Consider the following 72,089-nt stretch of genomic DNA (forward strand, 5'->3'; position numbering starts at 1 on the left):
ACAGAGTTATGTCACTATTGGGTTGTGGCGGGAGATGCCACCCTACCTGGATGTGTAAGAATAATTTCTAAATATCAGGTTCACTGCCACCAGCAGGCATCTTTTTTATGTTGGTATCCCCTCACATTTTTATGAAAACATTTAAGTAAAAAGAAGAAAAATAAGAGAAATTCCGCTAAAAATATAAGTGCTCTTTATTTACCCATTGTTATATGTGTCAACCCCTAATGTTTGTCCCATCCAAGTTCCACCCTTCTCCTTCCCTCTCACCCAAAATGACACTTTTCAGGGCCAAGTTTTCAGCTATAAAAGCAGACAATAAAAAAACACAAACTGTAATAATGGATCAATAATCCTTAATTGGTCCTTTTAATACAGTGTGTGTGTCAAAAAAAAAACACATTACTTTATGTTTGATTATACCCGCAGCTATCCTTCATGGTAGGCACGGGGACAGTGTTAGCAATACCAGTGGGAATACAGCCATGACTATGTGTACCATGCAGTGATTTGGTCCTTAGTAGCCACTTATATGACCACCAGTCATTTCTGCGATTAAATGCGCTTGAAGTTTAACTGGTCGCAATCTTCATGGTAGCCGCAGATACACTAAGAGTACTATGGGCCCTGGGAGCCTATTCCATAGCATTACTGATAGCCACGATTATGAATAAATGTTTCAAAAAATAAATATATATAGTTACATATGTAATCCAAGTCCATCTGATACGCTGTGGGAAAGTAGAGTCGTTGGAATGTCTTTTAGAATGTGATTTCACAATTAGGGATATTTCATTCGAAAATCTGCACCATTGGTAGATATTGGCTTGATTGGAATAGCCAATGTGGCTTTGTATGATTTTGCCCCAGCATTTGATTGGCGATTTTGCACAGGGTTTTTGTACTCCTTGAAAGTACTTGCACTTTTTTGAAATCTGCACTAGCAATTGTGTCTATTATGAAATTGTATACCAGTGATTGGTGACACTTGTTTTTGCTGCTGTTAGAGGTCTTCTCCTTGAGACACTTAATGAGCTATGCAGGGCCCATCCCGTATTGTACAAGTGGAGCTCTAGGTTTTTAATATATTTTGCATATCAGTGCACCAATAAAGCATAATACAATTTTTAATTAATGTGTTACAACAGTGTATACTGTGGGCTGTGGATTGCATGGCTTGACAGTATGGACATATCATGATCATTTGATCCAAACACATAGTAGGAATACTTGGTCAACATGGCCACCATGTTATATGACATAACTGTGATGTTGTACTAGTCCCTTTTCTATGTTGAGAATTCAACTAAATTTGCACCGTGGGGACACAATGGGCCTCATTATGACCCTGCCGGTCCGGAAACAACAGTGGCGGTAAACCCGCCGCCACTGTTGCCTCCGTACCGGCAGACTACGAGTTCAGCAGGCAGGTGGCCTTACTCCTGCCAGGTCTGACCTGGCGGGAGTAACGCCACCTGCCTACTGATGGAAATGGAAATACCGGCACCGTTAATTAGGGTGCTGGTGTTTCCATGGTTCCCATTCCCATGGAGTCGGGAATGGGGACTAACGGAATGCCGGCTCCGAAATGACTGGATAACCGGGGCTGTAATGCCCCGGTATTTCCGGCAAGTCCGGAGCGATAATTCATTCTGGGTCCGGCAGCAACCTGCCGGTTTTTCGGGCACGGTTACTGCCGGACTTGGAATGAGGCCCAATGTTTTTATATTGAACGCTTGCACATTACTCAGATTATACTTGCATGACGAAGTCCCGGCTGGGGCAGAGCGCATGGCAGCTTTTGTGCTTGTTGAGAGCCTTTTTCTTGCACCATGGCTTTATGATTCTAGAACGATGAATCAAATGAAATTCATGAATTTAAAAGTCGGTTGAATGCCATGACTTATTTCTCCTTTGTGAAGTACGATGAAGTTACTTTCCCGCCACATATCCGACGGATTTGGTTTCCATTTCAAATTGGAGAGTCTCCTCCTTGAAGTCACGTTACCAACTACATGAGCAAGCTGTGTGGCTCCTCTTTTCAAGACAAGTGGTTTTTGATTATATATTTACATATGTAGATATATGTGTGGAAGGTAGTCCTGAAAAGTTATACTTTGAGATATATTGAGGGTAGTCTTTGTGCAACGTTACTGTAACACTTAAATTACTTTCTTTTCATCAACCCTAAATATAACTGTAAATGTTTTGAAAAGTTATAAAAGAAGGCAAATAAAGTTTTTTGTAAAAATATGTATTTGTGGGGAAAGTGGTTGTGGAATTTCTTTTTCTTTTAATATTTACACATGATAGATATTTTACATCACCACAATTGTCTGCATTTTCACTATCAATTTTTCTTTGAGTTCTTTCATGTTCTTTTTCAGTGTTTCCATATCATTTTGAAGATTCATTAAATTGTCTTTCATTTGTTTTACAGTACCTATGATTGTATTTGTAGGTAATTCCTCAGGTGGCTGTTGCTTAATCCTTGTAGATAATTGAACCACTTCTTTATCTATTTTTAAATATTTAAAATATTAAAGTACTTTTGCTGATGGCACAGACATTTAAAAACAATAAATGTGTATAGTAAATGTTTGCATTAATATAAACGCGGTGACTTGTTTCTTTTTTCTAAAGAACACATATTAACACATACCTGTGGATTTAGCCTAAGCTGCAGTAAAGTACGGAATTACTTCTTATAACTTCAGTAACTTCAGTAACATATTTTACTTTCATTTCTGTTTACTTTAAAACCGAATGGTATAGTTAATAGGGCAATGCCCTTTATTAGTCACTTTGGAAAAAAGTATGTCATCTAGTAGTCTTTTGTTTACAGTGGTAAGGTATACCTATATGCTGAATGATATGTGTTACATAGTAATATTATTGTTTATCACATTTTATATGAACATAAATCATAAACTTTCCAAAATCCAGGAAGTCCTGCACTTTGTTGTGCCTGCTTCCCTTAAGCATCTTCTTTCAATATTTTCTCCTCTGTGGGATTTTTTTCTTCTAGCCACTCCTTGTAGTTGTCCATTGTAGGCTGAGAGTAAATAACAGTGTCAGTCACCTCACTTTGTGGATTGAACAATGGAAAAATATTACTTTATGAAAGAAGGTGGGAACCTGTGCATTTACTTCCTGATTGGCACTTTATTGTTTCTACAGTGTGCAGTTGTCAATAGGACGTCAAGCACCTCAGCTGGTGTTTTGCTAGTCAACCTCTAAGAAAATTGTATTTTTTGATTGATGTTTATATGTACCAACTAAACTGGAGCTTGTATTGCCTCATAATCTTAAGTGTTTTTTCTATATAGTAAGGTGGTGTTTCCTGGGAGAGAGGTGTGTTTTATGAGATTGTCGAGTTAAAGAGATTATAGATGTTGTTTCTGCTGGATATTTCAGAAATGGATGCAATTTCAGAAGGAGATTGTGTTGATGCATAGTGTGGGTGTCAGATGATGAATCTCATTGCTTAGAAGTTTTTAGAGGAATAGAGAATTTTGAGAATGGGACCAACAGTGATGTTGAGGACATAGGTGTTGTGTTTTCAAATCATTGGCTTAGTGCATTTTCTGGATCTATAATATTACTTTAGATGGACTATTTGAAATGAGACGGTTGTACGCACATTGTGGAAAAAACGATTTTGACAGTGAGCACAGGATTTTTTTCTCTTTGGGAAAACAAACATAATTAGCCATCTAAGGAAAGAGCCCAAAGACATTTTGCAAGATGTTTAATATTGGAGAGGAGTATATGTCTGAAAATGTATTTTTGGGTTATATATTGGCACAAAACACAAAGGCTCTTTTAAGAGCCACCCAAAGAAGATATGAAATATTATTGAAAATGAAAATGTTTTTCGATGCCTATTTATTTTGCATAGTGGGGAGTATCTTTATGCTCACAGCTAAAGACCAGCCAATGAAATGTTGCACCCTCTCAGAGACTACTACAGCCACGGTATCAGCAAACCAATTTGACATTTTGTGTTTTGGCAGGCATATATATCTGCAGGTATAACTGTCATCAGAGCCATGGATATTGTGATATACATTACTGTGCATTACTGTGGCAATAAGACCTGAGGCAGCGTGCCAATACCGACCCAGGTAATGCCCCCAGGGCCATAATTACAGGCCAGAGCGTAGCTACAGGCCTTTCCATGGCGGCCATCAGGAGCAGACATGCTGGGAACAGAAGTGCTTCCAGCACGTTCGCTCCAAGAAAAGAAGAAAAAAGAAGGGAAGTGGGGTTGGTAGGGTGGGGAGGGGATAGTTTGCGGAGGAGGGGGGTGGAGGTAAAATAAAATGTACCCGGCGGGGGACGAAGGCAGCCTCGAGCCATGGGGAGGCTCGGAGAGGGGATGGCCCCTTTTCGAGCCTCCTCATTGACTAAGGGGCTGCCACGCTCCTCACCGGGAACAGAGTACCCTGCACACATGGCGTTCACAGGGATACCGCGTGGTATGGCTCGGATACTAATGTGCATTAATCATATTATGGATGTTACCGCACACAATTTTACACGTCTTTCTGATTTCATGCCATCAAGTGAACCCTTGTGCCATTTGAACTTTGAAACCGTGTCAATACGTTTTTTGAATATGTAAAACGTGTACATGAACCCACGGCTAAAAGCAGGCTTTCCTACCCGTGACTATCAGCAAGCCAATGGGGCATTGTGTATTTTGGCAAGCTTGGTAGCTGTGGGTATGAATGCCTGCTTGTAGCCACAGGTATTACTACACACATTTCTGTGCTGTAATCAGATTATTGTATGTATGTTACATCACACAATTTTACATGTCTTTCTGATTCCATGTCATCACGTCTAACCTTGTGTCCTTTCAAATTTGAAAACTTTGCAATATGTGCTTTTTAGTGTATAATATAAATGTATGCTAATGTATAGCCAGAGGTAGCATAGCCGCGGCTATGACAAAATATTAAAACTAAAATGTGCAAGGGTTGCCAGGGGGGCAGTGCAGGTGTGCAACTGGCAGGGAGAGGACCTGGGCACCAGATCAGAAGGTAGCCAGGTAACCAATGCAGTTTCAGAATCAGCCAGGAGATCAGCAGGGGAGAGGAGGAGACAAATACTAAGCAAAGAGTAAGGTCTCAAGGTGCTTTCGGAACCGGAGATGGTTCTCCTCAAGTTTCAGAGAGGCAAGGAGGTTGTTCCAGAGGGAGGCCCCAGCAGAAGAAAGAGATCTGCCATCAACTCACTGCTTGGAGAAGCGACCAACCCTGAGGGAGTTAGAGGCAGATGAGCGAGGAGCTCGAGAAGGAAGATATTTAGGAAGAGAGAGTTAAAGGTAATGAGGTCCCAGGCCCCACAAGGCCTTTTGGACAATGCAGATGGTTTTGAATGTAATGCTCGGCACCACTGGGAGCCAGTGCAGAGATGTCAGTCCTGGAGAGATACAATCCCTGGGCTTTAGGTCAAGGACAAGTCTCACAGTCCTGTTTTGAATGAGATGCAGAGGGCGGAGAGCAAAGGCAGGAAGATTTAGAAAGAGGCTGTTCAGTAGTCCAGCCTAGAGAGAACCAGAGCTCTGGAGACAGTGAGCTTCTGGGGAAGGAGAGGAAAGGAAGAATACCTCTGGGGAGGGGCAGCTGGTATTGTGACTTCTTAGATATGTGAGGAGAGAAGGAAAGTGTGGAGTCGAAGATGACCCCAAGGTTTTTAACCTCACAGGTGGGAGCAGGAAGAGGGCCAAGAGAGGTAGGCCAGATAGTGACAGGAAAGGAGTGAGCGGGTGTGCCGATGAGGAGTATCTCAGTCTTACTGGCATTGAGGCAGAGATCATTGGCAGCACCACACCCCTGGATGGCAGACAGACAGTCAGAGATGAGAGAAGGAGAGGAGGTGGCTCAAGGGAGCCTGAAAATGAGCTGAGTGTCATCTGCATAGCACAGAAAGTTGGGTCAGAGAGCTGCAATGCAGTGGGCAAGAAGTGCCAGGTATTTGTTGAACAGCCAATTAGAGAGGTTATACCCATGGGGAACACCAGAGGTAGAGAAAGAGATAGAGGAGAGGAAGAGCCGGAGTTGGACCTAGGAGGGTCGATCGGAGAGGAAGAAGGTCAGCCAAGCCAGGGCCTGATCAGTGATACCCAGTTTATCACTGAGACGGTTGAAGAGGTTGGCATGTTTGACCATGTCAAAGGCAGAAGAGAGATCAAGTAAGATGATGACACAAGGGGTGTTGGAATCAAGGTTGGAAAGCAGGTCTTCACTGATGTTCAGGAGAGGAGTTCCCATGCTTCTGGCAACACTGAAGCCAGACTGATCATCATGGAGACAACCAACAGATTCAGAGTGAAGGCTAAGATGGGAGATGGCCAAATTTTCAGGGGTTTGTCCAGGAAAGGAGTGATGCAGATTGGGCGATAGTTAGCTGGACAGGAAGGGTTGGCAGAGGGTGCACAAGGGAGTGCTTCAGGGGGGAGGAGAAGACTCTAGTGGTGAGGAATGGGTGCAGAAATCAGCCATAGCAGGAGCCAGGGTGTCAATGTGGTCCTTGATGGTTTTGGAGGAACAGGGGTGAACCTGTTTTGACAAGACTTTCATAGATCGCACTTGTCTAGAACCCTCGTCAGAGCAGAACAGGGGAAAAGAAGAGAAGGAGGGAAGAGAGGTGGCTGAAGAAGGTCCAGAGGAAGAGCAGGGAGTAGAGGGTGGGGGAAAGGAAGAGAGAGAGGACAGGATGTCCTGAGTTTTAGAGATGAAATGAGAAGCCAGGGCCGTGCAGAGTGCATGGGAGAGGAAAATTGATTAGGAAAGAAAATGGATTTCAGTTTTAAGAAGTAGGCTCCACATTTAGGTGCATGGCATAGAAACACTGATTCTACTTACTCCTGTGAAAATAAAAAGAAACATAACAAGGCAGGATAGATGTGATTTTTTTTACAAGTGTTGTTTCTAAAAGCATTGTGTGTGCTTATTTAAAAATGTTTTTTAAAAAGAGATGTTCTGCTGCAGTGTATGTTACTGATTGGTTTACTATGAGAGAAAATAGTTTGCATTCATTTGTTCTTTGTTGTTGTTTTGTTAAACCGAGTGCTTAATTTGTAAAAATAATTGTACTGGGTCAACAGTTTTATTTGCCTGCCAGCTGTGCTTTAAGACATTCCCTCAGGTAGAAAAGTGCAGTGTGGCCTTCACTGGTGTAAGATAACCTTCCCTCAAAACAAACTCTGTAATCATGAGCTATGGCAGTACAAGCATTCATCACATTGAATAGATTGCATCAGCAGGGTAGGTTTCCATCAAACAGAAGGGTTGCATCATTGGCCTCAACAGTGTAGACTTCCCTCACATACAATATAAATAATATTGACCCTAGCAGTTAAAGCTTCCCTCATAAAGAACATAGGAATGGCCTTAGTAGTGCAAGCTCCGCTTATGTAAAAGAGTCACAGAATGGTTTCCGAAGTGCAAATTGGCCAAAGAAAACAGGCACAGTATGGGCCTTGATAGTGCAATCTCAGCCTACATATAACAGTTGCAGTATGTGTTTGGTTGTCCCTGCTCTCCTCATGTAGAATAGGAAAAGTATGGTCATTAGCAGTGCAATTGCACCCCACATACAGTACGGGCTTTGTCAGTGCCTGTTCCAGTTGCATAGGTTAGCAGGGGCCTTTGAAGTCCATGCACCACTCACATAGAACATATGTAGTGCTGGAAGCAGTGACCGTGCTAGTTCTAATTTTCTTAATTAATGCACAATTCTCACAATAACAACCGCATGCCTATACATTAAGTGGTCCGCCTGGATACTGGCACACATTAAGCACTGGCTATCCTACTTGATTGGTTATATGCTGTTAATCAGGCTTTGGTAAAAGTTTCCCCCTGCCTTTATACCTTCTTTTCAATCTGTACCTTCTCTACTCCTAACCACTATACATATATCATGTGTGCCTCTATCCATCTATGCATCTACACCTAATCTCTGTATCCCCATCTACCCTTTGTACCTCTATGTTATCTTCTTGTATGCAGTTACCCTATCCTCAACATCTGCACTCTAATCCAGAAACACTACTCTCACACTATCTTCGTCCATCCACTCTCCTTATTTCAATGTTCTGTGCTTCCAGCCATCAACTATTTGTATCCCTAGCCACTCATCTTATCTACAGCACTCTACCCTCACTACTCATATTCACTGTATTCCCACCTTATCTACTCCTACACATGGATCCTACCCCTATCCTGTTTACTCTCAATCATCCACCCTACCCCACCTGCTCTATCCCCACCCAGTATACCCCCACATTCGCTAGTACCATGTATGCATTTCACGCTCACTGCCATTATTTATACGCAAACATTGCACCTCCATTGTCTGTACCGTCACCTATGCATTTTTAGTGGATCTTTCTTTTATGAAATGTTTATATTTAAGAGGAGTAAAAGTGATATGCATGAACTAATTATATTAGTTTGTTTATAGCATTGTTGTAAAATGCCACGGACAAAGGAACAAAAATGTGCCAGGAAGACGGTTCCTTTGCAGGGAAGCAAATCATTTCAATGTAAGTGTTGATTCTTATGTTTCATGCTTTATACAAACATGTTTAATTGCAATGTACAAATGGCTGCAAGTTATAACATTTTTGAAAATGTTCAAATTCAGTTAAAATACATGCCAAGCCAAGAAATAAAAAGAACCAAATATAAGTCAGACAGATAATGTCAAATATGTATCACTGTTGTTAATAGACATCTTTGGAGAACTGTGAAATCAAAATCAAGGTATGTAGTAAAGCATTCACTAAAAAATGTGTTAATTTTTGTGATAATCAAGGTCCCTATGCTATTCTTATCATAATTCACCCAAGTATCTTATGAAAAGTATATGGTAACCAAAAAGGATTCAATTGGTAGGGCTCTTCCGGATCCTTGACAAATCGCACGGCTTGACAGTAGTGAAGACAAAATTAGACCTTCCAAATGATGCAACTCTCTGACTAGTAAAACAGGCAGAGAGAGGGATCACTGGAAAGGGTGTGGGAGCATCATAGGAAGTCATCCTAGGATAAGATAAAGTATAATGAAAATGTGTCCCAACTAAACTCTCACTAATAACACAGCACTAGCACTTAGTACAACACTAACCTGTAGAAATCCAGGAATAAAACAACAACAAAAGGAGGGAAGGTTAGTAAGGGAAACTTATCCCAAATGGCACGAGGCTCACGCTAGATACCGGGTTGGTGCACCACAAGATAGCATCCAAAGTACTGTGCACAATCACCTTCAAATAAGCAGTTGTTGGTAATACAAAGTACTGTGCACAATCACCTTCAAATAAGCAGTTGTTGGTAATACTTCCTTTCCCACATAGAACAGAAAAATGATGAATAGAGTCCACATGTTATCTCATCACAGGTGCCAGGGATTAAATCCAAAGCGAAGCACAACTTGCATGTGGAAATACTCGTTTTTAAAGAGTTCAAAAAACTGTGTGTAGTTATACACGTGCCAAAAGTTCACGCAGCCAGGACAGCCGCGCTTGAAAAGTACAGTAGACAGCGTGGAGTTTTACATGCAACAAAAGTACATGCAGCCAGGACAGCCAGACTTGAAGAGTTACATAATCCGTGTGGGATTTTACACGCAAACAAATGTACACGCAGCCAGGACAACTGCGCTTGAAGAGTACAGTAGACCGCTTGTGATTTTGCACGCGACAAACTTACATGCAGTCAGGAAAGCAGCATGCAAAGATATTAGGACCCCGCATGTGTTGATACATGTGACTGAAATGCACGCAGACAGTGCTGCCAGAACTTGCGTGTGAAGGAAAGCAGTCCTTTGGTCTTCTAATGGACGACTGCCAAAAATAGCGTTTAGAAATTTTCACGTGAACAGGAAAAAACTGCCGTAACTTCTAGAATGCAGCTCCAGGAGTTTGCGTGTGGAAGAAACACGCAGAAGAAGGCCAAAGTAGTAACTGAAGAGATGCAAGGATGCAGATCAAGGACTCAGCTACCAAATGTCATGTTGGTTCTATCAGAAGCAGCGAGCAACGTCTCCACGCTGCTTATGAACGTAATGCAGTAGCACACGTGACTACCCTGAATCACGTGAATTCAACAACGTGAATAATGCAAACGTTGTTTTCCAGGAAGGACATCAAACAACCTACATTTAGAATAGAAAGGTCTAGCAGTTCTATGAGCATAACCTGTTCTGTGTGAAGACGGTGTTCCAGGTCCAGAGGTAAGATGTCCACCTTGAATGACAATTCTACAGAAAGATACAAGCAATTGATGCACTTACACATATCAACTTTTGTGAAGTATTTGATGGAGAGTGGAAACACACTTCTCATGCAGAATGATTTTTTAATGAAGAGAGTTACATTGAACAATGGAATGTAACCCTTGCTATTGCTGAGAGTGGACATAGCTGTGAAGTCCAAAATTGTGTGATTTCTAAAAAATAGTAAATTCTAAAGGCAGTCACTATAGAAGTAGAAAGTGTAGGACAGTCTGCAATAAAACCTATAAAACAAACTTTAGGATGGACGTGCAATTCATTGAGCAATATTGATACGTTTTCTTGTAACGCCTTAAAGAGACTTGTACAAAAATCATAATGTTCAAAGACACATCAAGATGTTGCAGAAATTAGATGCCAGTGAAGTTTGTGAGAAAACAGGACTCTTGCAACTTCTGGGTCACTCTTAACTTGTCTTGATAAAAACAGATGTAAGAGTCAGTTTTATCATATACGGATGCTGGCTACACCTCATAGCAAAATTAGATATAGTCTTGTTAAATTGTATGAGTGAAAAATACCATGTTTGTCTGTTTCTCTTTTGAATGACTGGAACTGTTGAAAGTGTACGTTCTACATTTCAAATGATTAACATGATTCATTTAAAAGATTATGTATATGTGGATGAAACACTTACAGAAGTGGAAATGATGATCCCATGCTTTCAAACATTCAAAAGAGGTAATACAATGTTGGAGTTATTTTCAAGCAAGACACCTGACATTGTTTGTTTATCCTGTCAACACACTTTCTATAAAGCACAACTATAACAAGTATACATTGAGGAAATGTTACAGATACTGTACAATATGTTGGGAAATACCTCTATCTGTATTTATTTGTCGAACATCAATTTGACACAAGTGAGGCACTCTAACTTTGTATACATTGCATAGGGTTATACAACATTAAATGCATTCCTTTTAAAAGTGTCTTGAATGATATGGTAGTGCCTGATATCCCTGTTGTGCTTCAGAGATCTAACATGTTTGAAGTTATTGCATTGTAAACTGTTCATACTTTCCAAGTTATTGTTATGCTGCAATGATGACAAAACTGCCTATGAAATCAATAGTTCAAGGTGTGAGAGGCAAAGTTGTGTATTTGACATTCAATTTGCAAGGACATGTCGACACTCTCAGAGTGAAACATAACATTGCAGATTATTTGTTAATTTTAGTAAATGGAGTTGCGACAAAAAAGGCAAGCAAGTTTGGCAACAGTTTATAGACATTAGAAAGGTGAAAAAAGATTTCGAGTTTCTACTAAAACATACTGATGTGTATAAAGGGATTCAGACTGTACCTGATTTGTCTATGCTTGATGTGGAATCAACAAGCAAGAGCAGTGAAGGTCAGTTCCAATGTCTAACTGTTATAGAAGGGAATAGTATGAAAATTACACTATTCATCCTCTACACTCATGTGAAGACATGGGCAACAGTTTAGAATTATTACAAGATAAAATCAACAAAAGGTGCACCAATCAGTGTCTGGGAAAACACCTTCACTATGCTTTTTACTACTGGAGAAGAAGGCAGATTGGATGATGGGAAGGTTACAATTTGTTCTTCAGAATATGATTGCACACTAATGTATTCTGAAAATTCCTGATTCCACACCAATTTTGAACATTCAACACTATGTTATGCTGTTGCTCATACACTTCAGACAGGAACTAGATTTCAAAATGTTTCTGCATGTGAGATGATGTGACAGATAAAAGAAAAACGTGACATTTTAGAAGGTCAGATTACCAATATCCTTGCCACAGCTAGAGGGACTAAGGTATATTGGTATATAATTATAGATAGATGCATGGTTGGGATGATCTTGTAGAGTGGATTTGTGAAAGTATTCCACAGAAAGAAGACATATAACACATGACACCAGGAGAATTGTGTTCCAAGGACCCTGTGAGTCAATGGTGATTCTTACATCACATATTTTGGACCATTTTACACTTTAAATGTAATGAAGAAAATGGTCCACTAGGTTCTGTGGAACATTTCTTTTGGACGAAGGAGAACCAGGCACCTGGGGCTTCACTTATACATATGCTGTTGTGGATTAAAGATGCTCCTCAGTTCGGTAAACAAAGTGATGGGTGTGCGATGGAGTTTATACAAAAATATGGTACTTGTTCCATCCCTGCTCAGCATGTTAATGCTGATCTATGGAACGAGGTGGACATGTTTTAAAAGCACTTGTGTGGAAAGTAATGTCAGAGCAAATATAAAAGTAAAGGCAAGTACTACACTCAGGGCAGATTTGGCTTTCCTAGGGTGGTTACACCAGTTGATCGAGCACATAGTCTAATGTCATCTGTTTGACACTATGTTACTGGTAAGTCCCCCAGGAATACATACTATTTAAAAAGATATAAGGAAGGCCAATTAATTAATGATTACAATCCTATCATTCCTTAGCTTTGGAATGCAAATACTGATGCACAGTACATTGCAGATGATATAGCAGCTGTTGTTTGTTATGTTACAGCATATATGACAAAAACTAAAAAGAGCAATGCAGCTGAAGTATGGGCCGACTTATCAGTGGATAAAAGTCTTAGTCGAAACCACTAAGCATTGATCTCAAGATGCTCTCTCAAAGAGAATGTGTAAGCTACGTGGCACAACCCTTACCCCAGACCTTCACTGGCAAGCCCACTTGCTAGGTAAGGTCAGGGTTCGGGGCTCCATTAAGGCCTTGGAGGCCTTGCATCCACTCCCAAGACTCTCTTGGAGTCAGTCATGGCGCCTCTTGCGCCATGCTCATATTCATTGTGGAGAACATGTTTGAAGGAGGACTACTTTTCATTAGGCCTGCGGTTAACATGAAGGCATTCACATAGCTTGGCTCCTAAGAACTAAGCTATGCGGTATAGTGTTTTGGGCATGGTGGCCTGGGACTACTTTACCTGGACTACTTTGTTGGGAGGCTATTTAAACCACACCCAAGCAACAGAGCACGCTTTGCGTTACTGTGCAGACTGCAACGTGACGCTCACAGTGTCCTGTGATACCCGCAAGCCTCAGAGAAATGAGCCTGCAGAGGAGACAAAAGGAACTTCTTGAATAGAATCTTACCTGCAATCTCCATCCTGTCATCCGCTCTCCAGTGAACAGCTTATCCTGGGCATCGCACACCTACCGGAATGAAGTGACCTGAAAAGGAAAAGGAGAGAGACAACATTAGAAAAGGTATATTCCGGCATTGCTTAAGCCACGAACATCATAGGAATGTGAAACGGTAAATATATAGTGCCACCTTTTCGATTTATATCAGCCTAAGCCTAGCCGCTTCATGAGGAAAACTGCATTGCAAAGTTTCGATTTTGGATCGACTTCGCCGCCATTTTAGGATTCATCCGCCATTTTGATTTCTGTTCGTACGATTCTCTGTTCCAACATGGTGGACTGTGTTTTCAACTTGCAACCAAGCCTCCCAACCTTTGAGTCCTGTTAATGTGTAGGCTGTCCAAGAGCCAACTGTTTAGACTAGGTAAAGAGACCTTGCACTCCATACAAACTGTCATCTGCGTATTGTCTGCACACATAAGACTCATCCTTGGGACAATGTAGAACAAACCTCGAGTGCATACTTAGGCCGAACTGCATTGTGTTGGAATATAGACTAAGGCCTACTGCAGGATTTGGGAACATACAAGGCCATTGTATCTCTATGGAAATGTAAACCTGTGTAATCCTTTGCATATTATTGTATAAACTGTATGTGAACTAGGCACGAACTCTAGACCACAGATTATTAACGTGAAGAGGGGCTGGACAGTATTACTCAAAATTGTATAAAAGTATGAATGTTTAGACGTCCAACACTCTCTCACCTCGCTTTGTCAGGCTGGTATATGTTGCGGGGTGTTGAGAGCCAGATAGCTATCTGTGTTTCTTTGTAAACTGTGCAGTATAAAAGATCTGTGAATATTTTCAGCCCATGATTGGTGTATTGCATTTGTGGTACTCTGCCTCAATATTTCTTTGATCTTACAGGAAGCTTACATGGCTTTTCACTTCACGGCTGGCATCGCTCCAGAGTTCTAAACCCGCTGGAGAAAGACCGCAACCTGTGAGAGGAGACACAGGTTAGCAAAGGCAAGACAAAGCAGCGCAGCGCATAGCACATTACTTACCGCATTACAGCGCACATCTCGTGCCATCATTTACCGGCATTACTCAAACCAACCGGTACGCCATGCTGAATCTCCCACATGCCTCAGGAGAAAGAAAGGACATTATTAATCACAAAAGAAAGCAGGAAAGAACAATCAGTGCTATACAAAAACTGCTGTAATAAGACCTACCTTAAAGACACTTGAACGGGCACGAGCCAGTGAAGTAACTAGGTCGCCCTCGCCCACGCCCACTGAAGATTACGCACCCTTTCTAAGAAGGCAGGATGGAGAGTACGCCTAACACTGCAACAAGGTGAGGAGGGGGGTAAGGGCTGAAGCCAAAGGTGTGGTGAGAGGATACTACCTGAGTCGGCCAGTCTTGAACACAGCCCTCCTGTGTTTTCAGGCTTTCCTCCGAAGACACCATCCGGAAATCAGGGAGAAGGTTCCAGCAACCAACCAGGGCTGAGTGGCGTCCCCGTGGATACCAGGTGAGCGTAACACTACAAAGCTACAGATCGGCTAGCTAGTTTGCCTCAGTATGGACATGGCATTAATGTACTATAGTTGAGTGTAGGCCCAGCTACTACAAGAAATCAGGTGTTAAAGCCTTTGAGTAAAATTCAGCAGTAATCTGAAAGAGTACCTGATAGTTCAGAGATTCTCAAAACCAACTTGATTGATACCTATTATCCAAATAAGTCTGCAGAGTTGGGGAATCTGTGTTTGTATGAAGTGGCAGAATGTATCTCATATCGAAATATTGAAACAAACAATGACAGAGGATGGTTTAAATTATATGGATTTACTGGTTGTTTAGTGAGACATGAAAAGCTGAGTCTCATCAACCACATAAAACTGTCTTGCTAAATTGCAGAGAAACATGCATTATTGAATTTTTGCCTTGTACATTTGTCCTTCCCATGGCATGCAGAGAGTGATTTGCTTGAAAGTTTTGAAACCTTTGAACTATCATTTTTTGAAAAGGAAATAATTAGTTATCCAGAATTTGAACAGTATTTGGGGTTACTGGAAAATAACTTGTCAAGAAGAACTTTTGGTAGCTAAATTTGCAAAAGAGACTCCTGAGAGCAGTCAGGATTTTTCAGTAGGAAGTCAAAATGTCTTAGGCAAGCCAATTATTCAAATTGATTTTGAGCTCGCCATGGAAGAAGTAGAAAGTGCAATTCAACAAACTAAAATTGCACCTGCAAATTATGATACATTAGTAAGTTAACTTAATGTAGAGCAGAAGGAAATTTATTGTGAAATCAAAGATAGGTACTTAAACTGTTTACAACTTGACAAGCATGAATGTTCTTGTATCCAATACAAACTTCTATTGATGTCTGCTAGTGGACAAGCGGGAAAAGGGACATCTGTTTTAATTCATGCATTGAGAACAATGATACACATTTGGGAAAGCACTGTTTGACAGGGGCTGTCTGTGGCTGTCTGGCTCCCTGGATCTTACTTCTGCTTCAATCACTCCTCTACATGGTATGATCTTCAAGTGGACTGACAATTCCATCTAAAGACTTTAAACAATATACAATTAATTGTATACTCATACTCATGTTTGTTTATGTATTTTGTAGGCTTGAATATCTGAAATACTTCTTAAAAGGTCAAACCCTACCCTTTATTTTCCACAATTCTATTTATTTTATGCCTGCGCACATTTGTGCGCGTGCATTTGGGAAAGCGCTGTCTTGGGCTGGGTTGGTGGATGTTGGCCGAGCCTTTAACCCAATAATTATTTTGGTAAGTCTTTTGCTCCTCCATACACGACTTTTACTTTAACCTAAGGTCCTATTCCACCTGAAGAGGCAGTGGTGTAAACCATTAAACACAAGGGCCGGGTCTACATTTGCTTTGTCAGTCTAACGTCCTTCATTTATTTGTTGTATGTGGAAGTGTCTGAAGGCAATTTTGTATATGTTAAAGAGAGACATGCAGTCCAAGCTTGTAATGCTAAAACCTGTCAAGTGACTGAAACGCACACCTCTTAAATGTGCTCAAGAAGCTTGTCTTTACAAAGACAGTGCCCCTCTGACATGAGCGAGAGCTCAGTCAATGTCAGCGGATATACAACTGTTTTATCCAGTTGAAGCCATCAAGCAGTGCACTAATGACTTGCTCTGCGATATGCCGTGCAATCAAGTCTCAAATGATTCCATGGAGACAAATAACATACTGTCTCCTCTTTATCTTAGTGATGTCACCATGGAAGCTATTTCTGTAACTGCGAGCTTCGAACAATTACCTCATAAATCAGTGGCGGGTGGAGGTCATCATACTGAGCAAAACCAGTTTTGCAATTCTAAGATTACGGCCCTGATACACACTGATGACTCATCTCCAGCAACTAAAGCTGACTTGGTTGTTATTGATGTACCCCGTGAAGTCAAAAGCTCTGACCTTTTGAAAGAGAACTCAAATCCCAGGAAAACTCCCACCTGGATACCTATGCACAGACCTATGTCATTGTCCCTACCGACTCACCGCTTGTGTGTTGCTCGGAAAGCACATTTGGACATTACTCATCATTCAAATTTATCGCAGTCACCAGAAATGTAACATCTCAAACAATGCGTCTGCTCTATCCAAATCTTTTTCTCGGCCCACCCTTCTGAAAACACCCTCCATTGATAATCCCCTCCCATCTAATAATCCTTCACCCTCCTCATTTATTTTACTTCAACCAACGTTGATAGCTATGAATTTGGCCCACTCCTCTGTGTCAAAACTAAATAAAACACTTGACTCTAGCACACACAAACATACTTCATCACCAATTTTAACTAAGTTCCACTTTGTCGACTAGCTGCATGCTGGTTTTGGATTTGCTTAGCGAATGTCCACAGCAACAACCAATGACATCTGCAAATTGCATGTCAGAAAATCTATCAACTAATTTATCTATCTTAGAGGGACATGATCTTTTGGTGACCGTATCCAGCTCTCATCCTCAGGAAAGAGCTGACTTATTAGTTCTAGCCCCCAGCCATGCGAACAAATCTGTTTCAGCAGTGAGAATTAGTAACGTTGCTGACCCATTGGCACCAGCTCCCTGCCTCATGAAGGAATCTGGTCCAGCATTGGGACTATCTCCTGCTGTTGGAGACAGAGTTGCTTCAGCCACTTCTTGTGAGATAGTGTTGTTGGATTCCAACAAAAAGAATAAAGCAATGGTTGCAGAAAAAGCTACTCTATGCAAAAACAAGAATAAAGAGGAAATGTTCATCTTTTGGAAACCTATCAGGATCTCTGTTAGCAATTCCGCGCTGATAATCCAGTAAAAGAAAAGCAAAAATATAAAGACTGCCTCCTTATCTACTCAGACAACTACTAAACAATTCCTTAAAAGCCTAACTAAACCAAAAGGTTTGTAGCAGACGTCAGTGCGGCCATCACCGAAAATTATTTTAATATTGCCAGACTCAGTGAAACTTACAAAAGGATCCAAAATCAGTTGTCGGCTAATTTGGCTATACATGAGCCTCTAGATGACCTTTTGAATGAGATTGACATTAAAAAAGACCAATCTATAGAAACTTCACAAAACCTGGTAAATGTGAGCCATCCCTCACACTTAAAAGTCGACTTCTAGAGGAGGAACTCTCCAGACTGGAGCAAAGAATATTTGAAATGGAGAAATCAGTGCACCACTATTTCTCCAATTCCACAATTGCTCAATCATCTTCTAGCTCTCAACCTATTCAGACAACACAGTTGCCTATTCGAGCTCAGGTGCAACTTTTGCAAACCTGATAATGAAGTTAATCATCAACTGGAGGCATCAAACACAATCACTAAAGCCAATAGTGGATGTATCTCTAGGCCTAATTTCCACACTCTAATAATACAATGTGGATCAGACCCATTTGATACTTATGATCTTAATCGGACAGCCATATTGGACATCTTTGCCAAAGTAGCGAGTTTGGAGGACTTGTCATCTTCAGATGTAAATCAAGTAGAGTTCCTTCATGAGTCAAACCTCTCCTCGACTAGGCTCTGGATCCAGTCTGGCATAGTGTTAAATTTGATTTGGCAGGCCAGGTGATCTCTATTTGATCTGGGATTTACCCTAGCATATGAATCGCTACAAGAACATGTTGCTGAATTAAGAAATCAATATGAGCATTCTAGCAACTCACACTATGTGGATCCGGTGCATGCTTTCATACAAAAAACAATTTATGAACGGTGTAAAGAAAATCTCCTCTCGAACAAACAAATTGAATGCTCATGATTTACTTCTGCTTCATAGCCATTAAAAACGCATCAATCCCAGACAGTGAAATTGCTTAGCTGGAATACTCGTGGTCATAGCCATTTGATGAACAATGAGTTTTATGATCTTGACCAATTCGACATTGTAGCTTTACAAGCAACTTGGTTAGTGGATACTCCTGTCTGGAATTACTTTAATATCTTAACCATACCAGCAATACGTCAAGCCAAGGGAAAACCTATGGCGGGCCTACATGTAGCCTCCAAAATCTCATCTGGCGTTTGTACGACCAGATGGGCTGAACCCAGCCAGTTTATGCAGCTTGTCCGTATTTCTGCTAACATTCACACAATAGCTCTAGTAAATATTTACTGGAATCATGTCAGTATTTCAGATGACTCCTTTTTCATGAACATGGAATCAGTGCTTGATTTGAATGCGTCTGATATATCAGTAACAGCCATCTTTGCTGTAGGAAATTTGAATATACATTGTCTATCAAGTGAAAATCAACATGACACAATTGCACATCAGAGGTGGTCAAATGCCATGAACAATATACAATTACTAATGCTTAATGGTTCACTTGAGGGGTACTCCCCAGCTAATCCTACTTGGCATTGTCTAAACCAACAGGCCATTACAGATTACATATACACTGATTGTACCATGTTTTCACTCATAGATAAGTTCAGTGTACGTAAGCAGGATATCATTGACCACAATCAGTTGACCATGTCATGGTCCTGGAACTTAACTATTCGGTTAGATAAATACCCAAGTACAGGACTATTTGTGTCCAGTTGGGAACAATGAATAGTCCTATCGTTAAACATAAACATTCATCTGATCCAGCCCTTAAATACCAGAAAACACTCCTTCATAAAGCAATTATGTCCCTCAAAGATCTGTCCATGAGGAACAACATGTTCAAGTTAAACAACTAAAATTAAAATACAAAAACTGGATACAATCCAGAAAATCTCATATGTACCAACAAGATATTGAGAACATGTTACAAGCTCTTTCCTCCAAAAATTTGGGAGCCATATGGTCCTCAGTCCTCATTGCAGATCAACGCTGTATCTAAGCAGACCTGGATTTCCTATTTCTCTGATCTGTATGGCTCCAAAGATCAGAATGTTATTGAAGCAATTGACATCACAAAGACGAAGTTGCTGCTAAACTTCGACCTTGAGGATATTGTATTTTATATATCCAAATTAACTAGAAAACCAGGCCCGGAACACCTGACTAATTATATACTTAAGGCCTGCCCTGAATCCTGGGCTGGAATACTTAATCAAATGTAGGCAGAGGTTATTGAATCCCAGGTAATATCGGCATTGTGGCGTAAATAAACGCTAGTACCAATATTCAAAAAGGGTAACCGCCAACTTCCGGGCAGCTATCATCCAATTGCGCTGCTGGATGTGCCAGGTAAACTGCTCTCTAGACTCAACTTGAGAGACCTCTAAATAAGTTATATGATCCCCATCAAACATGCTTCATACCGGGTCTAGGCATGGCTATAACCTAACCGTAATAACGGCATTTCAACAGCAGATCAAACGATTTAAACAAGCTATTTATATGGCATATGTGGACTTTAAATCTGCTTTTGATTCTATGAGTAGGTTCCTATTGCTATCTAAATTGGCCAGAGCAGCTTGTCCTCAATCTCTTCGAGCTTTAGTTACTCATCTCCATTCCAAAACCTCTGTTTGAGTTAGATTAACAATGGAAGGGCAACCTTCGGCCCGAATAACTACCCATCATGGCCTAAAACAGGGATGTGTTTTGACATACACTTTATTTAATTTGTTCATAGCTGACATCGGAAACATTCTTGCCACAGTACCATCAGACCCCCCTTGGCTAGGCACATCATTGGTAGCATGGTTTTTATATGCAACTGACATCGTTTTGCTATCAAAGACACACAGAGGTCTTCAAAAATTGTTATCTGCATTGGAAAATTTATGCTGAAAGCAACTTACTCCAAATAAACGTAGACGTAACGAAAGGGTTATGTTGCAACACGAAAAGGTTGAGAAAGGCACAGAGCGCTAAATGACTTCTAAATGGGAGCAGACTAGAGGTCATCCACCAATATAAATACCTGGGAATAAACATCAGAAATCATGCACTAGATCAGCCTTACTTAATGGAATTAAAAGCAAAAATATGCTCTACATCGTCTCAGGCGCTAATGATACAAGCAAGGTTTGGTACATTTTCCTGCTCGTCGTTAATTACTTTTTGTATGCAAAAAGTCACGGCAATTGTTTTGTATGGGTCAGAAACCAAATCGCTTAAAAATATTCCATTTTGGACAAGAATAGAAGGCTTCTTTTGAAAGAATGTTCTGGGTCTTCCTAAGAGCCTGCCCTTGTGCCTTGTGAGATTTTAATAATCCTTACCATCAGTATTTGCCTTGTGTTCTTGGAAAATTCTTACGTTGAACAGGAAGTTTCTCATGACAAATTATCCTGATCTATTGTTGACTAAAATATCAAAATATATGCTCAACTCTGATCAGAACTTCCCGCAAAAATGGAGGACTCATGTAATCTCTGTAATGGCTGCAGCTGGAATCACAGAAGACTTGCTAATCCTGAATCCAACTAGAGCCAAATTTAAGCTTTGGCAATCCAATTTGATATATGCACCCTGAACACGTGCACGACCTACCAAGTGTTCAAAGACAACCCATTGATAGAAAAGAGGTTCTGCACCATTGAATCATATTTGCTTAAATTTCTGAGTCCTAACTATTGATATATCTTTATGCGCTATCAACTAAATTTATGAACAACTAAAAAGATCCAAGCTCAGTGCCATTAAATCTCGGAATGTGAGAACTTCTGTAGATTCTGCTGCATCTAAGATCAACAGGAGACCCTTCAGCACTTGTTAAGTGAATGCCTGACGTTGGCACATCAGCGTGATACGTTATTCAAGCCCTATTTTAAACACATTAGAACCTTGACATTGGAACATTTGTGGTACAAACTGTTTAACACTAAATTGCCTATGGTTCAAGTTGAAATGTTTAAATTCATAATTATTTTAAAGCTTGATAATTGATGATTTTCTTGTTATGCTATTAGAAACTCTGTTTTATCTCTAAATTGCAAAAAAGAAACATTATCTCATCCATCTAACTTTAGTTGTGTGGATTAGAGGTTAAACTCTACTTTGTTTTTATGTTGTGGCATTTTATTTGCACAATGTTTTGTCAATGCTCATGTATTTTCTCCTATTGCAGTGGTTTTTGTATTTACTTTTTATTTTAGATTCTTGTGTATTGTAAAAAAAGCAGTCTTATTCTTCATATTTTATTGAAAGGTTGATTTCCAAGTATAACAATACAAAAAAAAACAATTATACACAATGTAATCGATTGTTCTATGTCATGTATTGTGACTGCTCCAACAGTTTTAGCAACATTCAGAATAGGAGATAATACTTAACATCGATTGTTGATGCTACCAGTGGAGCATGATAATAAACTTGAGTATCAAAAAACTTGTATCAAGTTCAGCACAAGAAGTGGGGAAAGGTCTGTGAAAACTAAATATCTTGATTGTAGATGAAGTAACCATGGAGTCTAACTCGAGGCTAGCTTTCATTCACATGTGAATGCAAGGGATCTTTAAGAGTGACTATTATGTTTTGTTTTGGGGTAAAAATGTCCTTGTTACAGAGATTTGGTACAATTAACTGCTGTGAAAAAACAACCTGTTCTCAGGATGCTGCGATCTAAGGATAGTCCAAACTGTAGGTAGCATTGGTAATTTCATCCTTTGGTATTGATTTGAATTGCAGCAATTTACCAGCATGCAGAAATGCTGAAATGCATAATAAGATTCATATTGGTATCCTTGAAGAGAATAAGAAAGCAGTCTGAAAAGGGAACACTGATTTCTAACATGTTTCATGAAGGTTACAATTCATCTGATGTCATGTTGACTCTTCAAGAAAATAAAATGTTTTGTGTTGCTTTGATGTGCACACTTGGATAGGGTGGCAAGTTCAGCACTACAATGCTGCTCTCTGAGAACCATGACATTGTAGAGATAAAATTGTGCAATATTTTAGATGGCCATCCTATGCTATTAGAGTTAGATAAAATAGCAAAGGCTTGATTAATTAAGACAGTTCAAGTTCTAAAACAGCAAGTCTAGAATTGGTTTTAAAACTGAATTAATGCACAAGTAATGTTGAAGAGGAACTTGAATGTAGAAATTGGTCTAGTCAATGGAGCAATGGGAAGAGTGGTTGCATTTATCACTTTTCCTCACAGTACAAATATAGTAACATATGTGTGTAATGTTTTATCGTGTAGGGGAAACTCATTTGATTTCTCGAAACCTCTTCATGCTTCATGCATTTGGAGGATACCTTCATAAAAATAGTGCAATTTAAATTGTGCTCTGCATATGCAAATACTATTCATAAATCAAAAGGGTTAACTTTAAAAGCAGAACTGATTGACTTTGTTCACACAGTATTCAAAGAAGGAATGTCATATGCAGCCCTGTCACATGTAAAAAAAATATTGAAGATGTATTTCTAATAAACATTGATGAATCAAAAGTGACTGCTGGCGTTTCCTGCATTGAAGAATATGATAGATTATGTGTACTGCATGCTTGTCACCATATACCTCTTCCTGTTTAGTTTTCAGCAATAATCAACTGGTGAGGCCACATTCAAATGAAGTGGTTCATCTTAGTTCTGCAAAACAAGAGAATCTACCAGTGTTGGAAAGTCAAGCACATATGACATACTCTCACTGTAGATCAAGTAACCAAACAGGAGTTCATTGCTATTCAAATGCAGCTTTGTGCATGTTGATTTAAATGACACCACTGATGTAAGAAGCAGCTTCAACAGTAGACAAACAGCTATGTGTGGAACTTTCGATCATTAAAGTATCTGTAGATGAAAGACCACACAACACACATTCAGAAATGTCAATCCCATTTATAGTAGCTGTTGCAAGTGAAAGTGAACATTTTTCTCCAAATGCACATGATTCTAGTCAAACATTTTCAATGACTATTTGTATCCACAATGCTACAAAGAGCAAATTAGTAGAGTTACAGAACGTTTTTTTGTACCTTCTTGTTCCTGATTAGAAATGTTTGATTTTTTTCTGATCTCGTAAAAAAAACTTTTCATGACATGGAATGCAGTGACTGTGGTTTCAATTTACAGTCAACACTGCAAAATCACATTTGTGATAAGAACCTTATAATAATGATACAGAAATAAGTATTGATGGTAAAAAAAAAAAACATCGCACATCAGTAATTAATGTTGTAAATAGTAAGGTTTCTAGTTGCAACAAAACATTTAAAACATGTGCAATTATTTTTCATGAGGGCGCATCCATTCACTGTGGACATTTCACAACATGGCTGCATACATAAGTAGATTGGCTTGTCTGCAATAACTCTATAGACACGCACCAATTAGATTGTCAAAGGGTTTAACGAATACCTACTTAATGTTGCTGGAACCAAGGTTTTAGGAGATGTATTTTATTTGTGACTATAGACTTGCAAAATGCATGTTTGAAATGGGAGAATAGGTCATAAGTGTTTTATGTAAACTAAAGAATAGATATTTAATAGGTTGCAATATAAAATCACCACACAATACATGCATTTATTGAATTGTTAAGATTGTATACATTACAAAAACAACAGCAATCTGCAATCGTCTATTTCTGTTTTATTTTATAAAACACTTAGATTATAATATGTTCAACTTTTCCGTATAAGTACTGGTTCATATAAGTGGTGCCCCTGTACCTTATTTTGAGTGCTAAGGAGTGTACTATTTACATCTGAAACAACTAAACAGTAGGAAGTTGATAAGAAAAGAAAAGCACACAGTTTTAAATCAAAATCAGATCTGACCACTAATTATAATTTCATGGGATGGTTTTGGTATATTGTCTTTTATGTCTTATGTGTATAGGTGACCAAAATAAGGATGCACACAATTTTTACACGAAGTGGTGTGATTAAATTAAAAAAGAAAACATCCTATTTTAAGTAAAAGTTGGTGGATTCTCTAAAGTACTTCTATTTCAAGTGTGGTAGTCTCTACAAACATCAGGGAATGTGTTCTGTGATTACACTGTGGAATTTTTGAAAATAAAATATTAAAAAACATATTAATAGAAATATCAATTAATTTTTATAGAGTAGTTTGAACCACACTTGTTATTAACTTCTTATGTGCGTAGGTGGGCAAAAATAGGACACGCATATAGATGTGAAAAGAAGAATTTTTATATCAATTTAAAGATAATTAGAATATGTTAAAGTTTATTTTAGTTTAATAGAAAAAAGCGATTCCACACTGCACACAAGCTGCTGTGCAAATAGATGTATGACATGACATTTAACATTTTTAAAACAATTCAAAGGTGATGTGTAGATTATTAAATCTCATAATTAAGGTCTTATGTGTGTAGGTGGACAAAACAAGGACACACACATTTTACAACAAGTATTGAAAAGACATTTCTGAAATTCGTAGTGTACTTCTAGTAAGTGTTGATGTGTTTACATAAAGGGAACATACTATTGTCTACCTATTATTTCATATAATGGTACAACTAGAAATTAACAAAATATATACTCAAAATAATTGTACAAACTTGGCATGTTAGGTTATATGTCTCTGTTTCCAGATTAAGTTTGCATAAACAGGTTTGTGGTTTTATGGTTTAAAATGAAAGAAAGTTTGTACTGAAATGATACATTGGTTTTGTGTATACAGTTATTGATTTTTATGATATTACTGTTATTATTATTATTATTATTATTATTATTATTATTATTATTGTTATTGTTATTATTGTTATTATTTTTATATGTTATTTGTGTAAATAATATGTACAGCAGTACCTTTGGATGTGCAAGAACCATTGGTGATGCAGGCGATTCTATTTAGATTTTGCTGATGCAAAACCAGGTTCGCAGTTCCCTAAGTGCTTAGTGTAGCTGTAGTACCCATGCAGTGTTACTTAAAACATGGAACTGGAGGTAGTATGAACTGTTTTTTTCTATGTACATAGCTATTCTCAATCTTGCGTAGCAGTATGCGCCTGTTTAGGTTTGAGTAGGACAGTACGATTAATAATTATACATTCTAAGACCTACATTGGTGCTGAAAAAGTATAACGAGCCGAAGTTAGGATGTTCCCTTTCATTAGAATTGTAATTTGTGTGCCAAGTTGTTCATGGCCAATGTAGCCAAATAGTGTGCATTTATTGGAATGTTAACATCCTCAGTAAGTCTCTAGAGAGATATGCACACAGTGGGATATCATTTAATTTGTGTGTAAATATTTATTTTAAGATATCTTAGATCAGTGAGAAGAGGATTTTTCTTTCTCTAATGAGATGTTTTTTCCCTCTACAAAATGATTCATGTGTTCCACATTAATTGGTTGAGCACTTGAAATACATTCATTAGTCATACAATAATATTATGAGAAAACAAAACGTACATGTGTCGTATTTATGTTTCGATTCTGAAATGTATTGCATTGACTTTCAGAATTGTTATAGTGACTAAACAGAGAAGATGAGATATCCATGAAAGGAAGTAGATAATCCATTGTGCAGACCATAAGTTTGTTTCTATATTGTTTAGAATTATTATGACTAGTGGTCTGATAGTGTTCTAAAATATATAATGGCCAAGGCCGAAAGCGGTGCCCCCAGGTAACTTAGGGTGACCAACCCCAAGTTCCTTGCAAATATGTCAAAAAAAGGTAGCAGGCGCTCCTCTCTAGAAAGAACATAGCACGATAACCTGTTCTGAGATGAGAGTTTGCAGCACACACTTATTGCTCACTACCTTTCACAGATGGGAAATAACCATTTGCATATCAGTCTTTGTCCCACCCACATGGGCAGTCCAGCACCGAAATGCTATGCCATTTCCTCTCTGAACAAGAGTACCAACAGAAACCCCATAGATGTGTTTCAGGCTTGTTGGGCCTCATCAGTGAGGTGAAGCTGCGCCTCTCTGAGCACAGTGAGCAGGGAGTCCACGTCTTGTTGCCCCCAGGTAACTTAGGTTGACCAACCCCAATCCTTGCAAATATGTAAAAAAAAAGGTAGCAGGCGCTCCTCTCTAGAAAGAACATGGCATGATAAACTGTTCTGAGATGAGAGTTTGCAGCACACGCTTTTTGCTCACTGTACCTTTCACAGATGGGAAATACCCTTTTGCATATCAGACTTTGTCCCAGCCACATGGGCAGTCCAGCCCCGAAATGCTATGGCAGTTCCTCTCTGAACAAGAGTACCAACAGCAACCCCACACACATGTTTCAGCCTTGTTGTGCCTCATCAGTGAGGTGAAGCTGTGCCTCTCTGAGCACAGTGAGCAGGTAGTCCACGTCTGGTTGCTCCCAGGTAACTTAGGGTGACCAACCCCAAGTTCGTTGCAAATATGTCAAAAAAAGGTAGCAGGCACTCCTCTATAGAAAGAACATGTCATGATAACCTGTTCTGAGATGACAGTTTGCAGCACACACATTTTGCTCACTGTACCTTTCACAGATGGGAAATATCCATTTGCATATCAGTCTTTGTCCCACCCACATGGGCAGTCCAGCACCGAAATGCTATAGCAATTCCTCTCTGAACAAGAGTACCAACAGCAACCCCATGAACGTGGTTCAGCCTTGTTGGGCCTCATCATGGTCTAAATATGTGCAAACACATAGAGTGATCTTATGTCTGATGCCATCAGTTAAATAATCATTGTTGTAATATATGATGTCACTAGTGATGCCACCAGTGATGTCAACAGTGATGTCATCAGTGATGCCATCAGTCATGTTATCACTGAATGCATGCATGATGGTATTAATGATATAACCACAATATGACCAGAAAGATGACATCACAGTTGACAACAGTGATGACATCAATGTTCACATAATTAATTACATCATCTATGGCATCACTGATTGAATCATTGATTACATTACAACACTAACCGGGCATTGGCATTGGCAACAACATCTGGCTGTGCATTTTAACTGTATTTTAACACAAAAAGGGGTATACTGTAAACCGTAAACTTCAATGTCATCATTGTTGTCATTAGCTGTGCAACAGGGAGCACCAATTTAAGGTCACTTTAGCTGAATTTCATTTTTTTTTGCATTAAGTTCTCACCTTTACGTCTCTGCAACTAAAGTTGTTTCCATGAATATATATATATTCAGTAAAAAAACTTTGTTAACGGGAGTTTATGGTTCAGTTGAGCAACTAAAAACCTATGAAATTCAGTGAAAAAACTTTGTTAAAGGGACGTTATGGTTCCAAGTAAAACCGAAAAACCTCTGAAATTCGCATGTTATGGTTACTGAAGAAAATCATGTGGCCTAGATATGTCAGGAAAGGAAAAAAGGGGGAGTCAGACATGTGATGTCATCAGTGATGTCATCAATGACATTTTTGATGTCATCTTTGATGTCCTGGGTGTTAGGCTTAGCAGTGCACGGTGGTGGCGTGAGTTATGGTTGCTTAGCTTACCATAACTGGCGAATTTCAGGGGTTTTTTGGTTTTACTTGGAACCATAACGTCCCTTTAACATAGTTTTTTCACTGAATTTCATAGGTTTTTAGTTGCGCAACTTAACCATAACGTCCCGTTAACAAAGTTTTTTTGCTGAATTTTATACGTTTTTAGGAGCGCAAGTTAACCATAAACTCCCTTTAACATACTTTTTTCATTAGCACGCAGACAATATACAAAGATGGAGTGTAAAAAGCAATTTCTCAGGGATGGCTTTACACAGAATGTTGCAAAGTAAAAATTTGTGCTTGTTCACAGTGAAGGTCAGCTGCTTCCATTTTTTGCTCGTGGGCCGGAGTGGCCCACGACTCGCACTATAAGGTTCTATTGTTTTTTGACCTTGACAGACAGGGATTGTGCCAAAAGACTTCTTTTGAAGGAGGGGTGCAAAAACGTAAGAGACGATAAGGATGGAATTTCTGAAACTAAACCGCTTTTATATATTATATATCACTATGAGAAAGATCGTTGGCACAGACGGAGTTGTATTTAGGGACTGCATTATGCGTAGACAATGGAAAATGCAAATATAATGTAAGTAACCCTTTAGATTATTTTATACTGGAATATAATAACAATAGCGTGGCGTTAAAGCCCGGTTAAGTTGTACTTGTTCGTTCAATGTGGCATATTGTTTTGTACCGCGCACTATCACCGCTGAAGTGGTCCGCTGGCGCTCAGACGGCTCTGAAAAAGGCAGAGGAGAGAGGGTGGGTTAGTGGGAATAAGTTAACATGCTCCGTTGCACTATCCTCGCTAGCAAATAGTTTCACGCCCTAATAAATAAAATGAATATTTTTAATGAAGACCGGCTTGTGAGACTAATTTATGTTTTTAAAACAGGTACATCCTTCCCTACTGTCAATGCCACGATTTTCAGACCCCGGCCGACGTATTTTTTAACTGCCAGGTGCAGCTACTTCTAAACAACTTCATGACCCTTACCATTTCATGGGACAATCACCAAGGACCAATATGCCCTTACACAGTACTAGCAGCTAGAAGCAACATACCAACCATTTTGGTGGTCTAATGCCTCGTTGTTGGAACAGCCTACCGATTATTAGTGCGACCATAGTGCTTCTTTTATCATAAACCAACACCCTGTGTACCGCAAAGGAACAGCGCGTGACTCAAGATGAACTTTTGCGGATCGACAGCAAAGACAAATGCATATCGCTGAATATTCTCTAAACATTTGATGTCAAATAAAAGTACTTTACGAAATGTACATTCTTGCTGTTTTTAAATCATAGTTTTATATTCCGAATTGTGGCGTGCTGTGTTGTGAGATGATCTGTGCTGTTTTCCGGGTTCTGTGTAAAGTCGCGTAGGACTGGAGACGACTGGGCGCGTTTGGCTATGCACCCTGTAACTTCACGGAGAGAGACGGGGAATGTGAATGCTTTGATAATGTCAGGCTTAGGGGCGGGAGATGTGATTTAGTGTCGCAAAAGCAGGTCATCCAGGTCAATGGGGCAAGTGATAGGATTATCACATAATGTCGGCGCACAGCAGCCTGATTTATCGTTTGTTTAGTGGACAAAAAGTTGGGTAAGGCCCATAGGAAATTGTAATGTCAACGGACATAAGAAGGGTTCTTAGAACACTTTCAACCTGACAACGAACAATACGAACAGCGTTCTCGGAACACCCCCATTTTGTTTAATTGCAAACATTACGTCCACGTCCACTCTTCCTCGTCCCAGTACTTACTTAATGAGGCCCCTGCCTCCGACACAGGTCCTTCTTCTATTTCTTTAAATTCCTATAACTCCTCCCCCACATCCACATCACTCAGTTTCATATTACCAAGCCGGAGCATGGGACCTTCCCCGCAGGGAGGTTGAGGAGGGTCGTCAGTACTGTGACGAGGAAGAGTAGGACTAGGAGTAATGAAGATTACCTGTAAATAATCAGAGCATTTCAGGACACCGCGAGTGTTCTTAGAACACATTTAACTTGCCAGAGTACAATACGGACAGCGTCCTCAGGACACCCCCATTTTGTTTATGTACGAAGATTTAAGTACACCGCAAGTGTTCTTAGCTCAATTTTAGCTTGCTTGCGAACAAAACGGACACATACTCTGTCCTCAGAACACTCCACCATTTAGTTTATATAGAAAATTTCAGAACAGCCGTGTTTTCCGCAGACAAATCGAACACAACAAAAGTGTCTAGCACATAAAAAAACAGAACATTGAACCTATCTCCTACTCCCCCACCCTCCCCAAACACTCTTACACACCAACACACTCCACTAAATACAATTTTTAATCCAAGTTTCACTGCGCTGTCCACGGTCGTCGGCGAATGCAAGATGGCGTGCGCCACAGAAAATCTGATGCGCTTCACGCACCACGCCGTCCAATCAGCGAACACGTCGCATGTCCACGGACATCACGCAAGCCGCTCGGCCAATCAGGGCACTGTCCGTGGAGTGAACCAGGAAGTCCGTTCGCAGAGCGAACGGAGATATCACACATATTTTGCCTTACATTTTGGTAATTAAAAAAAAAACTACTCGACGGATTTACACCAAATTTGCAAAAGCACGCTTTCTGAAACAAGACCCCGCTCCTGCCGCAAATTTGGTGTAAATCCGTCCAGCGGTTTGGGCTGTAGGCGTGCGCAAAGTTGGGAAAAAACAAAAGTTTTGGGACCCCCCCTATAACTTTGCCCCCCCTGGACCAAACCTCTCCAAACTTTGCAAAAAAAATCACAGTAGGCCATGTACTTTTTTTGCAAAGTTTGGTGATGATTCGTCCAGAGGGAACAAAGTTATAAGCCACCCCAAAAATGCTCTTCCTATGGAAACACCAACTTAACCATAACTACATGGACGCTACTGCGTCCATGTAATATGCGTGTGCATATATAGCTGAAAATTGCTATGAATGTTTTTGTCTAAGTTAACAGAAAAGCAATTTAGTCATACGTACAGTGTTAGTTACATCAAGATTGGGAAATTTAACAAGCCAAACAAAGAGAACTAATGGAACGTGCACATAGCACAAATTCCAACATAAACCACACCCAATTCACTAAGAAAAGTGATGCAGAACACAAAATAGTCAATAAGAACTCCCATTGGCACAACGAACGTCAGCGGAATTCAATGCGGTAAACAAACATTCAGTCAAACACCAACGCATTTTTCCCATACACCCACACACTTTCAGCAAGTTAGCACTGTCATTTATTACAAAACAGACAGGGATGACATAGGACATTTGAACATTCCCAGAATCACCTCTCCAGATCATGTGTCAGCCCCTTTTGTGTCCTTTCAACATGACAACATGGGCCCTTCTTGAGAAAAAAAACGAGTCTGCCTGGTTTAGTTATTAGAATGTTATCACTTATGGACTGTACCTATAGATATTGTGTCATTGGTCCTCACATGTCAGGTGGCTAGCCTGCCCCTTCCCCAAGATACTATTACACTGTTGCAGGGTCGCTGGATTAACATTGACACTTTCCCTCTTCCGTCCATTTCTGGATTTCTGTTAGCTGATTGGCTGTAACTGGTCTCCCCAGGCCTGAGACCCAGCTATGTTCTCAGTGCTCTCTGCACCTCTCCAAGGTGATGAGAATGACTACGTGTTACCAATGCAACTATTAGTATTACCAGTTCCGCCTGTGAGATTGCCCTCAGCATTGCAAAGTTGTTAACGATTCCATGTTTCGCTTCATGTCTGTGCTGCTGAGAACCGTTCATCTTCTCACTGCAGTTGAATGACCATTGGCTAACTCGGCTGGATTACGTGGTTGAGGACCATGAAATTGAACTCTTGTGTCTGCAATTTAGGAAAATTAATCCTGTTTTTATGCAGCTTGGTTCTGCTTTCTGTCGTCTCTTGTCCTGTGGCTTGCAACCTCATGTAATCCTTATTATAATTGTATAATGATTTCTAGATATCTATACTGTGCTATGTTTAGTCGTATTTGGTCCTTCCAGGGTCGGATCATGATCCTCTAGTTCCATATGGTTAGTGTTGATAAGCGGTTGCACGCTTGCTCTGTGTCTCTCCATTGTCTTGCATTCAGCATTTGGGCACTTGGCTAATGAGAAAAATAATAAAAGCTTTTGACAGTAGGTTTATGTATCTGCCCTCTATCTAGAGAACTGTGTATGCATGTTATTTGTGTGTGCATGTCTATTTTCTTGTAACTTTGTGCATGGCTGCAAGTTTACTTCATGACTAACGTTGCTATGTCGTGGTGTTCCTAATGATGCAAGCACACTGATTTCTCGACACAGTCAACGTCATCTATCGAGGCATTTGGGTTTGTGAACAATGTTGAGGCACTGTATCCTTAAACACATTCACTGGATAAGGTTTAAATTATCTAAGAGATTATCTGTCCGCATACTTGGGTGTCACTGGCCCACCAGGGGGCTGTCCGAATAGTGAGTTGCTGTGCGCATTTTTGACTCTTTGGGCTGTCATATTCATAGGGGTGAGGAGGGCATTCCAGGGACCCTCTGTTCAGTCCCCCCTCTGGTCGACTTGTCGACCAACCCACCATACTTCGTCACCCTTGCTTTTGGCGCCATATCTTCCTTACTCCTCCAAGATGTCCACAGTAATTTGCATGGTCATCGAAACTCCAGGTCATATACCTACAGTTCTCTTACGGGTTGCACCATACACATTTTGCCCAGTATCTGTTATCGTCTAAGGGATTGTTGAATGCTAGGATCTCAGTCCGGAACAGTGGGCACTCCTTTATCTTGGCCCTCAGGTTATTTCGCTCTTCCACTATCTTATCCTTTTCTTCTTCAATGTTTATTTCTAATAACACGTTTATCCATATTGTCTTCTCAGTAGTTTTGCGACATTGTTTAATGCAGATCTTGATCACACATATTCCCACTAGTACTAGCACCACTTCCCCTAGTAGTACTTTCAGTCCGGGCGCTGCCCATGTTGGCATCCATGACCATATATATGACAACCAGTTCAGGTCTTTTCCTGTTCCTTTGGCTTCCTCCTCCATCTTGGCATGGATTTTCAATAACCTTGTCACTGCTTCTGTCAGGTTGTTCTGCGTTACAAAAGGTTTGTATAGCGACTAATATGTGGGTTATGCATTCCGGTTCTGTTGTTTGGACACACTTTCTATCCTGGACCATCACCAGGTAAATAAGCTCCATACAAGTCATGAGAGGTAAGACAACCTGTATCACTAATCTAACACATAGAAAAGTAAAACAAGACCCTAACATAATATAATATATGTTGTTCAGATATTATCACAATTGGAAGAATATTGGTGATTGAAGAGAGATTAACTGCTCCTGATGAAGGGCATCGGCCCCGAAACGTGTTGAGCTGTTTAAAATAATGTATCTGCGTACATTGATCTATTTGTTGTGTACAGTTCCAATATATGTTTTAATAAGGAAATATATGTTTTTTCTAAAGAATAAAAATACACTGATTATCCATTTTTTGGGTCACAAGAATAGAGTAAAAGTGATTCTTTTGTCTAAGTTCTCATGAATTATTTTCCAGATAAACATAAAATAACGATTGCAATTACTACTTAGGAATCCCTATCTGAGGGAATCACCTATTCAAGTTTGGTAATTCGAAATGTAAATGTTGACCGATAGCCAGTAAATAATAGGTGTGCACTGGACGCGATTGTCCCACTGTTTGTGGGCACTTTTTGATTGTTCACACTAGACAATTAGTCATATATTCAGGTACGTGTTCCGCCAAGTTAGGAGAGAAACATGTTTCTCCAAAATGAGCAGAAAGCACCACCTTCCTTGTATGGGTCAGATAGTGCAATTGTGTCAGTGCAGTGTGCTCTAATGGGAATGGCATTACTACCTTCCCTGTATTGTTTTGCTGCCATACAGCCTTGGTCGGAGAGACATCACCTCTTTACCCACAGCTCTATTTCTAACCCTGGGTGCAGTTCCCTGCAACGCCAAAATCGGTGTAACTGGTAATGTGTTGTACCCTTCTTTTAGTATCATAGTTCTTGCATAATCATGAACATAGGATGAGGCCACCATTTATAAAATGTCCCCAAAATAGGCAGAGTGTTTTGCTTCCGCGTCTGCTGCTTCATTTCCCCTGGAGATGGCCTCCTCCCCTTTCATGTGTGATTGGCACTTCACTTCACGGAGATCTATGACCTCTATCAATCTGCCCAATAGGAGTGTGTGCTGTACCAGTAACACAATTTTTGGCCTTAATATTGGCATCTGAGCACAGCAGGGAGAAAGAAGTGATGATTTATTCGGATTCAGCCTACGTGACAGCTCAGAATGCACTGTGAATGTCACATAGGCTGTATCCAAATACATCATCACTTCTTTCTTCCTGCTGTGCTCCAATGCCAATATTAAGGCCACACATTCTGCTGCTTGTGCTGAGTAATGTGATAGCAGTCATGCGCTTGTCACTACATTGCTTGTCCCATCCTGTCTCAACATCACAATTGCTGTCCCAGTATGACTTTCCCCTGTCGTTTGGTCAATTGTTGAAGACCTGTCAATGTAAAGGCCTTCTCCCCACTCAAGTGTGTCCTCCTGTACCTTACAAGTGTCACTGAATTCTTCTATTTTTACTGTGCCGTCATGTGCATAGTCACTCTTCTGTAAGACGTCAGCGAAAAATGATGCTGGGTTGACAAGTCTGCATCTCACTCTTGAGAGCCGAGTTTGAAAGCAACACCTCGTGCCCTGAAGCTCTCTGTGCTGCCACCTTTATTCCTCCTTCTACCCCTGCCCTTAAGTATCATACAGACTCTGCACTAGCAAAGCTCCAGATCTCCCTCTCCAACACTCTGGACATCCTTGCCTCTGTCATAAGGATACACATGAAGCCTGCCTCCAAGTGCAACTCGTGTTATGACTCCAACTTGGCTGCTCTGAAACGCAAGTGCAGAGTCGCTGAGTAGAAGTGGCAGGCCACAAGCACATCCTCTGACAAACTGTCATGCCGCCTACTCCAAAGGCAATATCGACATGTTTGAATGTTTCAAAATGTGCAAGGAACTTGCCAACTCTACTGCAGTCTCTTCTCCTCCTCTCCCCTCCCATGCCATATTCACTGCACTGGCCTCCTACTTCTGCAGGACATCCTGTCCTCACTCACCTCTAACCCCTTCTTCTCTTGCCTCCCTTGGCCACCCTCATGCCCCCATACTCTTCTCCTTCTCTCTCATTGCACTGGATGAGGTCTCTAGAGTAGTCTGCTCTATGAAATTCTCCTCCAAACAGGTGCTCCCCTGCTCTTCCAGAATCATCAAGGACAACATCCCCTCTTTTTCCCCTGCTTTGACTGACTTAAGCACCATTGCTTTGCCACTGGCTCTTTCCAAATCACCCCTCACACAGTCCATTGTGCACCCCCACCTAAAAAGCTGTCTGTGGACCCTTCCTCCCTAACTATTACCCTATCTCCATCACCACATTCCTGGGCAGAGTCCTGGAGAAGTTGGTAATTCCCCAACTGACCCACCACACTGAATCTGCTGGCTCTCTTCACAACCACCAATCTGGTGTCAGAGCATCCAGAGGCACTGAAACTGCTCTCCTGAACACCCATGAAAACCTGCTCTCAAATCTTGATTCCAACTCTCTCTCCATTCTGATCCTTCTCGATCGTTTCTCTGCCTTCGACACAATCAAACATGCCATCCACATAAATCATCTCTTTGATACCCTATGCATCACTGACCGGGCACTGGCTTGGTCAACCTCCTTCCTTTCTAACCAACCTTCCTAAGTGCAACTTGGACCTTTCCTCTCTGCCACCTCAATCTATACCTGCAACATCCTTTAGGGCTCTATCCTACTGTCGTGGCTTTTCAATGTCCACCTTGCCCTTTGGCCACTTGATCTCTGCCTTCTCTCCTCACTTCCAGTGTTATGCTGATGACACACAGCTCTCCTTTAAGCTTCCCTTTTCTACCTCCTCTTCTTCTCCTTCCTCTCTTATAATCACTGTCTTACTGCTTTTCAGGCATGGTGCACTGCTAATGATCTCTGCCTTAATGCCAGTAAGGCATTCTCTCCTGAAATACCACCATGCTAGAGTCCTTAGGTCCTCTAGCTCAAACTCTTTGTAGGTCAGATGTTTCTCCAAGCAACCTCCCTCTGGAACGGCTGTCCTGCCCCTCTCAGACTTGAGCTGAATTCTTGAACCTCTGTGAAAAACTTCTCAATACTTTCCTTTTTTCCTTCTCCTTCCCTCTCCCCCTCTCTTGCTAATATCACCCTGCCACTGTGACTGCCGCCTGGTCCCTTATGTGCCTTACTGGGGGCTTCTCCCCCCCACCCCAGAAGTCTTTCAAATGTGGCAACCTGCTCCACGTTGCTACCTTCAACACTAGCTCTGCTATCAAACATTTCTCTGACATCTGCCACCTCCTCTAGGACCTTGAACTGGATGTCCTCGGTCTGACCAAGACATGGTTCAAGGCTATCTCTGTCACGGGTGTTGACGCTCTCCTCCCTGAGGGCTATAAGATCCTCTCTGAGCCCAGAACGTATTGGGCTGGGGGTGTAGTGGCCCTGATCTTTCTGGAGTGGGTTTCTGCTTCTGTCATTCCTATGCAGGCCTACTCCTCCTTTGAATACCTAGTCTGCAGGCTCTCTATCACTCTTGGACCCTCTCTGACTGTAGCCACCATCTATAGTCCACCTGGCCCGGTCACCCTCCTCCTCTCTGTATGTGTTGACCTCTCTTCTTTACTTGTTGGCTGAACCTCAAAACTTGGAGATCTCCCCATCCACCTGGATCCTTCTAATGGCTCCTCTGGGCTCTTCCGCAACCTTTGCGACTCTCTCTCACGTTCCATTCTACCCTCTGATATGACACACTATGCCGGAGAGACCATGGATGGTCTCTTCTCCACAGACATCCCCTTCTCTAACCCTCCCACCACCCCTCTCTCTTGGACTGACCACTTTCTGCTCTCCTCTCACCTAAAACTCCTTGCCCCTCAAGCAAAGCCTACCCCAACACTTGCGCCTACCTTCTCGGTCATTTGGCCCAAGAACAAGTGTCAGTTGATGCCTCTGCCTCTACTTCCTCTGCCCCTCCTACTCCTATGGCTGACTTCCATTCTGACACAACCCTCTGTAACCTGCATCTTTCTATTTCCAATACTCTGGACAGAAGAATCCATCTGAAGCCTACCTCCAAGTGAAACTCTTGGTATGACTTTGGCCTTGCCGCTCTGAAACGGTATTGCCCTAGAACAACGGAAATAAAATGCTGAATGCACAATTTCGGCTCCCCCAGTATGCCATTATGGGCTTTGGGGTTGTCCCCCGCATACATTTAAGGGAACGCGCTGGACAATTCATCAAATTTTGCAAGTCAAACTTTTTGGAATGTGGTTTTATAATATAGAACCCCCTGAAATTCAAGTGCAGGGTGGCTGAGAGGCAATGGAGGGCTTCAGGCACATCTTTTGACAAATTGGCCTGACGCCTTCTCCAAAGGCAACACAGACTCTCTGTCATCTCAAAGAAGAGGGTCCATATCCAAGGACGCATCTCTGCAGCCTCTAACAACACAGCTTAACTCTTCAAAATATGCAAGGAACTGGCCTATCCTACTGCAGTCTCCAACTCTCCTGTTCCCGCTCAGGCCCTCTACACAGATCTGGCCTCTCTTTTTACCACTAAAATACAGGACATCCTGTCCTTGCTTTCCTCTTCCTCTCCCTCTAACTCTCCCAGGATGCCTTTGGCTGCCTCTCCATCTCCTCTTCCTGTTTCTTCCTTCTCTTTTCTCTCTGATAACACTTGATACTGTCTCTGGACAAGTCTGATCTATGAAAGTGCCATTTAAACAGGTGCTTTGCTGCTCCTCCAGAAACATTAAGGACCACATTGCAACCCTTGCCCCAGCCTTGGAAGATTTCTCCAATCATTCTTTCACCACTGGATTTTTCCCCTCTCTCCTCAAGCACCCCCTTGTTCACCCCCTATCACCCAATTTGTATCACTCCTTTCCTGGGTAAACTCCTGGAAATGTTGGCCATCTCCTAGATTATCCTCCACACTGAATTTGTTGGCTGCCTCCATTAGCATCTGTCTGGCTTCAGAGCAGCCAGAGGCATGGAAACTTCTCTTCTGAACACCCGTGAAGATCGGCTATCTAACTTTGACTTTAGTTCTCCCTCTGTCCTCATCTTCATTGACCGTTCCTCAACTTTCGACTTGGTCAACCACGTCACCCTGATCTACCGACTCCATATGAATCTGGGCATCACGGATCAGAGCTTGATGTGGCTGACCTCCTTTCTCCTCGACCATCCCGCCCAGGTCACAGAACCGTTTTAGAGTGCCAAGGTGTGTTAAAGCTAGGTCTATATCGTAGACCTTAGCTTTAACGGGGATCTTAGCCAAGTTAAATTCCAGCCATGTCTTTGGAATTTGAGTGATTCCAATGTTGACCGTGTAGTTTGTCACTCTGGTATCTAAGTCACTGAACCATTTGCTTGTCTCATATCTACACGCATGCTGGAGAGTGAGCGAAAGTAAACTATCAGGGCCCAACAACTCATACTTTATGTTAGCCCATAGGTTACAAGACACCACTGACCAAACTCTACCCAGTGAAGATAGTCCCAATTCTAGTGTGATCCCCTGGTTAGGCGTGCCGGGAGGTACGTTTAGCATGGAGTGAAGGATCTTTCCCTCAAGTTTACCAACAGCTTGAATCTACTTCCAAGGGAAGCCCTCCAAGGCATACATGATCGCAGGCACAATCAATATTTTGTATTCTATTATTTTAGCTTCAAGGCATCTTCCACCTTAAGTGTCAATCGTGTTCCTTAGAGCTAACCATTTCCTCCAAGCTTTTTGGATTACCTCTTCTAAGATAGCAGCTGTTGAAACCTTTGCCCTTATAGTGATTCCAAGATAGTGGTAGCTATTGGTGGTTTCCACGTTCTCTCCTCCTAACCACCAGTGATTGTCCTTGCTGGCAGAAGCCATTCTCCCAAATACCATGATTTTTGTTTTGTTGATATTGGGCTTCAAATCCAACTTTTGCGCCTTGAAACACTTGTGTATAGGCGCGTTACAAATGCCATATCATAACTCAGCTGAGAAAGATGACAGAGCCCGAAGTGAGTGCTGCAGGCCTACTTTAGTCCTATTAAGGATCACAACATCGTCTGCATACGATATACATACCAGACACTTGTTCCCATATTGGAGAGGGGTGTTAAGAGCTTCCCCTAACCTCTTTGCAAGCAAGGAGAGGTAGATGTACACTAGTGCACACCTTTGTTTCAAACCCTTCCAAGTTGGGATAGTGTCTGATAGTGCCTCGTCCTGTGATAACCTGATTTTAACTGCTGTGTCACCATACAGGGCTTTCATAAAATACAGAAGTGAGGTGTCTATATTCCATTCCTCTAGCATTGTCCATAATGTCCCTCTGTCAACGCTATCAAATGCGGGTGAATAGTCCACAAAACAAGCAAATAAGGCCATCCACGGTTTAGCTTCTAGGTCTGAGATCAATGTCAACAGGGTCCAGATAGGGTGAGTTTTCAAACACCCCTTTCTGAACACCGTTTGGTGGTAGGTGAGTATTCCTTTTCGGGCAGCCCACTCTGTGAGTAGTTCCAATAAGATGTTAGTGAATACTTTCCCACTACAGTCCAGCATCGCCAAGAGGCTGTGGCTTTTTAGACTTTCTCTTTTCTCTCTGGCCTTTTTTAAATAAAATAATTAGGATGGCACTTTTCCATGTCTCGGGTATCACCCCGGTTTGGCAGAGCTGTAGATACATTTGTTTCAACGTACTTGTCCAGAACTCGGGATCACCTTTCAGAGTCAAATTGGTAAGGCCATCTGGGCTGGTAGCACTAGACAATTTTAGTTGTTTTATTTTAGCTACAAAATCCACTGTTTTAATATATTCTCCCACCTTAATATTTAACATCGGGCTGGGTATTTGAGGTGGATGTTGTGGGCCGTGGGAAGTCCTTTTAATATATTCTGTCCAATTTGACTCTGTTGCAGTAACAATTTTGCTTGTGCCCTTGAGCAGGCCCTGCCACTTCCCCAGCCAATGGCAAACATTTTTGTGTCATTTCTTTGTTATTCATGTATTGGGATACTTCCATCCCTCATCGTCACTTGACTCACTGTGATTGCGGAGCCATGATTTATAATTGTTCCTTAAAGGTCTGATCAAGTCTTTAAACTCTGTTGCAGTCCTCTCAAAGTTCTTTTTCAGTTTGTTAGTTACAGAATGTAGCTCTTTCTTTTTCCCAGCAATTAGAGGATCAAACCGGACAGGGCGATGAGCCTTTTTATTCACCGTGGTCTTACCTGATACAGCTTCAGTTGTACCTCTACTTAATACTTCAGCCATAATATCTTGCACCCTAGAACCCGCCCTGGTCACCAGTTGATTTCTCAAAAGGGCATTATATTTAGCCATTGTTTTAGGAGTCCATCGTAGGCGGTTACTGCCAGGTATGACCTCAAGTTTGTCTCTTAAGTGGATTGTTGGCCTCAAGTTGCTTTCATATAAGTTGGTTATTAACATTGCATGATCACTGGTATTTGAGTCCCTTATGTTTAATGTTAGAGGGGCCGACTCGGCTTGTTTATTTATAAAAATGAAATCACTCCTTGACGATTTTTTGCCATCAGACCAGATGGTACTTTTATCCCTGTTATTCGGTTGGATTGGTATAAGCTCAAATTCCGCCATGATTCTCACCCACTCTGTAGCGCTCTGGGAGCCCCTTGATTCACCTTCCTACCCTGTTTCCCCAATGGAGATTGGCAACATTCCACATTAAACTCCCCCGTCATCACTAATCCCCCCCTTATGCTTTACTCGTCATGCTCGGAGAGTTCTAATCAAGGTATCTCTAATTTCCGAGGTCATTGCCCCCCAGGGGGGTCATACAGAGTCATCACCAGAGTAGGTATCGAGCTATCATTAGGGATCATAATAGTGGCTGCCAAAAAATTCATGTTGGGGGGACCCTCCATGATTTCTAGCATATTGAGCCAGGTTTTGGCCCCAATAAACAGGCCACCTTTGGGTTTCTCCAGTGCAGGGTTTTTTGCTAGGCAGAAGAACATTGTGAAACCGTCTAATACACAAGGCTCACACAGCTCAGTTTCCTGTAGGCAAACACAAGACATTCCATTCATTGTCTGCAATAGATCAACATTACATAAAAACGACCCATGACAATTCCATGAAAATATTGACAATCCTTTGGGGCCCTTCTGAGTCATCTGTCAGTGAGGGGTTGCAAGGATCTCTTCTCAGTTACCCACCATCCTTCTAGGGTTTAATTTAGGGGTAGTTGTGTCAGAAACCCCCACCTTTCCCCATATATGTGTCCTTTGAGGGCTGTTTGGGTCTGAGTAGATAGGATGAATATTTAGATCTCAAAACCCAGTTGGTTCATAGCTTCAGAATTTTTACAAATTCGGTCTATCACCACGGGAGAGATACAAGTCATTATCACTCAATTGTCTGTGCTTTCGAGCTTAGGCAGTTCTACTTTCACAATGTCTTTGGAGGAAATCAGTGCCAAGTCAGGGGCCATGTGCAATAACTCCAACAGCCACTTTCTATTAAAGAATGGACTGTTTACTGTTGCATTTTTTCCACCAGTTTCATATGTATTAGGTCTGCACACCACAGTGGATCTTTAATCTGTGACTCTTTAATATTAGGTCTTGGTCTTAACTGGTCCACTCGCCCAGCCCAGGTAGTCAGGGGTTCTTTTTCCCTTGCATCCTCGGCCGTGTAACGCTCTGCTAACTGCTCCTGGGGCTTTCTTACTATCACAGGTTGTTCTGCTGTTTGTCCCATGTGCAAGGCATTTGCAATGGCAGGTTCCAGTAGCTCAAGGGGGTATTGGGTCGGCTGTGTTATTTCAACCACCTCTGCGCTTTTCTGGGAAACCGTGTCCACCTGCTCAAATCCTCACAATCTTTGTTGAGAAGGAGGGTTTATGGTTTGTCAATCGGTGTCCGAACATTTCATCGAAAAAAATTTGTCGACAGGACATTTGGTCGATGTAATTTCATCGAAAACCAAATGGTCGAATTTTTTTTTAAATTTATATATATATTTTTAAGGTTGTAGTTTAGGGAAAAAAAGGGTTTTTTAGAAAAAAAGGGGGTTGGGGGAACCCCCCCAAAAAAAAGGGGTAAAAATAAAAAATAAAAAAATTCGACCATTTGGTTTTCGACCAAATTGTTTCGACCATTTGTCCAGTCGACCAATTTTTTTCGATCAAATGTCTGGTAGCCTTGTCAATCCACCCATCCAATGGGCCTCTGAGCTGGGCTAGTCTAATCTTCCTGTCCGGAAGCATATTTGTCGCTTTGGTTAGGGCCTTACCCCTGGGTTGGCTTTTCTGTTTACTTGAGTGTTCTTGCTGATCTTTCTTTCTATTACTGTTTGCTTCTTTCTTTGATTGCCAAAGGGCTTCAAATGCTGGTATTTTCTTGGGGGGGATTCAGGAGCATTCATTAATGACAGTTCTGCGCATATAGCTTCAAGCGCCCCACTGTCTGATTCTGCAACCACTTAGGCCCTGTCAAGCGGCATTTCATGTTTTCTAGGTGATGATATAAGTGTTCTGGTGTGGTCAGTCTCATGTTTATCCATTTCAACAGTCGTATGTGCATTTAAGTCTTTCAATAAAATAATAATTTCTGACATTTCCTCTCTCAATTTTTTGTTCAGCAGCCACATTAGCACATAATTGGAAAAAGCTTCAATTTTAGATTCCAGCACCTCCAGACCTTTCGTCATGCCCTTTGAGGGACTTTCCTCTGCCAAATGCGTACTTCCCCCTGCTTCAAGTTGTTGGACTCTGAATCGCCCGGCATGATAGAATACCTTTTTGCTTTACATAGTTTTAGTAAAGACCCATTAATATCTATGGAGGTAATAGATTCCTGTTCTGCCGTGCCAGGCCATGGTTCCATCAAGTCTGCTGCTTCCTGTGGCTCTTTTTTGAACAGGAAAAAAGATTTTATTTTTTGTTGTAAATTCTGCTGTACTGTTGCGGGGCAACTTTTTTTTCTTCGGGGCAATGTTTGCCCCACCCTTGTTCAAGTTTGGTCTTCTGGCCCTCTTCCCCTGTGTCTTCATGTTTTGGAGGTGAGTCGTTACTTCCCAGACCTTAGTTTCCCTTTTGGGGTAGGGGTGGCCAGGTGGGGTTATATGGGTAAGGGAATTTTTAAACCGCTTGCAAGGTGAGGTTCCCAGTACCAGACTGCGATTGTGCATTTTGTGTAGCACCAAGGTTTTTCTTACTGTTTTAAAGCCACTAGCCGCTCTGTCCCTTTTCAACTACTAAAGGTAGCGAGACAGCATCCTTGCAGCATAAGACCACAAGCACTCCCGCCAATTGCAGTGTGCTAAAATCCCCTCTTCTTAAGTGTCACGGTAAATTTCAGACATGCCTATTCTTGCTGCGCCTTAGCACTTACTTCTTTTTTGAGCCCTGTCTCACTGCGCCTCCCCTGCCGAACACAGTGAAACACTTCTGCAACACTTTGGCTATGCTACCGCGTGGTCACAGATTTTGATGTCCTTGCAGTAGTTGAAGTGTTTAAATGAGCTGTACACATTTTCTCAGTCTCTCCAACCACCGTTACTGCAATCAGGTATTATGATCCACTTGACTCTGCTGCGCCACCGAAAGCAGCTTTCACCTAAGCAGCCAAACACTTCTGCAACACTTTACTTAAATTGTTAAAGAACATTTGGAAGTGGACATATTTGTAAGTTGTTATTGATAGCTTGAGATGGCATTTGGTTATTATCAAGCTTACTATTGCAGTATGTGCAAGCTATTAAGGGATCAGTTATGTTGTATTTATGTTCCGCTGTTAGATATAAGGCTACCTGAAACATTGTGATTCTTCATTGTCTTCTAAATTGTAGGACATATCTACTATTTTTGTACTTATATAAAGTTCTGCAACAACAGTCATATACTTTGGAATTTCAGCAAACGTGTTTTCAAACTTTGCTATTTCTTTTTTGTATGTTTCAAAGGAAGTTAGTGTTAGAATGTTGTTGGTTAATGTTTTGTGAATTAACTGTGTTTTTGAATTCTAGTTTAGTTTCAAAATATTTACTTGGTATATGTACTATTTGTCTGAGGAATTCTTGGACTCTTCCATTTAGGAGGTTGTAATTGAGTTTTTGTAGTTCTAGAGCACGACACTTTATCATTGTACAATCTATGCTCAATGTTTTACATAGTATAAGGGAGTTTTGCAAATATTTCCATATGATGGAAGGTTCTTTTTGAATTATTTCCTAAAAGGCAGGCTAATGAATGTCCTCATAGTCCAGTGTGGAGGCGCACTGGACAGGAGTCCATGTTTTGTAAAACTCTGATTCTACTTTTGTCTTTTATTTCAACATAGTGATTGAGGGATTGTCATAAACATTTCAACTATTGTTGGTGTGAATTGGATATTGAGATCCAAATCCAAGTGTGCATTGGATGACTTGTGTGGACCTAATAAGCATTTAGTTGAATGTTTTTTTGGGAAGATTTTTCTATTGTCCTTGGTCTCACTGAGACATGGATCACGTCCAGCTCTGACTCGAGCGACAACACTCTCTTCCCTGATGGCTACAAGATTTTCTCCGCCTCCAGGTCCAATCATTCCGGAGGGGGTGTAGCCTTGATCTTCCCTAAGTGGATTCCTGCCTCTGTCATTCCTACACAGGCCTACTCCTCTTTCGAATGCCTCGTCTGCAGGCTCTCTCTCTCTCCTAGCCATAACCTTACAGTGTCTACCATCTATCGGCCATCTGGTCAGATCTCCTCCTTCCTTTATGAGTGGGCGGACCTCTCTTCTTCCCTCCTGGTCTCGACCACTCAACTCCTCCATCTTGGAGACTGTCACATCCACATGGATGCTTCTTGTCCCTCCTCTGGACTCTTTGAGAATTCTGGAACTCTCTCTTACTCTCTATCCACCCCTCTGGCCCGACTCGCACTTCAGGGCACACTATGGATGTTCTGATCTCTACAGTCCTTCCCCTTTCTATTCCTCTCACCACTCCTCTCTCCTCGAGTGATCAATTTCTCCCTCCCTCCCAGCTCACTCTCTCCACCCCTCAGGCCAAGCCAACTCCAGCAGTGCCAACTACCTTCTCAGTTATCCTACTCATTAAGCGCGTGTCAGTTGAGGCTATAGCCGCCACTTTCTCACCCCCACCCCTCTTTCACTGACTCACACCCTGACACAGCTCTTTCCATGCTCCACTCTGCTATATCTGATACTCTCGATGTTCTTGCCCCTGTCACGAGCAACCTCTTGAAACCCAAAGCCAAGTGCAACTCCTGGTACGACTCAGACCTCGTCACCCTTAAATGCAAGTGCAGGGTGGCTGAGAGGAAATGGCGTGCTTCTGGTACATGCTCTGACAAACTTGCCTGCCGCCTGCTCCAAAGGAAAAACCTGGTATGTTATCTACACCAAGAAGAGAGACCACATCCAAGCCTGCGGCATCTAACAACTTGGACAAACTCTTTAAAATCTGCACGGCTCTGACCTCTCATTTCATATCTAAAACTCAGGACATCCTATCCTCTCTCTCTTCCTCTCCCCTCCAACCTCTACTCCCTGCTCTTCCTCTGGCCCTTCTTCGGCCACCTCTCCTCTCCTCCCTGCTTCTCTACCTTTCCCCTGTTCTCCACAGGTGAGGTTTCTAGATAAGTCTGATCTATGAATGTCTTGTCAAAACTGGTTCAGCCCTGTTCCTCCAAAACCATCAAGGACCACATTGACACCCTGGCTCCTGCTCTGGCTGACTTTTGCAACCACTCCTTTGCCACTAGAGTCTTCCTGTAACACTCACCTGATTCCCACAGAGACGCTGACCCGAACTGGACTGCTACCGTTTCTTCTATCGTGAGGCGCAGGGCCCGGAATATGCTCTGGACGGGGCCTCCGAATTTGGATTGCCTGGCTTGTAGAGTAAGTTTTCTGCAGGTGGAAGAAAAGGGATTGATTACCAGCTGGGGTGGATATGTGTTCCCACCAAACTCCCGTTTCTCGCTCTTCTTGACCCCCAACTTGGTTTCTGCAAGCTCTCACCTTAGGTATTGTAAAGATGAGCTCTCCATCCTGCTTCAGGTGCAGGGGTGCATAGAATCCAGTTACGTCACTGGATGGGAAATAGTTGCGGACACTGTGTCCTTCGTCTCTCCTACGGTAGCCGTAAGTATGAGTGTCTTTTCTCCACAGGAGCCGGGGCCCAGAAACCTAAAGCTGGTAAGTCTCTTGGTGAGTATTTGTTCTCCGTGCTTAGTTAGTGCTCACCATGTATTCCTCTTATGCAGGTGCTGGGATGTAGCTGGCATCGTAGCCGCGGTGGAGGAAGGTAAGTGAAAGAAAAGCGACTGCTTACTTCTAATGATTGTCTTTTTCTGCTTACAGGTGCCGAGATGCTGCCGGCGACACAGCCGCTGTCGCGCGTGATGAGGCACGTAAGTAAGTGGAAGAAATGTGGCTGCTTTAGAGCGGGCACCTCTAATGACTGTCTTTTTCTGTTTTTCAGGTGCCGAGATGCTGCCGGCGTCGTGGCCGCGGTGGAGTTCGGCGAGGCCACGGATGGGTAAGGCAAGGCGGCGTGGCTGCGAGCGTTTGAGAGCGCTGCTAATCTTGTACCTTTCCTTTGCAGGATCGTCGGAGGTAGGATTGCTGAGGCCGGATTCCGGTAAGTAATTTCTAATGCTCGCCTTCTCTTTTCTTGTCTGTTTGCAGGTGTTGCGGGTGCTGGCGGGCGTGTCAGGATGCAGGAGCCGACTCGGTGAGCATCCTGCTGCTGATGCAGGCTAACGCGAAGCACGTGTATTCCATCGGGCGTGGTTTAAATAGCAGAGAAGTGCTTCAGGTGTGTGTTCTTCCACCGGCCCCGCCCAGGTAAGAAAAGAGTTCCTGAATAGAGGAAATAGTTCCTCCCAGCCCTGATGGCTGGGAACTTCAGCCTGACTGGATTGTTCTGGGTAAGTATGCAGCATGGTCTGCCTCAGGTAAGTCCACCCAAGCATTATTACACAGTTTATCAATATGAGCCCGGCGCCTATGGCGCCGGGACTGAAGTCCTTTATTTGCCTGGCGCCAAAGGTGCCAGGACACGGTCCAGAGGGCCCCTGTAGGGGTCTGCTGGGTCCGGAGATGTGGAAGAAGGGTCTGCTTCCGGGGGCGCTGGGCCAGTCCTGGCTCCTTGGGAGTAGTGCTCATGACAGCACCCCCCTTCAAGGCCCCTCCCAAAATTGTCTTCCCCGGGGTTTTTGGTTTATCTGGAAAGGTTCGGTGAAATTTCTTGATTAGACGAGGAGCATGGACATGGTCATAGGGTTCCCATGACCTCTCTTGAGGCCCGTAACCCTTCCAGTCAATCAGGTAGAACAGCTTTGATCTGATGATCTTAGAGTCCAAAATGTTTTTAATCTTGAATTCAGGTTCTCCATTCACTTGAATTGGTTCTGGAGGTTTGGTTAGTCCGGTTCCAGATTGCATGGGTTTCAAAAGCGATACGTGAAAAACAGGATGTATTCGCATATGAGCTGGCAATCCTAGTTTAACGGCCACTGGGTTTATTATGGCCGTAACTGGATATGGCCCCAGAAATTTTGGGATTAAAAGTGCAAGGTCCTTTGAGTGATAAGTGTTTGGTGGACAACCAGACCTGGTCCCCAATCTGTTATTGAGGGGCCTCGCTTCGGTGTTGATCTGCTCTTCTCTTGTACCTTTCTTTAGCTTGTTGTAAATGTGCAGCAGCTTCTTTGAAGGCTTTGGTAATAGCAGTGTGTAACTGATCCACGGCGGGTGTTCCAAGATCTTGAGGTGGATCGAGGTTGGAAGTTCGAGGATGAATTCCATACAAAGTGTAGAAGGGGCTTTGCCCGGTTCCAGAGTGAACAGAATTATTGTATGCATACTCAGGTATCCAAAGGATGTCCTTCCAGTTGCTCTCTGACTGTTGTAGCATGCATCGTAAATATTGTTCGAGAGTCTGGTTAGTTCTTTCAGTTTGACCATCGGTCTGGGGGTGATGGCTGGTTGAGAGTCTTACATCGATTTGAGCCAATTGACAGCAACTACGCCAAAAATGGGAAATAAACTGGCTTCCTCTATCTGAGATTAGTACCGATGGAAATCCGTGTAACCGGACACTGTTTTCAAGGAATTCTCTGGCTAGTACCGAAGCTGAGGGTAAGCCTTTTAACGGAATGAAGTGGGCCATCTTGGAAAACAAATCCACAATAACGAGAATAGTGTTGTACCCGGAGCAGGAGGGTAAGTCTGTGATAAAATCCATAGAAAGGGTGTGCCAGGGAGACTGTGGAATGTCTAATGGTTGGAGAAGACCAGCCGGTCTTTTCTTTTGACCCTTGTTTTGAGCGCACAGGACATCACAAATTCTTTTATGTCTTTTCTCCACGAAGGCCACCAGAATTGTCTTCTCATTTTCTCTTCTGTTTTGGCAATGCCAGGGTGGCCCTCTATCAATGAATCGTGATAGCAGGAGATTTCTTGCCTTTGCAAATCGGCGTGTGGTAGGAATAATCGTCCTCGGAAATAAGGCAAGTCATTGTTTAAAGTGAAATCCATTCCTTTTTGTAGCCAGTTCTGCAAGTCTGTTGGGTTCAGAAATTGTTTAACTTTTGCCTCAATGTCCTCGATGGATTGTGAAGAAACCAGGCCCAAGATCCTTTGTTCAGGAATTATTGGTACAGGCTCTGGGTTGACAATGGTGTCTCCCATTCCAATCCGGGAAAGAGCATCTGCTTTGCCATTTTTGCTGCCGGGGCGGTAAGTGATGACAAAGTCAAATTCAGCAAAGAACAGGGCCCAGCGGAGCTGTCGAGAGGATTGAGCCTTGGCAGTTTTCAGATACTGTAAATTCCGATGATCGGTGATCACCGTGATGGTGTGTCTGGCCCCAAGGAGATAATGACGCCAGGCCTTAAAGGCGGATTTAATAGCTAACAATTCCTTGTCGGTTATGGCGTAGTTAACCTCAGGCGCCGAGAATTTTCGAACCAGAACGCCACGGGATGTAATTGGTTAGTCTCTGGGTCTCTTTGTGAGAGGACCGCTCCCATTGCTAAGCTGGATGCGTCGGTTTCCACGATATAAGGGAGATCTGAGCGTGGGTGCTTCAGTATTGGCGCAGAAGTAAACTTGGTTTTTAGCTCTTGGAAGGCTTGATCAGCTTCTTTAGACCACTCAAAACGTTTATTCTTCTTAAGAGAGCCGTGATGGTTGTACCACTCGTGAAAACTCTGGAATGAATCTGCGATAAAAATTGGCAAAGCCTAACATGCTCTTAACGCCTTTTACAGAAGTAGGTGATGGCCATTTGAGAACAGCGTCCACCTTTCGCGAGTCCATGTGGACGCCTTTGGGTGTCAGGATAAAACCCAGAAATTTGACTTCAGTGGCATGGAAAACACATTTTTCAAGTTTGGCAAATAGCTTGTGTTGGCGAAGTTTTTCAAGTACTGTTCTAACATGATTTCGGTGATCTGCTTCCGAAGAGGAGTAAACAAGAATGTCATCTATGTAGACGACAACACAGACGTCAATGAGCTCCCTGAGGACATCATTCATAAAATATTGGAAGGCGGCCGGTGCATTACATAGTCCAAAAGGCATCACTTGGTACTCAAATAACCCATATTTAGTGCGAAACGCCGTCTTCCATTCATCGACTTCCTTGATCCGTACCAGGTGATAAGCCCCCCGTAGGTCTAGTTTTGTATATATGCAAGCATCCTTCACCTGGTGAAGGAGTTCCGGGATCACAGGTAAAGGGTATCTGTTTTTTACCGTTATCTGATTCAGAGCGTGGTAGTCTATACAGGTTCTGAGGTCACCTTCTTTTTTTGGCACGAAGAACAGAGCCGAGGATGCAGGGGACTTCGATGGACGAATAAAACCATTGGCCAAGTACTGGTCCAGGTACTGTCGCAGGTGAAGGTTCTCGGGCTCGGTAAGGGCGTAGATCCTGCTGCAAGGAGGAGTTGCACCTGGTAGTAAATCTATCTGGCAATCATATGACCTGTGGGGCGGTAAGGTGTTAGCCTGTTCCTTTTGGAAAACATCTTGAAACTCTCGATACTCTAGCGGTAATTGCAAACTGTCGGCCGTTACTGATGCTAGGCCAATGTCTGATCGTAGATAGCAGGTTTGTGCACACTCTGGGAACGTTATCATCTTTGCTCGCCAATCAATCTGAGGATTGTGTTTTTCCAACCAAGGGATTCCCAGAATTATTTGAAATTGCGGAGCCTTGATCACGTCGAACACTATTACCTCCCGATGCCGGTCTTGGCCTAGTAATGTCACTTCAGTAGTGGTATGGGTTACCGGCCCGGAGGCGATCTCAGTCCCATCCACAGTGGTGATGACATCTTTAACAGCTTTTGGGCAAAGAGGTAGGTTCATCCTGGAAGCCAACTCGCGGTCCACGTAATTTCCTATAGCTCCACTGTCCACGTATGCCTTAATTGCATGCAATCTTTCTGGCTGCTTCGGATTTACGAGGACCATTGGCATAATGAAGTGCAAGGTCAAAGAACTGGTTTTTAAGCTCGGCAAGCGGACCTCTACGCTTGTTGGGCAAGGTCGTTTCCTGGCTCAGACTTTTCAGAATTCTTGTCGGAAGCTCCTATGGTCTTCTTAGGTGGTTTTACAGGGCAGTCTCGAAGGAAATGTCCCGAGTTCCCACAATAGAGACACAGTTGCATTTGCCGTCTTCTGTCACGTTCTTTCTGGGTTAAGGGGCCCTTTACAACCCCAATCTGCATAGGTTCGGTGCCATCGACACTTTTGGAGTTGCTCTGAGTCTTAGTGAAGATTCGGGTTTAAAACCTGGATCGATCCGCCTTCCTGTTTTGAAGCTTGTGATCTAATTGGACCACCAAATCAATATAATCGGAACAGTCCTGAGGTGGATTTACGACCTGGGCCAGGACGTCTTTGAGTTTGGCGTGTAGACCTCGGTGAAATAGCGTGATTCTTTTCTCCTCGGGCCATCCAGTTTCCACAACTAACCTATTGAAGGATGCAATGTAGGCTAAGAGATCCTGGTTGCCCTGTCGTAGGGAAAGGAGTTCATTGTCCGGGGCCTGCCCCTGGGAATGCCTTGCAAAAAGTCTTTCCATACTCGTCTGGAAGGCTTGGAAATTCCGAAGGATTGGATCATCTTGTGTAACCAGTGGAATTGACCAATCGGCGGCACTGCCGCTAAGATACGAAAGTACAAATGCTACCTTGGTCTGATCATTCGGGAAGGCCGCGGGCCTGCAGAGAAAGTGCAATCGGCATTGATTTATGAACACTGCAAATCTTTTAGGGTCTCCAGCAAAAAGTTCAGGTGGTGCCAGTGGCACATTTCCAGGTAGGTTGATTTGAACAGGATTGGTTGAAGTAACTGGGGTAAAATTCCCCCCTGGATTGGGCAGAGGGGTTTGCCCCGTTTGGCTCTGTAATAACTGTCTGGCAAGGTTGTCAGTTTGTTCCTTTGACACTATTAACTCTCTCCTGATTGCGTTCGTCTCCTGGCGAGCAGCATGAACTTCAGCCCTTAATTCCCCCAGTAGCTGGGTCAGTTGATCTGTATCAGAAGTTTCCATAGTGCCTGGGTAGGAGAATATTGGTAGGCTTCGCGTTCTGTAACGCTCACCTGATTCCCACAGAGACGCTGACCCGAACTGGACTGCTACCGTTTCTTCTATCGTGAGGCGCAGGGCCCGGAAGATGCTCTAGACGGGGCCTCCGAATTTGGATTGCCTGGCTTGTGGAGTAAGTTTTCTGCAGGTGGAAGAAAAGGGATTGATTACCAGCTGGGGTGGATATGTGTTCCCACCAATCTCTCGTTTCTCACTCTTCTTGACCCCCAACTTGGTTTCTGTGAGCTCTCACCTTAGGTATTGTAAAGATGAGCTCTCCATCCTGCTTCAGGTGCAGGGATGCGTAGAATCCAGTTACGTCACTGGATGGAAAATAGTTGCGGACACTGTGTCCTTCGTCTCTCCTACGGTAGCCGTAAGTATGATTGTCTTTTCTCCACAGGAGCCGGGGCCCAGAAACCTAAAGCTGGTAAGTCTCTTGGTGAGTATTTGTTCTCCGTGCTTAGTTAGTGCTCACCATGTATTCCTCTTATGCAGGTGCTGGGATGTAGCTGGCGTCGTAGCCGCGGTGGAGGAAGGTAAGTGAAAGAAAAGCGACTGCTTACTTCTAATGATTGTCTTTTTCTGCTTACAGGTGCCGAGATGCTGCCGGCGACACAGCTGCTGTCGCGCGTGATGAGGCACGTAAGTAAGTGGAAGAAATGTGGCCGCTTTAGAGCAGGCACCTCTAATGACTGTCTTTTTCTGTTTTTCAGGTGCCGAGATGCTGCCGGCGTCGTGGCCGCGGGGGGTTCGGCGAGGCCACGGATGGGTAAGGCAAGGCAGCGCGGCTGCGAGCGTTTGAGAGCGCTGCTAATCTTGTACCTTTCCTTTGCAGGATCGTCGGAGGTAGGATTGCTGAGGCCGGATTCCGGTAAGTAATTTCTAATGCTCGCCTTCTCTTTTCTTGTCTGTTTGCAGGTTTTCCGGGTGCTGGCGGGCGTGTCAGGAGCCAGGATGCAGGAGCCGACTCAGTGAGCGTCCTGCTGCTGATGCAGAATAACGCGAAGCATGTGTATTCCATCGGGCATGGTTTAAATAGCAGAGAAGTGCTTCAGGTGTGTGTTCTTCCACCGGCCCCACCCAGGTAAGAAAAGAGTTCCTGAATAGAGGAAATAGTTCCTCCCAGCCCTGATGGCTGGGGACTTCAGCCAGACTGGATTGTTCTGGGTAAGTATGCAGCATGGTCTGCCTCAGGTAAGTCCACCCAAGCATTATTACACAGTTTATCAATATGAGCCCGCCACCTATGGTGCCGGGACTGAAGTTCTTTATGAGCCTGGCGCCAAAGTCCAAAGGGCCCCTGTAGGGGTCTGCATGGTCCGGAGATGTGGAAGAAGGGTCTGCTTCCGGGGGTGCTGGGCCAGTCCTGGCTCCTCGGGAGTAGTGCTCATGACACTTCCCTTCCCATCTGAAGCACTCCCATGTGCACCCTCTTCTTAAGATACCCTCTGCCGACCCGTCTTGCCTGCTAACTATCGCCCAATCTCCATCACTCCCGGAAAAGCTGGTCATCACCCAGCTTAATCTTCACACTGAATCTGTTGGTTGTCTCCATGACCAACAGTCTGGCTTCAGAGCTGCCAGAAGTATGGAAACAGCTCTCTTGCACATCCAGGAAGACCTGCTCTCCAACCTCGATTACAACACCCCTTGTGTCCTCATTTTACTTGATCTCTCTTCTGTCTTTGACACAGTCAACCATCCCATCCTGCTCAACCATCTCTGTAATAACCTGGTGTCATGATCAGGCCTTTGCTTGGCTGACTTCTTTTCTCTCTGATCGACCCTCCAAGGTCCAACTTGGGCCCTTCCTCTCCGCTATCTCTATCTCTACCTCTGGTGTTACTCAAGGGTCTAACCTCTCTTCCTTGCTGTTCAACCAATACCTGGCCCTTCTCACCCACTGCATTGTCGCTCTTTTCCCAAATTTTCAATGTTATGCGCATGTCGCTCAACTCATTTTCAGGCTCCCGTCCACCCCCTCTTCTCCTTCTTTCATCTCTGATTGTCTGTCTGCTATCCAGAAGTGGTGTGCTGCCAATGATCTCTGCCTTAATGCCAGTAAGACCGAAATTCTCCTCATCGACACCACTGCTCCCTCCTTTGCGGGGTCATCTTTGACTCCACACTCTGCTTCTCGCCTCACATCTCTGATGTCTCTAAGCAGTCACACTGCCAGCTGTACCTCTTAAGAGGTATTCTTCCTTTCCTCTCCTTCCCCCAGAACCTCACTGTTGCCAGAACTCTGGTTCTCTCTAGGCTGGACTATTGCAACAGCCTCTTTCTAAAGCTGCCTGCCTCTATGCTCAACCCTCTGCAAGTCATCCAAAAAAGGACTGCAAGACTTGTCCTTGGCCTCAAGCCCAGGGATCGTATCTCTTCAGGACTGAAAAATCTGCACTGGCTCCCAGTGGCCTTGAGGATTAATTTGAAAACCCTCTGCATTGTCCATAAGGCCTTCTGGGGGCGGGGGCTTCAATACCTTTTACTCTCTCTTCCTACATATATTCCTTCTCGAGCTCTTCGCTCATCTGCCTCCTCTCCCTTAGGATCAGTTGCTTCTCCAAGCAACAAGTTGGTGGTAGATCTCTTTTTTTGGCTGGGGCCTCACTCTGGAACAGCCTCCTTACCTCTCTGAAACCTGAGGTGAACTATTGACGGTTCCGGAAGCACCTCAAGACCTTCCTCTTTGCTTCAGCTTTCTCTCCTCCTCTCCCCTGCTGATCGCCTGGCTGAAACTGAACCGGCACTGGTTACCTGGCTACCCTCTGATCTCAGGCCCAGGCCCCCTCCCTGATAGTTGCACACCTGCACTGCCCTGCTGGCAACCCTTGCACTCAAGGACTGTTTCTGTATGCCTACACCCCCCTACCAGCACTTGACACCTGATGTATGCACTTACCCTTGCACTTGCCAGCAGCTGGCTGTGCGTTTTATTTATTGTTTTATTTATTTTTACTGTTTATCCTATGTACTGCACTTCCCCCTCCCCTTTTCCCCCTGCACTTTCCCCCTTCCCCTCAATTTCACTTGCATAAGTGATCTCATTGCCACCTGGCCTAGTAAGATCATTGTCTCTGTCTTCCGTCTGTTCCCCCTCTGTTGCCTCGTCACACCTTGAAACACGTGTATATAGGTGCGTTATAAATGCCATATCATATCATATTAAGGTTTCTTTTGCCATATTGTTATCTGCTACCATTTCATAGCCTCTTCCATCAGCGTCTATAGCAAATGGGTTTGTTTGCTGTTGGTTATATACTTCTTCATTGAAATACAATTCTATGATACTGGTCTGATCCATTCACTTTCACAGAAGTTAGAACAGTTATCTACGTTCACATTGAGCGTGTTTAGACTTTTTTTGTTTAATTCCATTTATTTAGTGGTGTAATGTTCTTTTTAGTTTGAATGTGCTGTCAATCAGATCTTCAAGTATCGGTTTTATGAGATGTAATACTTTATTTGCAGTGGAGTAACTTTGCTGAAAATGTTGGGGGGACAGGGGTGAGGTGGACAGAGGGTGGGTGGGGGCTTGTTTCGGCCAAATTGTTCGATACAATTTGGTTGAATGGTAGATTTGACTGAATTTGGTCACAACTATTAGTTTGAAGCTGAAGATGCTTCACATGAAGAACTGAGGTTGCGGGGGTGTCCCCTGCTCCTCATGTTCGGTATTTCTGACTTCGGCAGTTGCAGGGACCCTGCAGCGTCAGATCCGACCCACATTAGATGGATGGATCTGATGCTGCAGGCTACAGGAGAGGCGGCGGATGGAGAAAAGGTAAGTGGAGGGGTTTATGGGTGTACTGGTGGTTTGGGTGGACATGGGTTTGGTTTTTTGTACCGAGGTAAAAATGTATTTGCAGCTAAAATGACTACGGTCAATTTCGCTGTGATTTTGTACCTCGGTCAAACAACCTAAATCCCTTTCATAAGACTGGTGGCCTATCTTTAAAATTCAATTGGGCCCCCACATATCTCCAGCCGGCTTGCCATGCACCCAGTGACACAACATAAAATTCACAAACTTAAATCCAATAGAACATAAAAACAATGCATTATTTATCATTTATTCAGACACAAAAGTCGACACAAATATGCTTGCATACACTCTCACTCACACACAAATGCACCCAGCACCTCCACTGACATACACTGTGTGCACACAACATTTATAAGTACATATACAATAACACATGGAAACAGTGGTGCAACGTCCTATTGAGTGGCCTTATCACCCCCTGATCTCTGAAATGTTGGGCTAAGTTGACTTGACCTAGCTGTACTATAAAGCCATGGCGGAAAGGAACAGATTCACTGGAATGTCAGCAATTCCCTTGTTTTTTCCTTTCATTCAAAGGCAGAAGCCATCAGTTAATGCAGTGCAGTGCAGTGGGTGACCAAGTATACTTGGTATCAATTTCTAAATGCCATACATCTCCAAACTTGGGTTCTGCACAGCACCTTATATGTGTACGTACTATAGAAGTTTTCTACAAGATTCTGATTAAAATTAAGGTATGTTTTCCTGTGTTCAAAAGGCTCCAAGCAGTGGAGTAACAAGCGGTATAGGCGGGGGGGGGGGGGGAAGCTGCCCCTTGGATCTTTTAAGAGCCAGACCAGGACATTTGTCATTGGGACACCTCTCCCGTTCGGCACATCAAAGATGGCGCCCAAGGGCAATGGTGTCCCGCTGGCAGGACAATGTGTGCTGAGCAATCCCTGCTCAGCACGCTCATTGTCCTGGTAACAGGACACCTTACCCGTTCCGAATGGTAGAGGTGTCCCACTGCCAAGACAATGTCCCAAGGAGCTCTGGGCAGCAGAAGGGAGGGAGTGTTCAGAAGTGAGAAGGGTGCATAATGTTGCATGCTTTATGAAATAATGAATATGGCTTTAAAACCCAAGGGGGATTTGTTAGGCTCACTTTAATATATATGATGCTATTGTGACTTTGCATGCAGAATGGGGAGAATAAAATTAAAGCCATACTCCCATTTATCAACATATTTCTATGACAATGTATATAGTGTATGGATAGTTTACTATGAAACTCTAGTTTATTATGTAATGTGGTTTGCTTCCAAGGCATTGCTATCAATAATTATTTAAGCACATGAAATGTAAAGCAAAACCTTAATAAATATCTATATCAACTAAACCTGGAAAGATGTGCACAGTCAATTAAATTGTCCACATTCCATTTTCACCATTTAACCAAGTGTGCAATCATGAGCAAATCATGTAATCCCATTGTGCTTTATCTGCAGTTCTGCAAGTGACTCTGATTCACTTAAAAACGTATATTAATGCATCATGGTATTATAATAGAAAGGCCTAATGATTGTAGAGTTGCTCCACGTATAACAAAAGTGCAATTTATATATTTTATATATTTTGCACCACAAAATTATTCGTCACTTCCATGGTACCTCCAAGTATCAAGGACTGATGATTTGCCTTATAATGTCCTTTTCTGTGAAGTCACTTTTGTTGGTGCAATCCATATAATAATTAGGAAATGTGCATGTATTTTGCCTCAGAGGGCTTGGACAGAGCTCTTATAGATGAGTTTCCTGCATCTGGAATTATCCTGCAGTTTGATTTTTGTTGGTGTGTGTTAAAATGCCATCTTCCACTAATGTTACCAAAAAAGTAGATTGGTGCCAGGGTGGCCGGTTTGGGGGCGCCAATGAGACCATGTGAAATTACACACACTGCATTTTGTTGCTCACCCTTCCCCCCACTTTTACAATGGTATATACTCCCCTGCTTCGATTGGTAAGTGAAGCAGTTTTTGGTGGCCTGTAATCTGAACCATAACACTCATTTACTAATTTGCACCAACTGTCCTGAAAAAGTGTCTGCAAAACTCGAAATACTTTTTAACAGTTTGGTGAAGATTATTTTTGGCGGCAGGGGGAAAAGTTATACATGGCTCCTAAAAGTGTGCTTTTAACATAAAATACCATACGGTTACTTCTGCGCACCTAGAGCAAAAACTGCTTAACAAATGTTCACCGTGTTTGGAAGGCGTATAGCACTCAAATTCATTTCACAGAATTTGCAGAGTGAGAAAGTTTTGGGTCACAGGTTTTCTCAGCTTGATTCTTTCCACTCTACTTGGGGAGGGCGCACCTTCCGCCAACTTAATTTTGAAATTAGGATGGTGGTACTTTAGTAGCATCTAAAACGTGGCAAGACTAATTTTAGAGGCGTTGCAGAGCTGTGGCTTGCCAGAGAGCATGCATCATTTGTCATTGTTAGTGTGTCTACATACCTGGGGCCTTAATGTGTACTGTGAGCTCTGCTCACATTGTCCAAATATGACACGCGCCCTCACTAGGGTCAGCACGCAGCCCAGCCCCATTTGAAGTACCTCTGCTCTGCTTTTAAATGCCGCCCGGGCCACGTCTCATGTTACACCGACCTAACCTCTTCGCACTCGCGCACCTCCAGACAGAAACCAGCAAGCTGAATGAGCTTCCTAGTTCCTGTCTGTGTGTCGCACAAACACAGAGCCGGAAAGTGATTCCCTGCGCCGCGGCCCCTGGAAGTGATGCTGCTAGTGTTGCAGCAAAGGAGCCAGGTCCTGCAACCCCCAGTTCAGCAGCCTGGCTGCTTACTATGAGTCAGGCCAGCCAGGGTTGGGGACTGAGCCATGCAGGGCATTCTGGCCCTGACTGTGTTGCAGCGTGGCTGGCAGGCATCTCAGCATTATCTAATGAGACAGCGCAAACCTTGCTTGCGCTGCCCAATTACATAATTGATGATTAAGGCCCCCCTGCCCTCCCTCCAAAAGTTGGGGGGGGACAAAAAGGCATGCCACAGAAGTTGGGGGGGGGCAAAACCCCCTGTCCCGCCTATAATTACGCCCATGTTTATTTGGCTACTTTTCTTTTTTGATGCAGGAGAAATTATTTTGTTAGTGGTGACTGTCGTACTTTGCAAGAGCACAGTCACTTGTTGTACATTTTCCTATACATTGTTTAGTGGAGGGTGAGTATATGACTTTCCTTTCTTTTTGTTTGCTCCATCTTTTCTTTGTTCCTGTGGAGCTGAGTTTTAGTACGCATTTTTTTTAAACTCCGTTAGAGAAACGAAAGTATGTACCTTAATGTTGCAGATAGGTTTTCTGTGTGTTATTGCACAGGGATTGGGAAGAGTGCTGTGTGGCTAATGATGTGGAGAATAGTGGTTACTGGGATGTGAAAGAGAGGCGTTGGAATGATGATATAGATCATAATTGTGAAGTTATGTGAGGAGTTTGGGGATAACGGAGAATAATTTGAGGAAGAGGGATGTTGGAGTCATTCATGCCTAAGTAAGATGTGGAAGAGAACTGTATAGCTAATGTGAGCTATGGACTAAAATATGTGTAGGGGATGAGGTTCTATATCTGTGGTATGGGGTTGTGGGGATAATGCAGAATCATGTGTTTTTAGTCATGGTATGAAGAAGGGGGAAATAAAGCAAAGAATATATTTTCAGTGATTGCAGTGAGGGATAGTGGTGTAAGTAAAAAGATACAGATTAGTGTTGGGCACTGGTATGAGGAAGACGGGTGTTGGAGTAATAATATAGATTATAATTGCATATGAAGATGTGGAAGAGGAATGTATAGATAATGAGAGCTGTGAACTAACATATTTGTAGAGGAAGAGGATGTAGACCTCTGGTGTAGTGGTATGAAGAACAGGGATGTGGGGATAATGCAAAATAAAGTTATGTCAGTAATGACATGAGGATGGGGGAGATGCAGCAAGGAATGCACTGTTGTAAGTACATTCAGCAGATGGAGAGTGCTATAAGCATAAACAAATATGTTAATGTTGGGTACCGGGATGAGGAAGTGGGTTGTTGGGGTAATCATAGATTATATTTGTGCTTTAGGATTTGGAAGAGGAATGTATAGATAATGGGAGGTATGGAGTAACACATTTGTAGATGAAGAGGTCTGGTGAAGTGCTATGAGGAAGAGGCACATGGGGAAAATGCAAAATAATGTGATTTCATTAATAGTATGAGGAAGGGGATAATACAGCAATGATGTTGTTAGCAAAGGTGCATGATTGAGAGTGCCATAAGCATAAACCTATAGGTTCTTGTTGGGTACTGGGATGAGGGAAAGGGGAGTTGGAGTAATAGTATAGATCATAATTGTCCAGTAGGATGTGGGAGATGAATGTCTAGGTATGGAGTAAAAGGTTTGTAGAGGAAGATGTTGTAGACCTCTGGTGTTGGGCTATGCGAAAAAAGGGATGCAGGGATTATTAAAAAAACATTGATTTGAGTAATGGAATGAGGAAGGGGGAAATACAGCAATGAACATATTTTTGTTAGTGAAGTCATATGAGGGAGAGCTGTAAGCATACAAACATACATTAATGTTAGGTAGTGCGATGAGGAAGATAAATATATAGATGATAGATGTGATATGTAGAGTGAGCGGTTCTAGAACTGTGGAGTGTTGGGTAAATGATATGGATTGTAATTGGAAAGTGGTTTTTCGAAGAAGTATGTGCAGTTGATGGGGATGTGTGATAAAGTATTTGAAGGGATATGGGTTGGAGAGTGGTGGTATTATAGGGTAAGGAGGAATGCTCTGCTATAATGGAAAAAAGTGTAATTGCTGCAATGGAATAAGGAAGTGGGAAATAACATAGGGTATAATATGAATGGATGGCGTAGGATAATACACAGTATAGTCATATTATTATAATTGCTTTATTTATGTATTTATTATTATTGTTATTAGATTCTTAGTTTATTATAAACATTTATCATACATACATCTTCTTTGTATCATTTAAAAATCATATCTCATATCACAATAAGAAAGAAATCTCCAACTCAGTGGCATGTGAGGTTAAATACTTGTCACATTCAATTCAAACACCTCTTTCAAAAATGTTATGAGGCAGAACGTTGCCGTGAAATGTTCCCGTGAGAGGAGAAAAAACCTAATTTCTTCTGCGTCTTCATATTGTCCGTCCCCAATCAATTTACCCATGTGCTTAGTTCTAAGCTCAGTCAACCGAGGACAATTTGGATTTGGAAGCTTCAGAATTTTTCTCAAAAAACAGTTCTCCAGTGAAAGCCAGAGTTCCGAAGGTGTTAGAGGAAAACTTCAGCTCCATATATCGACAACAGAGTGATCTTTAGTTTTAAAAAAAAGACAGGACAGGAAGAATGGAGAACTTGTTGTATTTTTTCTTTACCAATCTACATTTACCAGTCAGGATTTTCAGTTTAGCTTTCAGAGCCATTTATCAAAGTAGGTCAATCCGGCTATTATTAATGAGGGCCCCCAAACATGTTGTCTGGTTGATCTGGATGAATGGATCATGGTACACATACCATTTTAAAGAGGACTTCAGGCAAGATCCTTGGGAGCCTAATACCATAATGTTAGTTTTCCCTGGGTTCATCATCATTCCATTAATGGGCATGTATCCTGTAAGGCCCTCCAAACTACGCTGTAACCCAAAGGTCATCAGCGTAGAGCATCCTTGCCAGCTTTTGCTCACCAATCTTTGCCAGAAACGCTCAGATCTTGTCCTAGGTCTCCGCAATATTGGAAATAAATAAGTTAAACAAGGAAGGCCCAAAGGACACCTCTGTTTTAGACCCCCTATAGGTATTAATTGTGCTGGTCAAAGGCCAGGAAAATGGTGGTGAATTTGTACATTGGTAGATCCCGACTACCTCCACAGTTATCCCATTTCCATTCTTCACAAGGGTAAGCATGCTTGCCACAGGGGGGCCCTCTAATACCTTCATAGGCTGATTGAGAAATGAAGCATAGTCATCTAAAACAGGAGGTAAAATAAACCAAGTGTCATGTAAGCATTTTGTATCTAGGGGCACCCGAATGTATGTACAGGTCATTTGGTAAGTGTGAAGATCCCCTTGTATTCCAGAAGGTTATACACAACAAAGAAACTTGTGCTCATTAGAAGTCTGGTGATGAAACTGAAAAAAAACCTGACTCCTAACAGGACTCATTTTTCCTTGAATTGAATAAGGTGAAAGACTAATTATATTTATCAATATCAATGCTGTTAAATGTAACCTTCAAGAGGCCTTGTAAATCTTAAATGTCTGGTGTCATAACATCTTCCTCATTGCTTCGTGCCTTGAGCTTGTCAGTACAAATTCTATCCTGCTCTGTTTGAAGAGGGTTACTTCTCTCCCCCTGTAGCAATATTGTATCTTTGCAAAGAATCGCCCTGCTTAGGACCTGAGAAACTCAATGGCAAGGCTTTTGCCGGCAAGTCAGAGCATTCAAATCCCATCGGGTGAAGGCAGTGGGCAGTTTCCAATAAAGATGTTCTCATACCATTCAAGCTTAGATGGAGAAACACTTTGCCCATTTTATGTTCTTTTGGGAACTCCACTATGATGACATCCTCTGATTGAAGAAAATGCAGCAAGGGAACATTATGCAGAAGTTTCATAATGTTGGAGTGATTCATGATAAGGCCATCATCAACCAACAATAGTCACTCCAAACTTACCATACAAGCCCCTATGTTGTTTCTGCCTGGTCTTTGCTTATCGATCTGTTTATCCTGCGCTGCGTTTCTAGACCCGTCCTGCAAGTTCTGTGCACACACTCAAACACCACAGGAGGGACAAATTGATCCCCAATTCTTGGGTCTAAGCAGTTCTGTATGAGTTAAAGTCCCCCCTTTAGTAATGTTGCTAGTCTTTTATCAGCAAACATCAAAATCAGGCTTGGAGCTTTTGAAAATTTCAAAGAGGGGATTTTGTCAGTCATGATGAAGCCAAAGATTGACCCGGCGGTTGCTTTAGCCCTCTGAAGATTCGGTTGAACAATCTCCTCTGATTCTTTAGTTGTACAAGAAGTTATGGCTTACAGGGCCGGAGGTGCCGACGTCTCCTTACCGAGTTCTTCATCCTCAATCGTATATGTAGAAAGGTTTAAACAGTCCACATCAACTGACCAGCAGTTATTACCAGATCTGTCAGTGTCAGGATGATATTGTTTGAAGATACTCTTAGTAGATTATCTGACTCCTGACAGATGGAACTTGTAGACTAATGGCCCAAGAGTCTTTATCTCATGTAGTGGTCCGTTTTCTGATAAACACCTGGGCATTATTATAGAGTTTCTGTTCTGAGGCATCACCATGTTGTTCGATTTTTTCATTTGAGGAGTCTCTCTAGGCATTAATCTACTAAACGTCCTCTTTTTCATTTTCGGGGATATAAAAAGGGCTGTAATTAGGAGTTATGCCGAGGCCCATTGGACCTTTCACCATGGGGGAGACAGTATGTGAATCCAGCACCTTGGCTACCTGGGCCACAGATACACAAGTGGTTTGATTTTCTGTCCCGATTTCCCCCATTTTATTCATTACCATTGAAGGTGAGATTATCTGAAATGCTGTCTTGTCCACTCCTGCAGTCGCTGGCTCTTTAGAGGAGCATTGGCTTTTTAAATTATACTGCAGTTGGGTGGCCTCAAAGCATTCATCATTCATGATGACAGACACCTCTGGGATCGAGGAGTCAGAGACACTGCTTTCCTGTTTTGAACCAGCAACTTCAACTTAAGTAATTCCAAAACTGAATTAAATGGGCATTATCTATCTGTCCTTTCCAGATCTAAAGCTTCTTGTAGTTTTCTTTGCATCACATTTGCACATTCTGCCTCGTGGTCCACTCTAGATGCAGTGATGTTACAAAAGATTCAATGTATATCATGTTCGAGTGGATCATAGCAAGGAGGGTCATCTGATCCATTGCATTCGTATTCATAGTTTCATAAAGCGTCAAAAATGGCACCATCAAGATGGTTAAGGCTGCCATCATTCTACATTGAGACTTAATGCTGTAGAGTTCCAGCCGATACATGGATCATCAAGAGATTTAGGTGAAAAAACAGAATCTTTTAAAGAAGAGCCAAAGATGAAGGAGGAGACTCCAGAGGAGCTGGTGGCTGCATTCCGGTATCTGTGGAAAAGGACATTAAATGCTGCTGATCTTTACATACAGAAGTTACTTCCTTGCTGGATGTTTTGAGGCTCACTTTCATTTGTAGGCTAGAGTCATTTGTTGCGAGAGGCAGAAGACACATTGGTGTGGGAGGTCAAATTACAGTCATTTTATTACACATCTCTTGTATGCCAAACAAGGGAAGAAGCCGTTCATTTTTTCCTTTGTTGACAATGTACTCTGGATTCCAGGCAGCATTATTCTCTGTAGGGAGAGTCACAAGAATCCCATGATCAATACCTTTCAACAAGGCATTGGTTGAAGCCTCTGATCCAGAACAACTAGGAAAAAAGAAGCAGATAGGGGACCAGGTTAACTGTGAAGATCAGTGGCAAAGAAGTATCCTGTTGTGAACCGCCAGTGGGAAAAGGATAACAACCCTCCAGTAGAATTTGAGCAGGGTGCTCTTTTATACCCAAAATCAGCTGAACAACATCCATGGATCTAATTTTTTTCACGTCCCCCACTGTGCTCATCATAGGATAGTCCAAAGCAGTTTCACTTTGCAGAATCTCTGCATCTGTGAGATCAAGAACATTGGTCCAAATCAAAAGGGGGAATTTCATAGAATTCAGAGCCGGCAAGCCATCCAATCATTTTACATTCTCCCCCAATGAAGCCAAGGACACAAGACCCTTAGCATTAGGGGCATCGTCTGCCAGTTTTGGAGGTTTTTCCCCTTTAGAACATGTGCTAATCCCAGGCATTCCACACCCCCATCAGAATCATGGAGCCAGGTTTTAGCATCCTTCATTGACAATGGCGCCTCCTGCTTTTGAGACATGTTGGGATTGAGAATATTTTTGGTTCTTACAGGGTTTAAAAAGTAAGCAAATCACGTGAGACTCCAGATGCTGTCTGGAAAGAAACACACAGCATCCATGATGTGGTTTGTAGCAAATCAACGCTACCATGATCTGCAAGCAACTCCTTCAGTCTCCCTCAACTCCCAGGTAACACATCCAACACTCCTGCACACTTATTATAATTGTTTCAACATACATGGCACATTAATATACTTACTTTGCGTAAATTGAAGAGTCTGCTTTCTTCAATAGGTTTGTCTGGTAATCTTTTTTCAGTAAATGTAAAAGAAAGATTGTTGGCTAGTTTGAACATTCTTCACCGTTATAAGTAGTAAAGAGCACGGCATTCACAATGGAAGCAGAATTCATTTTAAAACCACTATTACATTATTCTGTTGGGTGCTGCAGAGAAGCGTGTTTTCCAGGATAGAAAACCACTTGAAGTTGAAGTGAAGTGAAAGGCAAGGTTGTATAATACAGTGCAATATGAAAGTCTTCTATAGTTTTGACAGAAGGCAGGTCATTTTTTGAAACAATGTCATTAGTTGTTGTACTCTACCTTAATAATTGATGTATTTTTACTTATGGACGTTTGCATTGGTATAGACAGCAGGAAATGTAGCAGTCACTATGCAAACAGAAGTACTTTGATGAGCTATTGGGATGGGTGCTGCAGCAAATAATGTTTTAATGTTTTGTGGCGCAGTTATATTTCAAGTGAAGTTAAACGTAGCATTGTATACTGCTGTGTAATACCCAGGTGTGCTATATTTTTGACAGGAGGTTGGTCATTTTTTTAAAATCAAAACGCCATTATGTGTTCTTCTGTAGCTTGATAATTGAGGTACTTTTCATTTTAGAATTGCATAGTTGCCAACATACAGAATCACACATTTCGGAAAGCAAAGAAAAAAATACAGGACTGTATCAGAACCTACAGATTGGAATGGGTCATGTTGGCAACTATGGCAAGTTGGAGTGCTATAAGTAGCAGCACATGTGAGTCACTACATATGCATACATGGTTTTAAAAGCACTGATTAGGTATTAGGGCAGTGAAGTATGTTTTCCAACACAGAGCATCAGTTACTCTTGTGGTACATTATACAACAGGTGGTATACAATATTACATTAGATGCAATTTATGGAATGTAGATCCTGTTGATTCTGGAAACAGAAACCTGTAACACATTTGTACAGTAGGTAGCAATAGAGGAGGCTCTGAAACACAACATAAATACACTCTCAGAATTAAAAGATACAACTAAACTGTTGATCTAATGTGAGAGGGTTAGATGTAGAGTTTGTGGATGTGATAGATGGATGGGTGTGTGGTTGTTTGTGTGTGGTTGTGGTTGTTTGAATCTAGCCAATCAGTAATGAAGAGCGAAGGGTAATAGGGGAAAAAGGGATGCCCTGTGCCTTGAAAAAGGGCTGCCCTGTGCATTGAGGTCAGCAGACATACACAACCATTTATGGTTGGATTGAACATACCATCTGGGCTCTTTTAACATGCCCTGCAGCGAAAACAGGGAAAGCAGACTGCAGAGACCACAAACATTGTGGATGTCCGCAGTCATTGGAGGCTCAAACAATCAGGTCTTCTCTTTGTGGAGGAAGATTTGAACTGCAGAATAAGACATTGCAGCAAATGTTTAATATCTTGTTTGAATTGGTGAAAGCATGGAGCGCAACAAGAAGACTGTTTGGATTATGGGAGATGTGTTGGTTAATTGGCTGCATATATATGTAGAGCAGCTTATTATCTCACACAATCTTGGCTTTGAAAATTTGGAAGTGCCATGGTACAGATTTTGTGCCATAAAATGGACTTACCTTTCTACCCATGTGTGAAGATATGGTGCATTTGAAACATCCAGAAAATACTGTAGTGCATTGTGAGGTCATAACCTAAGATATGTAACTGGTGTAGCTTTGAAAATTGCCATGAAATATTCTTTAAAATGTCTGATGAAACTGTTTCCACAAACAATATTTATTCTTTCATGAATTATACGGAGACATGTGTGGAAAAGATCAGAGTTGTTTTTTTCCAAAATTTGAAAAAGCAAGGTGGAATGTAAATAAAGCTCTATATGCATTTCTGCAAGATTTTGGAATGTCATCTTTTGAAAATGAAAATAAACGACATGATGGGGTGAACATTTTCAGAAAAGATGGAGTACATCTTACAAGTGTTGGACATTACCATTTGCTCTGCAATATTCGGAAAGCAGAAAACAATATTTTGCGAAAGAGTATGTAAGGAAAACTTGTATTAGCACAGTTTGTACGTGCCAGATTAAAGTATTACTAGAAAAAAAAGAGCCAACATTAAAGTGTACCAAAAAGGAGTCAAGTACTTAAAGCTTCCATTCTCCATATTCTGATCATACAGTCTGCATTTTTAATTGTTTGTATGGCAGAGAAGGGGGGGTGGAACAGAACTTTATTTCTGGCCCCTTTTTTCATCTGTGCTATATAAATGCTCCAGTATTTGCACAGGCATAGATCTTAATGCTGATGGAAATGCTGGAGATTCTTACGGAATCCACCTGCTCTATGCATCAATATAAATCAGACGGAGTCACCAAGGATCTATTATACACCATGGGCCTCATTAGGAGGCATGCGACCACGTAACTAACGGTGTCGGTACGGGACCAGCACCATTCATTACGGGCTGCCCAATTACGAGGACTGCTGCGGGACCCGCTAAGGAATGCCTGGTCAGACCAGGATGCTAACAATGGGCCCGTCATTAATGGTTAACGGGCCTATTGTTAGCATCCTCCCCATTCCAATTGAGCCCTATGGGGATCGAATGGGAATGGGGAATGTTTTTTTCCAGAGCCCAGAAAAGGGCAATAACCGGGTCCGCCAAGGTTGGCATGACCCGGTTATTGCCCTTTTCTGGGCCCCGGAAAAAAATCATTACCAGCAGCAGCCGTGCCCTTAACAAGGGCACGGCTACCGCCAGGGTCTTAATGAGGCCCCATGTCTTTCATCTATTTTTAGTCTTTGAAAGGTGGCTCCCCATGGAACCTATTTTATTTAACTTTTCACATTTGTTTAAATGTGTTGACAGACAGGTAGAGAAGGGATGATGTCAAGCAGTGATCATAAAACTAAGGTATGGTGCAATTCCTTTCATGGCCCTTCACTGCAGCCTCAAAGGCACTGTGGAATTGTTCCCACTGTGGAATTGCTCCCCCTGCATATGCGTGCATCACAGTACACACATATGACAGGTGTCCATTGAACGCAAAGATCCACAGTCTCGTGTATGGCCTGTGATGCATCAGGAGGAATGATCTGCCCCACCGAGGAGGAATGAGTGGTGACAGGAGCATAAGATGAGGGTGCCGTAGATGAGAAGCTTCTACGTAACTTAAAAGGAAATGCTTTTCTGAGTGCTATCGGATGGATAGTATGGGTGTGGCAGCTCATCGAGGTGTTGCCGAAGGAGTATTGCTCCTTCTGTACATGAGTGAGTGTGTCTCCACACACAGTGCACACAGGCAGCCAGAGCCTTTGGCACACCCCCAATGGTCGTGAAAAAACACCACACCCATGACTCTCTGTGACCACCAGACGTAGAAGGTATGTCTTCCACTGCATCCTCATCCTCCTCTTCCTCCTGCAGCACATCAGCTGCAGTGCCTGTGTACCCTTTTCCCTTCTCCAGGATTTCCAGGTGGTTGTCTTGGTGGTGTTGGCCCCTGAGGGGGAGGGATCACCATGACTGATGCCATTTCGTATGGTTTTCAGGTCCCACAGTGCAGATCCCAAAAACAATTCCTCTCCAGAGGTCTGCCAGATTGAGAATGACTAAAAGGAATAGATTGGTCCGGGTGGCCGAACCGTCACTGGTTCTTTCCTCCAATGCGCGTACTTCAGAGGCCAGAAAAGGGCATTACACATTGTATAAAGTTAAGAGAACAACAAGGAATGTTAGTAACAGTTGTGGAAAGGTAAAGTTTCAACTTGAGAGTTGGTGGGGTGTGCGCAAATTGAATTTCAAGATGTCAGTGAAGCACGGACATTGACCTGTACAAACACAATCACGTCATGAGGTTCGTATCTTCCTGCAACCACTTCACAGCATTTGCAAATGTTAACGTATCTAGGTAATGCCATGCAGGTGCGCTACAATGATTGCGGCTGGGCCCTCATGTTCCCAATCTAATGAAAAGTGTGTCATTTTGTTGCAGATATGTTTGTTGTTCAGAAACATCCAGGAAGCAGGGGGACATCATTTAGGCATGCTATTTAGACCGCCACCACACAATGACATTTGCAAACCCATTTAAAGTGCATCACTGTTGCAGCAACTATGGCGGTCTGTTCGCAAATGTCGGAATGCCAGGTGATGTCATTACATGCAATGGTGCGAACACGAAGATATTTATAGTCGGCAGACTTCAAATTGTGGTTTTAAAAAAGAATAATTTAAGGCATCATATTTACGTTAATATAGATTATGATAGGGAGGGAGAATCACTGTAGGACCCAACACATACAGGTGGTATTTTTGATGATTGGATGAATCAGGGATAGAAACCATTTATCTTAATAATCTTCTTGCAATGATTAGGGTGATTGATGGGGGAAAGGGTCACAGGAACAGGTAGGGTAATTAAAATCAATATTTCAAATGACATGATGTTGTACATCTGTACATAGCTCTGTAATTTGAGTTGTAACTCGATTCATATGTGCACAGTATTTGTTCATCTGAGTTTCGAAATTTTCTAATCTATTTTTAATGTTTTTCTCGTGCTTTGCATCATGATTCATTTATTCTTTTTCTTGTTCTAGATTGTGAGGTATACGATATATGTAAGAGGTAGAGTGTAATAGTTTATGTATATGTAACAGAATTGTATTGTTTTGTAAAAAATATATGAAATAATGTACTATTAGTAGGTTGTTCCTCAGTTACATCTTCTTGTGGGAAACAAAGCTCAATCCATTCCATAGGGCTTGCCATTTCTGTTATAATATATTGTGTTATATAACATTTTCACACACATTATAATGACATACTGCATGTTTATAAATGAGATGCAAAGGTACTGTTTGCTTACTAAAGTTCTGAAATTATTTTTCTCACTGCAACCAATGTTGTGCTTGTCAGGTGTTGAAGTGAATTGCTTACACATGGTATGCCGTTTTCTCCAATATTTGGAACAATCCATAATATTGTGCTTCATTAAATAAAAGTTTTTCATTTTCCCCCGGTACGTCCTCGAACTAGCAATACAGTCCACAGACGTTATAGCTATTATGTGGCTTGGGAGAAGTGTAAAGTTTAAGAAGAGAAATTATGAAGCTGCTGGTAAACTGGTAACAACAACCTATGAAATTCAGCTAAAAAAACGTTGTTAAAGGGCCATCATGGTTATGTTGCACTAATAAAAACCTATGATATTCAGTGAAAAAAAGTTGTTTAAGGGTCATTATGGTTGCAGTTTTAAATTGAAATACAAAAGAAATTTGCCAGTTTTCGTGAGCTATGTAACCATAACTCGCTACACCGACATGAACTTCTACGACTAACACCCAGGACATCAAAGATGCATCATGGCATCATGGATGACATCACATGGGACAGCACTCCTCTTTACCAATCCTGATTGAAAGTCCCTACAACGGGTTCTGTTTAGAGTATTACCGTCAACGTATGAAGGGTGATCGGAAGGCCTCTCGTGAACTACTCCATCTATTACCAAATGTAGATGTTGAAACAGAAACGTTCTACGGAGGTTTTGTTGCTAATACAACAATCTAATAATACATTTAGGGCAGCATGTCTGATCAGGTCAGCCATGCTGCCCTAAATTCACGTTGCATTGCAATGCTGTGTGCAGGGTTTTTTCTTTGATAGTTCTTCGTGAATAGATAAGCACTACATGCCTAATTCATCGGAAAACAGGTGTTTTCATTTAATGTGGGCAGGAGTTCACAACAACGTCATTTGAATATAGGAGAGGGCCTCCTATATTGTTAGTAACTGGGGACGTTCAATATTGCACAGAGAAGAGTTTCCTACCAGGAATATGAGTTCTACATCTATATAGCAGTTATTTCATATGAAATAAATTCAGTTGTTACTGGCATCTAATATGGAAATATTACATTATTCTGTACGCTGTTGGGGTCTTGAACCAATCGAGCAGAGCTTTACATTTTTTTTGTGCATCTCTCAATATTCAAAAGCGCCTCATTTCTCGTTTTATATCAAAGAAGGTAAAAAAAGGACAGGCACATAGTGCTACAGGAGAAAGGTGATCAGACAAAATATAGTCAAACCTACAATAAATTAATATTAATATTAACACCAAAAAAATGTATAAACAGAGTACATAAAAATCAACAAATCCCAAATCTTGCTCAAATCCAAAGAACCTGTATACAGTAAGCATAGTTTTCAACGGTTGGTTCTCAATCCCATTCAATTTGTTTCAAGAGGCTAATTCTCTTATTATCCGGAATGCCAAAGCATGATTCTTGTGGCAGCACAACCATAACTGAAGAGTAATTCTAAGCGGGCGTGCCGTGGTACAGTGGTGGGTGTCCTGTCCTGAAGAAGCCTGTCTTATTTTGTCAAAATGCAGCTACTCTGTGTCAGGCGGTCCATTCATTTTTGCCGAAAAACACAGCTAATCTGTGTAGGCCGTGGACTATTTGCAAATCACTTTGGGATTTTTATGTACCCTGTTTCTTATTTTTTCTGGTATTGCCGCTCATTTAGTGCAGGTCTGATTACACTTTGTCTGAACACCTTGCCCCTGTAGCACTGTCTATATGCCAGTTCCCTTTGACCTTCTTTGATAAAAACAAGTGAAATTCTGCACTTTTGAACATTGTGACTTATGCTGAAAATAAATGTAAAGCTCTGCTTGATTGGTTCAGGACCCCACCAGCTTTCTGAATAGTGTAATGTTCCGTACTAGATGCCAGTAACAACTGAATTGATTTCATGTGAAATACCTGCTAAATAGATATCTGAACCATATGGCATCCTGGTAGGAGCCTCTTCTTTGTGCAGTAGACACCAATGTAATAGGCACCAAGTGGAGTCTTCTTAATTTGAAAGTTGTTTCCAGATTAGGAAAATAGTCGTCACTTTCAATGCCTCAGCCTATTAGTTCTTGACTTTGTCTTGTTTCCGTTTCTCATCTGTGGTTCGTCTTCCAAGGATTCATGTTTGAACCTGAGTTCAAACATGAATCCTTGG

This window comes from Ambystoma mexicanum, chromosome 2p, assembly GCF_040938575.1.
Source record: "Ambystoma mexicanum isolate Mex_15411 chromosome 2p, UKY_AmexF1_1, whole genome shotgun sequence".
Classification (NCBI taxonomy): domain Eukaryota; kingdom Metazoa; phylum Chordata; class Amphibia; order Caudata; family Ambystomatidae; genus Ambystoma; species Ambystoma mexicanum.